The sequence below is a fragment of the Lepisma saccharinum genome, chromosome 19, assembly GCF_977018435.1.
Source record: "Lepisma saccharinum chromosome 19, izLepSacc3.1, whole genome shotgun sequence".
Lineage (NCBI taxonomy): Eukaryota > Metazoa > Arthropoda > Insecta > Zygentoma > Lepismatidae > Lepisma > Lepisma saccharinum.
Window position 1 is genome coordinate 11782165 of NC_139247.1, and position 72089 is coordinate 11854253.

Below are 72089 nucleotides of genomic sequence, written 5' to 3' on the forward strand. Positions count from 1 at the left end.
CCTATTCCCCCGACCTCAACCCAATCGAACATGCTTGGGATGCTCTAGGCCGACGTATCGCCGCACGTCTTCCACCTCCTCAGACTCTTCAGGTGCTCCGACAGGCACTGGTGCAAGAATGTGAGGCCATACCCCAACAGCTGCTCGACAACCTCCTCCAGAGTATGCCAAGCTGTTGTACTGCATGTGTCAATGTGCATGGGCATCACATTCCATACTGAAACCTGTGCACATGCTCAAAGAACTGTGGAAGAACAATTTACACTCTCCCTTGGTTTGTATCATATGTGCGCTCTTTGGTTTTTCTCACGTTTTCTGCAATAAACAGAGTTAAACAGGGTATGTGGATGTCTTTCTTGTGTGTTCAACATGTGTCTGTGCTACCAGAACTAGTTTGTTTCAGTGCTGTATCGTGGGGCATCAAAACCTCTATTATCCTTAATTTATGAGCCTGAGTGTAATTCTCAGAATCAGCGAACGATACAAAATCTGATACCAAATTACCGAATGTATTGTTTACATTTCAACAATAGATATCGGGGAAACGGAACTTGTTGCGTAATACTGGAAGCCAGACCAACAGACAATCATAATTGTGAAAAACAGCAAATTTTACTATAATAATTAGAGCCCGGAAGTTTGGCAAAATGCCTCTTTTTATCTACTGCATATATTGATAAAATTTTCCGGATATACGTTTCTTATGTTGTTTCGAATGTTTTAGAAGCCTTTTCATTTTGCCTATTTTGCCTATTTGGGACCCCACTGCCTATTTTTAATTATAATGCATTTTTTTGCCTTTTTCAATGAAATTTGACCATTTTTTTAAAAAAAATGTGTATATAAATTATTTTTCTCCCAAAAGACGTTGTTGGCATTTATTTTTCTTCCGTTTATTATGTGAATAATTTTCGCCTTATGTAAGTAATATTGAACTCATGCATGTTTCAACATTGCTGAAGGAGAAAAGTGTGAGAAAAATGTATTTCATGCTCAGTTAGGATATTGCCTTTCGGTTAACATTTGCTTGTGCATGATTGACTGCTGAAGTGGACATGTTGAATTCGAACACAAAGAAGATATTTCTGAAATCTCCCTCTCGAACCCGAAAATTTAATAAAGTTGCATCTGAGCTTAGTTTACCTCCGCAACCAGTCTTGACCAGATGTGGAACCTGGATATCTGCAGCTATATATTATGCTAACAACCTTGAAAAAAATAGTGAGGTGATAGATGCTCTTCCAGAAAATGAAGCGGCTTCAATTCGTGAAGTGAAAAAACTCCTGTGCTATTCAAGTTTATTTTTGCACATTATGGTGCATTGCCCGAGATAATTACAATTATAGCATCCATGAAAATCTACGAGGAATCTATGCAGCAGATGATGGAAGTGCCAGGAGAAAAGGGGTCAGCTGTTGCGGAAAAGTGCAAAAGGGTAGTGAGTGCAAATGAGGAGTTGAAACAATTGAAAACAATTTGTGATATTCTAAAAGTTGAAAATGCTGTTACCGAAATGAGTCCAGCTACATTAGCTTGTTTTATGTATGCTCTAAAAACTTATGTCGAAGTAGAAAGATCAATTTCTATTATGAGAAACATTCTCTCTGACAGACGACTATCAATGAAAGTTGAGAACTTAAAAAGCACCTTGTAGTTATGTGCAATCAAGACGGAGAAAATTGAAATGTTCTTCCCAATTTAGATTTTAACATTTTGCCAGAAATTATAGATAAAATTAAGCTACTTCCAAATGTGCCTTTTTCGGTTTATTTTGCCTTTTTTTCATTTTTAGTGCCTATTTTCCACATTATAAATGCCTTTTTGCCTGCCTATTTTAATGAAAATAAATGCCTGAACTTCCGAGCTCTAATAATAATTATAATAATACAATAATATAAATAATACAATAATATAATAATATAAATAATACAATAATATAATAATAATAGAATCGAGCGGCATAAGAAACAATAAATCGAAATGTTCATTGTGGTCCTCAAAGGCCCCAAGTACCCGTACGAAGTGGCATTATATTTAGGACGAATTAATGAAAAAAAGAAAATTAGATTTTCGGTTATAATACGATGCTATAGAAAATCAATCAAAATAAGATATTTTTTATCGGTTGGTGACACATGTATATATAATTTATTTGTTACCCTTGAAAAAAGACATGTGAGGTCTCAAAAGACCCCACGTACCCAGCAGAGGGTTAAAACTCTGATACTTGTGCAATTACCGAACGGTTGGCGCTGAAGAAGAGCTGGTAAGACAGTTATTGCTGTGAGAGTACCGTCATAAATGAAAAAGATTTTAAATCACCAGTTACTTTTATTTGCAAAAGAAACTCATTTTGCCAATTGACATCCCGATGTCGCAGTGGTAACATTATCGCATTGTAATCAAAACGTTCCGGGTTCTATATCTGGAGGCGGTGCAGTGGTAGTATTTACTTTAATCTGTAGATTTAATCTTGTTTACATTTTTCTGTGCATAAATTGGACTTAGAACAAAATTTTAATTTTCGAATTTTATGGTCGAAAATGTAACATTCAAATTTTAATTATGTGGAATATTACATATTTTGTCAGGCATATTTAATTTATTAATTTAACTGTACATTACATAGTTTTATAGGATCTGATTTTTGCTTGCAAGATCCTCTTAATCGCAATAATTAAAGGCTTGGCATTTTTTACCTTTCATATAACATATTTAGAGAACCCTGTCTTTGGCACCTTGCACGGCCAACGAAGTAATTTTTCTGGCGCGATCAACGGAAAGTCCAGGTAGTCAATTCCTCAATTCAGTTAACTTTTGTCCTTTTGGATCTTCTCGTTATATTTTATTACAAGTGAATACATGAATACATTCTGACAACGAAAGTACTGGTTACATGCATAACAGCTCTTATCTTGTCGGTTAACGTAAGATAAATACACCGCTCTACAATGATTTTTCTGCTAGGAAATTCTGAGGATTTTCTTCATGAAGTAGATGTAGGGAATGAAAAAATGAATTTAGTTTTGTTGTGTCACGTACAGTTTCCTTAATAGCGGAGAAGAAGCCAACACTCTACATTCATGTACAGCGTGAGTCAAAAGTCCCTGACCACCCCTTATAAAATGAAAAGGGTGTACATTGCAGCAATTGATCATGGTAGTACTATGTTAGGCCTAGGGGGAACTTTTTGGTGCATCAAATCATTAAAGTTTTCATAAACCTGACATCACCACTAAATTCCTGGTGAAATTCTAGCCCAAAACTATACCCCACATACCCCCTTCCCATTTAAAGAAATGAAGTTGGATCCAAGATGGCGGACGTTGCTATGACATGCACCAAACAGTTTCCCTGTAGGCCTAACATATTACTACTATGATCAATTGCTGCAATCTACACTCCTTTTCATTTTAAAGGGGTGGTCAGAGACTTTTGACTCACCCTGAATATTTAAGAAAAAGTGCTGAGTCTAGAGGACTTCTGGACGTCAATGATTTTGCTGTTTGCAACTGTCAACGTTTTCTAAACACTACAGTGGTCGCGAGGATTACAATAGTTATCCACTCGTACATTTACACGTGCTACTGCGGTGTGGCAAAACTCTTGACATTGGCTCCTATTGTAACTTCCTGAAACAACTAGGAACTATGTTCTTTCAGCAGTTATTTGAAATATATCCACTGTTGACTTATTATTAGATTTCATATTTCAGTAACGGAGTGTTTTCGCATACTTAGTATTTCTACATATTTAAGTATGTGTCACTGAAATATGTTATAAATATAAGTAGTAGGTTTTTTACCTGGTTCACCTATCTCAGATTCATTGACGATAAAACTTAGAACACTAGAACTACAAAAGCATTGACAAGACATAGAATTGGCAACAAAATAAATTTACACTGAAGCATACTGGCCACCAGGCATAATATTTGAACACTATATCCTTTGCAAATCCAACATTTCTTTAATTTCACGATTAAGCAAAGCAAAGCAAAAGCAAAGCGATTGAAATATTTCTCAACCACACGTACGAAAGTCTTTTATCGTTTGTGAAGTATCTGCAGGCCATGAAAATCGATTGGTGATTGTAGTGGATGAACAAAAACAGAAGTTATCCACGGCATTCTCTCAGTGTGACGGAAAGTTCGCCCGTTATCCCAAGTATGCCTCCATTGAAGTTGCATTCACTGATATGCAGATGGCGTCCACTGCCGGCTCTTGATCGTTGAGAGGATGGAACTATGGAAGTCTACGAGAAGAAGCCATAGAGAACAGAAGATAAGGAAGAAGTATCTTTAGAGGAAGAGTGTCGTTAAAGAGAAATGGGAAGGAATGGATTTACCCAGGAGATGAATATTATCATCCTACACCCACCCTTGGGATTCGCTTTGAAGCTTCGACTTCATTAATACCGAAACTTCATTTTGTAGAGCTTCTGTTGTCTTCCCATGACATCTTCCGATTCCAACGCAGAGATTATTCTACATACAAAGTAGAAAGGGGGGGGGGATCACGAATAATGGTCAAACATTAGATCTCGTACTTTGTACATGTACTGTTGGAATGTTGGATATCAAATTACAACGCCTTCACATTTTAAGTGATAAACCTTTCCATACTTTCATATACAAACAGTGTGTTCGGCTTAAAAATTACAAGATAAATTAATAACTTTCAAGTTTATTACGATATTTCCTTACAGTTTTCTTCTATTTATAGAGTAACTCAAGAAGTTTCACTACATACTAATACATCTCTATATCTGCACTATTAGTAGCATGACAGATGTCCAACCTACATCCGCGCATGTGTTGTACAGCATTACTGGCTTCACATTCCGGATTGCAGAACACAAATTCGCCGTCGTAGATCAGGAAGGTCACGATCTCGTGTTTGGTACACTTGGGACTTTACACAACTTCACAGAAAAAAATCAAACGGAGTAATGTCCGTAGTAGTATATATTGCACATATTATAAACTTAGGATATCTCTCAGGTTCTTTAAAAACCCAAGTTTATCAATTTCAATTTCACAATATCACAATTCAAACTTTCATCACACGTACGTGTCTTTCGCTGCACTTTGTAGTCGGCCGTCAATAAATGTGGAACCCAGAGACAACAATTGTTTCCATAGTTTAAACTTGAAATCATTTCCTGCACTGCACTGTATCTTATCTCAAATATTGCTTCAATTGTATTAAGTCTGTGTTCTTTAATGATGTTGCCAACTATTTTCATGTTGCGTTTCGTGGAGGCAGTTCGTGGGCGACCTCTCCGGGGCTGATCTTTGATGCTCGTGTTTCCATCTTGAAAATGTTTTACCCATCTTCTAACACTGCAAGCGCCAATGCACACATATCCATACGCACGCTGAAGTTCATTTCGAATAGTTCCCTCTCTAGCAAGGAATTCAATCACAACACGTTGTCGAAACCAAATATCACTCTGAGCCATTTCTGCACAACTGCCTGCGCTCGCGCGATCGAAGCCAGTGACGTCACTCTACCTCGACACATTTAGTAAAGACGGTATGTTGCGATGATAATACTTCGTTTAAGTGTATTGATAGATTCTGATTTTTGAAAAATTGTTGCGCATTACTTTAAATATGTCCCTCGTACATCTCTTTTTGACGTTATTCCTTTTGAGATAATTATTGGACTATGTACCTGAAAATACACATAGAAAGGCTTACTAATTCTTACCCTGAAAAGTGGATCCTAAATTATTGTTACCTAAATTAACTTCTATGAATATAAAACATACTTAAATGTTAACATACCTGTATGTATTGATTGATTCATACAGTCCATGAACATAATATTTTACCAAGGTAATTAAATGGATTCAAATGATTGTCTGCTTTCATAAATTCATACTGGACAATTATTATGATTCAACATTAAATCATTACAACTCAGCATAAATGCTACGTATGTGTCAGAATTCAATTAAACTCAAAATGGCTAAGAAACAGACCAATATGTGGAAACTTTCTAAGAAAGTAATGCAATGTGCTTTTCCCCAAGTTTATATATATTGTTCCCCTATATTCTAATGTGCCCACAAATAGTACATAGTTCATAAACTCTGCTGTTTCCCTCCATTACTTCATTTATTTCATTTGTTATTTATGGTCGGTTTTCTGCCACTTTTTGCTAATCGCGATGATAAGTATGAGTGATGAGAAGATGAAGTTGATGAACGGGTACTCACGAAGAACACACATGCCAGGTCGGGAATAGAACCAGTATATCTTGGTGTCGCATTGCACTGTGATAATCATTTCACCACTGAGATTGGCCGCTTATTTAGTGTTATCTTGTTTTATACATTATTGTAAATGAAAATTCGGAAAGTGGATGTCATTTTCTTATATTATCTAAAGTTAGTAATTCCAGTATTAAAGAAATATTGTATTTGAGTTATAAACTTAATTCTGCACTTTGATTTCGACATTCGGCGGCTAGCGGGTTCGGGAACATTGTTACTCCATTTTTTTTTCGGTGCTTACATATTACTGGCACCACTGTACAGTCCGCTCTGGCATTCTTCCACTCGAGTTTCTGCTACATTCTCATGATACAACTGATTGACAGTCTGACCTTCAGGCACGCAATCAATGACCAAGTTTAGCGACCTTCTCGATACTGACTTCAGATTTCGAACATCAAGGGTGTCTGATCGTCGATCGTTCCCAACGTCTTCTATATCCTCTTTAAACTTCTTAAACTACTCGAAAACACGTGTGCGAAATAAACTCACATTCCCACAAATTTCTTTTAACTAATTGTAAGTTTCCATGGCGGATATCAAAAGTTGTGTGACATCAACACGTTGTTCCACTTTCGAACTTAACATGATTCCGATGGAGCTCGGGTGTACGGTCCGCTTGTAACAAATGCTACTGCCAGACTGCTGCACGTATGTGCGTAAAAGTTTATGCGCAGGCAGAGGATAGTCCACAGGTCAGTATCCTACCCAGCTCTTTGTATCGACGTGACCTGAAATGAATAGGAAAACCAATCCGGACACTTTATTGCCACACCTCGTATTATTAGTTTTATCACAGTTCAGTTTTGTAACAATGAAGTTGGATTTTGTTTAATATTTATATCGATGCATCATGTAATTTATCGGATAAACAACAACGTATTATTCTATGAGTGAAAAGAAATAAAAAAATTTAGATTTGTAAATATTTGTAAACTAAAAGGCACAAATAAGGCATGCAAGAACCTTATAAATTTAAAAGCGAAGATAAATAAATATATTTAAACTTAAAGATACGCACATATTACAAAAGAAGAACTTATCATTGTATTAGTGAAAAGAAACAAATGAATTAAAAATAAACATTTGTATATTTAAAGACACAAACAAATGTAAGAACATGTGTAAATAAAGGTATTCAATTACAAATACGTAGAAAGCAAGCAATTATTTCAGTAAAAACGGGTGGGATAACAAAGTCCCACGCGCCCACTCATGTTTAAAAAATGACGCACCCGACGAAGGGTTAAAAAAATACATGATACGTAGAACACCGTTTGAACATGTTGTTTTAGTTTTACCCGTGTTACAGTGCAGTCTCGGGTTATAATAATTATAATATTAAACTTTACGTAACGCTACAGAAATTATTCAATTGCTCCAGTTTACATGTGCTTTGGAGTTTTAAACTTTCATAATCGATTTTCATTTTCATTATATTTAATCATTATAATGTATATTATACTTAAGAATACCTATCTTCTTATAAATTTAATTTTCTATGCATCCAATTATAAACGTCGTGAGTAAAAAATCTTCCCCAGTCCAAATAGCGTACCCAAACAAGAGATTGGAAACAGAAAAAAGGCGAAGAAAGCACGAAATATAATTCTTCCTCTTGTCTGCAAACACTGAAGAGCTTACAAGAAGGATTATAATGATCCCTGAATACTCTTCCTTCCATGATCGTACATTTTTATGAGCCGCCAATGTTACTCGGCGACCAGGAAATCATTGCACAACGACCTTCTCCCACTGCACAGCTACTGGCGAAGGTAAATGCAATTCCAATTTTCGATGAGAATAGAAATTGTATGAAAAATATCTAAATTTGAACTTGTCGCACCCTTGCTTTGGTGTTTTATTTTCTATAACCTTTATCAAATTCATCTAGATAGGGCAGTGTATTGTAAATGCATACAATAAATGTGAATTGTTGTGGTATACCAGATAAAGTTTTTAGGATCTGCCACTGCACATTATTCAGATTGTAGGTACAGGACAGACAGCGACGTTTTGCCAGTCGTTATAGCTCTTCTCAGTTCTTACGGCGGGCGCTCTAGAAGCTGGTAGGGGAAGTGGGGAGCGGGGATTTCGCAACAGACCAACCAGACAACAGCAGTGGCGCCAAAAGACACGACGCGGCCGGAAAAAGTACTACGTGAAACTCGTTCTACTGGCCGCTACGTTTCTTATCGTGTTGCATTGGTCGCTTCCCTGCTCCCCACTTCCCCTACCAGCTTCTAGAGCGCCCGCCGTAAGAACTGAAAAGAGCTATAGTGTGTCTCATGGCCACATACACAAGACGAACTGAGATATATAACGTTCCGTTAATGCCTTTGCACAAGTAGATATAAGGGAAGTGAACCACGTTTCAAAGAAACGGTCACTTCTTCTTTTTAAAAAAATCTATTCTTTCGTCTACAAGTAGAATTAACAAATATATATTTCTGAATATCTGCTCCATACTCTTATTAAACATTATGGGATATGTGAATGTTCTTGACTGTGTCGGCGATTAGGTTCAAAAACTGGGAGAACAAGGTGCCAAAACTGGGGCAAAGACAGCATATCTCTCTTTGTGGATAAAGCTTAGCATATTGCGGGGGAATAAGTGGAAGGTAACTGCCCCCCGCTCTCCCTAATATCCGCCACTGGTTCTTGAAGTCTTTCTATGGGATAATTACTAAAGGACGTTTTTTTTTTCTTTCAAAATGTTCTACAGCTCAAAAGGTATTTTTCTTGTTGCCACTTGTGTTCATTTGTTTTCATTTGTTTTCATTAGTTCATTGGTGTTTATTTTGTTCTGCAGATTGGAAAATGGCAATACCCCAGGAAAAGGCCCAATGTGTGCTGTCGTATGCTAGTGGAAGTCACCGGTTACTGTGCAACGACACTTTCACCTTCAATGTGGAAGAGGTTTTCCCTCCCTCGATATTCTGAAGAGACATTTCCGTGGGAGATGGATAAGCAGTGACGACTGGCTTCTGATTTCACCCCCTTGGATATTTTCCTTTCGGGGTACGTCAAGCATTGTGTGTACCAATCCCCTGTTTCAGATCTTGTTACACATCGCAGAAGGATCATTGAAGCTTGCAAACAGTTGATGTTGATGTACTGAATCGTGTATTCATTACATCGGTCAACGTATTTTTTTATATATATATATATATGATAACAGATATGTATAACATAGTTTCGTTTCATTTCGATATTTCGATATTTGCTATTTAGCGCCGCGTTTCTGTTATTTTTTGGCTAATAACGACGATGATAATGAGTGTTGACATTATGAAACATATGAAAGGAAGCTCAGAAAACACACATGGCCAGGCCTCACTTTGAACCTAGGATTCCTGGCGTCGTAGCAAACTGTGCTACCCACTCCGCAATGAACGTCGGCTATAAAATTGCTTAGTCTTTGCACTTTTGAGTTCACCATGGGGAATTTCCTTTCATAGAGCAACACTGTATCTTCCGAGCGCACAGAAAGCAGGAAATGACAGGCAGTTTTCTCCTGCAAAAGCTGTTTCCAGCGGTGGAAGTGATACCGTTTTTAAATAACCACTCGCTTCGGCTCCCTCGCCCTCCCCTTGTACAGTCACGGACACTGTTGGGTTGTAAGGATTCCACTGAAAGTCAATGTATTCATTACAACCCGGCAGTGTCCGTGACTGTACAATCCGGGAGGAAACCCGGTCCTCAGAAGAGTGCAATGAAGAACGATCAGTGGCGTGCATCAACCCAGTCCTCAGTTAAGTAATTTACTTCACCCTTAAGGACGCACGTATTAGTAAAAAATTATCTTGTTGATTTTGAAATATATTTATTGATCGCTTCCAGAGGCTACCCTTCCCGGTACTTTTCCAATGCACCCTTTCCGAGTGTCGGGACCTTCAATCGGCTGCCAGACAGTTCCTTAGTTTCGCTCTCATCGCCGTAGAAACACTGCCTTGGTAAATTCCATCCAAAGTACGCTCATACGTTTCAGTTTGGTATTTCAAATGTTCTTTCTTTCTCATTTTTATCAATTGAAGCATTCCCCCGAATAACGCTGTATGGCACATTTCACTGAATGCAAGAACAACGGATAAAACCTGTTGTATGTTACTGGACTACAGAAGAAACAACATAAAACCTTATGCAAACACAGTAGCAATCTTTGGGCAACATCCGACCTTGTGACTGGCCAGCTTGTAGCCTGTAGAAGCATGGCCGCAGCATGATTTCAGTGATAATTCAGCACATTCCTAAAAGTACCATACAGCGTTATTAGGGGGAATGCTTCAATTGTGTGATTAGAACAAAATAGAATAGGATAGAATAGAACAGAGTAGAATAGAATAGGATAGAATGGTCTTTATTTAAGCAGGCGTGTTTCGACCTAATGGTCCGTTGTTACAAACAAACCCTTGTCAAAGATACAATAAGTTAATAAAACAAAGATAGAGAAAACATAATGATCATGATAATACTATAAAGATGATATAAAGATTATACAATGATAAAATAATACATTGAATTGATTAGTATGTATACTGTGGATAAGTAATAAGTCATTAGTAGTGTATTTTGTGGAAGGGTGATAGGTACGCGCTATATGACGTTTAAGTACAGTTGCAATTATTACTATCGATGCAGGTTAATGTAGTTGTTAAGACAATAGTAAGTTCTTTAGTCTTTCTTAAAACTATGATGGCATATAATGTTAGCCAATGGTGCGGGCAGTTTGTTCCATTCCCTAATTAAAGTCAAATGTGAAATATTAAATACATTATACTACTCAATGAAGATATTACTAATTACACGTTTTGAAATAATTAAAATTCGAACTTGACAAGTAATTTTTCTTCTATGTATGTTTACCCAACACACATCCTTACGTTACGTCAGAAAACGCTCTTCTTACCGTCTTTCCTTTTCATCTTTTCTCAACTTTCTTTATCTTTGCTTAAAGAAACAAAAATGTTTAAACTCAGGACAATAAGGTTAATCAATCAACATATTATTATTTACATGCTTTGAAACAATTGAAATTAGGACTTAAGAAGCAGGTTTCTTCTCGGTATTTTTTACCCAGCGTGCGTGCTCACGTTCTAATTCAAATTCAAATTCAAATTTTCTTTATAAAAGGGCGAGGTTCAGCCTGTGGCTGTTCTCCCACCCAACCTAGCTGAGAGCGCTCGTTCTGCAGGGTTAAATTCTGATTTAAAAGATTGAATTAATAGTTTAAGTAATGTATAATGATCGATTCCCCAATAATATATATATCTCGCGATACCATTAGTATCGGTCAATACATAGGCATCGGTAAGGGCTCGACCTTAACATATGTACAGTAAAACCTCGATAATCCGGACTAATGGGGGGATAAGTTGACCGGTTTAAAGAAAGTCCGGATTAACTGAAATAACATAAAAGAACAGTAGGAGGTGCATTGAAACTCCTTTTATAGCAACAACACACGTTTATTAAGCTGTACTTAATGGACATAGGCGTAAATACACTATATAGTACAGTACAAAGTCTGCGGGAAACAGAATTCCATCAGTGGTTGACTGCTTTTTCTTTGGGAAGTTCTCTTGTTGACTTCTAGCCACATTTAAAACCTTACATTCTGCTTTATTTTTTTATTTTTTTTTATTTTGCCTGTCCGGATTAAACGAAGTCCAGCTTTTTGGGGTCCGAATTAACGTGGTTTTACTGTATGTGTGAGAATGGTTGGTTTACCAGCTGTAAACGCAGTGATATGGAGAATACATCACTGATATTGTGTAACAGGCAATATACTCGTATTTAACACACAAGTGACTCAATCAACTCTGACGTACTGTTGATATTTTGAATTTCCTGTTGTTGAACCTCGAAAACTCCTGGTATTAGTGTTTGGTAATTCGATCCCACGTTGTCTTGGTTCTTTCCCTGAATGTTAACACGCAGACCACTTGAAAACAAGCCAAGCTCGACACCGAACACTAATCCACTTGATGCGTGTGGATCTCCGCTTGGGAAACACACGCACACACAGAGCAAATACCTGAGGGAACCAAGATGCGAATTCAAGAGCGAAGGTTGAAGATTTGTCTAAGGAAAGGCGTCAGATCTCCTGGGATTCGATTACGGCATTCTCCGCCCAGAGGCAATTCCTTAGGCCACGGACCCGTGAGATTGAACCACGGTCATGGAGACATCACGAATCTCCTGCGTTTTACGCCAGAGGTCTCTGTGCTCAGTTGCCGCGGAAGATTGCAAAAGGGCAATATGTTATGCATTGCATACATAAATTCACAGGCTTCGAAATGCTTTCGTAAATTTCTCACGGCATACAAGTTCAAAAATGATATTTTGAAGAAAATTGCGATATTCGGGGAATGTGTTGTAACTATTGCTTACGCTGGTGTTTTGAAATAGTATATAATGTTATGTAAGTAGTTGGTTATACTGAAATAAAGCGAATACATGCGAAATAAAGCAAATTGTAATATATTAGAAAAAAATAATCAATAGTGTCAGAAATGTACACTCCTCAGAAAACTTTTGGAATATTGTTATATTTGGAAAAAGGTGTTAGGTACGGGCCACATGTCGGCAAAAACAAAAGAACGTTCAGCAGACAGACAGATTACATATATAGTTGCATTCCAAGGCTGTGTCTATCACCTAATGCCAATATTCTAAACTTTTGTGTGAGGAGTTCAAAATAACCTCAATCAGTCATTCAGTTACTACAAGTACCCCGAGGGTATCTATTTGAGAACATCTAGTTTAGTTATAACAATAGATAATTTCCAATAATAATCCTGGATATGGAACAGGTTAGTATTGGTGGGCAGACATGATAAATAAAATGAAAAATGTAAATTATCTCTTGTCAAATGTATGAGTTTAATTTAATTTATATAACCTCTATGCAATCTAATTAAATGTGTATTGGATCATTTCTTAATGAAAATAATGTATTTTCATTTTTCATGCTTTCTTTTTATAATTGGAACTTTTTAAATAGAGTTAATAGAATTTTGAATATAGTAAATATAAGAAATGAACAGTAAATGGAACTGAGGTCAGTTCTCAAATAAGTAAATATATTCGGAAGTGAGTCACCTATTTTGGGTGAAGAACTTCAACTCATTTACTGTTACAGAGTAATCATGTTATGAGAAGTAACTGCAATGCAATTTCTGCCATTCCTCGTTCTAGAAATAATAGATATCTTAATTTTCTTTTGTCACGATACTTTCACAATCTGTTGGCATTCTGTTACAAAAAGGAAAGTAGCTCTTTATTACTGAAATTAACATCCTGAACAAGAATACGAATTTCATTTTCTAAGATTGGCTCTTAATTTGAATTACGGCATAATTCATGTTAGTCATAAGCAATGCGTTGGCTCTTATTTTCAGATAGCATAATTTATATTACATAACAATTTATCATAATCAATGTGGGCCTAACTTAATAAATATATTAAGAGCGCCCGCAAAAGGAGACCAGGGGGCACCTGGGAAGAAGTAATACAATTCAGATTTTGAAGTTAAAGCGTGAAAACATGGACGAGAAATGCCGTGAAAGACAGATGCAAATTAACTTAATGCTGGTGATACTTTATAATAATTATCTTAACTAGGGGAAGGCATAACTCTCTTTTCTCCACTTTAAACACTTCCGTATTCAGCATCCTCATATTAGAAAAGATTGGGTACTCTCATTTCTCTAACAAAACGTGTGTAAAACAGTGTTATTAGTTCTCAAACCAGTGGTAGTGTCAGTCACTGCAGTTCCAGAACCAGTGTGGAAGGGCTTATTGGGAGTGAAAAGTTAAAATGCCACCAGGTTCATTAATGAAATGGAAAAATTATAAATTGCTTAATTTTATTTGAAATCACTAAGAAGAACTTTTCTTTACATCATTTTCGGTAATTTCACGCAAGAATTAGTCCACATTAACGGTTTTAGTTTATATGTATGTACATATAACGGCACTTGTTAGCACATATTAATCCCAGGCCTGGTTATAATGCATGGCGTTTAAAACTCAACGTTAGATAAAGCCGAGTTCTCTAATTTCCTTGTTCTACGAACAGCTGTGCCTCGGCGCACTGTAGCGATTTTCCTATCGAGCAGATTAGCAACACTGGTTTTCCCGTTCTACTGCGCCGATCGCGGCAGAAATATCTGGGTTTGACTATACATCTGGTCTTCCCTTCCACCGCTGGAGGAAGGAAATTCTGTTGCCTGCTCACCGCACAAACTTCAAACAAACCCGAGAAATGTGTGGTTCTTCTTCCTCTTTCCACCTCTTTGGAAAGAAACAGAGATGGTTGACCACTAATAACTGGATTTTCGAGGTAACTCTCTCATGGGTGGTAGTTCTATCTAGGAGTGATTGTGGCTAAATCATTGAGTTGATTGCAAAAAAAGAACAAAATGAACAAAAATCTAGATCAAAGGCATGTTATTTTTTGTGGGGGGGGGGGTGGAGATGATAAAATCTGGTGGTCAGTAAGACTTTTCAAAAAGTCACGCTACGCCACTGGCAAGGAGTGTAAGAAGTGTCAACCTTACTTCCTCGTAGTACACCCCAGTAGCTGAAATGTTACAGGTTAACGAGGATCCGGCGTCTGGATCTACGGCCACTATAATCCTCTGTCAGGTTATGTGTTGTCCTGTGTTTTATCCACATATGTGCTGGGTGCCCCTTTACAGCCCCTGCTTTATTCTAAGATATAAAAATGTATGTATGTGTGTATACATGTATGTTTGTTCTGGCATAACTCTCGACCGTCTGCAGCAATTTCAACCAAACTTGGTACGCATGACTTACAATCTGGAAAGAAATACCGTGGGGGTAAGACACCGCTCGTATCCCTAGGGGTGGGAGTGGGAAGGGAGTGATACCTAAAAATAATAAAAAACGACCGATATTAGTGTGGAATCCATAGCTTTTGGGGTCGCTAAAATGAACAGTGACACTCCCAATGCCGTTCAATTTATTTATTCTTGCTCCTGGAGGTGAAACTAAAAATGTTGTTTATAATCAGGTTTTCAGTTAAATTAATATTATACTGAATTTTTAAAATACAGTGTCATCAGTTTGAGATGTCAGAAAAGTAAACCGTTATCTACAAGAGGGTAATGTAGATATCTGTGAGCAGTTTGTTGTAATAGAAGCAGAAATGATGTAAGTTTCGAGTGAGTGGAGGTTTACAGTCTTCAGCTGCGTGGCGGCAGTAGCATGCATGTAATACTCGAAAATTTCGCATCCCATACGACATACTGTGTGCGCTGTTGTGACGTGACCACCACCTTTGTTACCATGCACATTAGCACCGCCATGTGGCTGAAGTATGTAAACCTGCACTCACTCGAAACTTACATCCTTTCTGCTTATATTACAACAAGCTGCTCAGAGATACGTACATTAACCTCTTGTATATAACGGTTTACTTTTCTGACATCTCAAACGGATGACCCTATATTTTTCTTTATAATTTGTGTACTGTACTTATACTTTTAAATACCTGTAAATAAATTTAATTACATTTTACACTATAGTTAGAATTCATTTTTTTCTTGTCTAAAGAAGATTGGGATAAATAAATACAATGGCAACGCCGGATAATCATCTAGTCAATAATATTTAAACTAGAAAAATTACAATAAGGTTACTACGTTACAAATTTTACTAAAATCACAAATTGGAATATTAAAGCTAGTTTGATTAATTATACCATTGAAAATTACAATACAATCAATTAAACTAAGACTTAAGTTAAGTTGGTAATATTATACTTGATAAATTTATATTTAAACGGTATTTCGCATGTAACGGTTTCTGGAAGTATTGTGATAAGAGAAAATTAAGATGTCTACAGAGTGAGGCAAAATTCCAGCACCAACTTTTTAATTTAATTTGTAAGCGGATTGACGGAGGACGATGAAACTTCGGATATAAGCAGTGGGCTTGGGGCATCATGACGACCATTTTGAAAGCCGCCATCTTGGAATTCTCTCCAGATTTTCAAATATGATAGGGGTCATCTGACACATCATTTAAGATGTGCGTTTTATCAGAAATAAGAATATGCAATTATTTTTTCTCTAACTTTCTGATTTTTATCTACAATTGGCTTTGAAATATTGAGAAAATATAACTTTGAAGCAGGTTTATATTCACTTCATATATAGAGTTTCTGGATAAGCTTGTTAAAAGACGTTCACCTCTCTGTTCAGGCGAACATTTGATTCAAGATAGTGCAAAAAATAAAACGATCTATGTTAGGGATTTCAGTAACTCTTATTTATCAAAGTAACTATTACTCGCAAGTACGTTACAAGTAATTCGTTACTTCGTTACTTGCAATGTAGTACACTACTCAGCAAATCCTGGGACAACACATAAATATTTTAATATATTTATTTATTAAATTCTTAATTTGATGATTCTGTTAGAAGTATTTATACATATTTTTCGGGACACGTACATTGAAAACTGAAATAGTAGATACACAATATTGTACACAAACTGTACATTCAAAAAAAAAATATTTTCGGAATCAACCACTAATAACAAATCATTATTTTAAAAAAAATCTTCTATGTGTTTTTCTTTGTCTATCCCCACGAGTGTAGTTATCTAGGTGGATGAGCTCACTGAGAAACAAACAGTCTTGACACGTGTTCGAGTTCCGGCTATTCATCCTCCAATGGCGTATACCGTGTATAACAATTTTTCTCAAATATAATTTTCTTTTATTTGAATTTAGCATTAAGGATATACCTGATTATGTACGATGCAAACAATTAAAAGAAGCTTTTAAACCAGTATTTAAGTAAATTATGCAAAGAACTTAAAGACTGGTTGATGTAAGCCACTTATCGTTCTCCAACGCACCCTTCTGACGACCGGGTTTCCTCCCCGATTGTACCGTAGCATATTCGCTCGGTTATATCCGCCCCTCATATATTGTTTCAATTTTAAAAGATAAATATCACACTTTCGCTTCAAGTTACGTCATTCCTTAATGTTTAAATAAACACTCTTTAGCGTTATTCAACAGATTTCGTGTGGTTACTTAATCGCATAGCAAATCACTAAATCATTAAATACCATATATATCTATGGTACTGTGCAATACATATATGCAGTGGCGCAACCACAGGGGCATTGCCCTCCAACTATAAACCGAAACCGATTCTAGGGGTTGGGCAATGGGGAGGGGCAAACACTAGAGATAGAAGCAAGGCTAACAAAATCTGAGAGAAGTATGACCAAGTAGGATATTCAAGATGGATTTATACAGTGACGGAAAAAACGACACCTAAAAGATTCGAACGGGATGAGGGCTGATTTTCAGTTTTTGGATAATAATAGAAGCACTTTTGTTGCTGCAGTTTTGCCAGAGGGATTTAATTTTGATCTTATGAATTTTGAATTTTGTCTGATATATATACTACTACGTACAAGAGTACCCGGAATTTGTGAATAAAACACAAAATACGTGGTTAATCATCAACATGTATTTTGTCGCTTCAAAATAGGCCCCCATCAGATGCAACACACATATGCCAACTCTTAACCCAGTCTTCGAAACACTTTTCTAACGCAGAATACGGTATCGACCTGAGTTCCTTCTGCGAATTTCCCTTAATGGATTCAATTGATTCAAAAACGCCTTCCCCGAAGTGGTAACTTGAGACGCCGAAAGAGGAAACAAAATCTCACTGAACCCTATCTCGAGAATATGGGGCTCGGGCGAGGACATGTGTTGAGTTTTTGGCCAAAAACTCGCGAATAAGAATCGACGTGTGCTACGACGCATTATCATAGTGTAAAATCCAAGAATTGATTTTCCATAACTCTGGGCTTTTCCGGCGAACATTCTCCCGCAGACGCCTCATAACGGTCACATAAGGCTCTTTATTCAGCTTGTCCCGCTGGAAGGAATTCTGAGTGTACAACACCACGATAATGAAAGAACACAGTGAGCATGACCTTAATTTTTGAGCGACTTTGGAGTGTTTTATTGGGTTCATATTATTCATTTTCGAATCGCCATTCCGAAGATTGTTGACCTCTTTGCATGTCATACTCATAAACCCATGTCTCATCACCAGTTATGATGCGTTTAATGAAGGTAGAGCCACTAGAGGCTCGCGAAATCATATCCTCAGAAACATCCCAGAGATGTGCTTTTTGCAGGAAATTCAGATCCTTCGGAACAAGTCGTGCCGCGACGCATTTCATTCCTAACACATCAGTCAAAGTGTTGTGAACGGACGTAAGTGATATGTCGAGCTCACGAGCCACCTCTCACATAGTACTCACATGCCGGTTTTCAAGCACCATTGTCCTGATTTTCCCTACGTTTTTGTAAGTCGTCGACGTAGAAGGTCGACCAGAACGGGGCAAATCAGCAACAATTTTTTCTGCCTTCTTTGAAAGCCTTGTACCATGCATACGCATGTGATTTCTACAGACACGAATCACCTCTTGTAGCATTTTCAACGATTAAGCACACTGCAGTCCGTTGGAAACACAAAATTTCAATCAAATTAGTAGTGTAATATACGATATTATTGGGCCAAAACTTTTCTTGTATAAAATTAGGCTAAAATGCCTATAAAAGTTTATTATTCAATTGTCCCCCTCTATCAAATTTAAGATTTTTGTCAATATTACTGGGATGAAGAGGGAAGAGGTATTTTTGACTGAATAGAAATATTTAAAACTAAGGCAAAATGTCTATAAAATCTTATTGCTACTGTGTATAACCTACGATTTTTGAGCTTCTGAGAAAGGATGACCTCTTTTTTAGATTAATTTGGATACAACTGTATCTGTCAGATTGTTTTTCATAAGATTGTTAAAAATATGATTCTCTCGACACTATTTTAGCTTTACTTAAAACTAATCCAATAAGCTCATAAGAGTTTTTTGATTACATTGTAGTATACCGTAATATAATTTTAAATACTTGTTTAAAAATATTTTTCGTACTATTATGTTAATATGTTGACTTGTAATATTCTGAATTAGGACTAGGCTCAACTTGCTTATCTAATACTAAGACAATGTAATATGCAAAACTCTTCTAGAATTGCTCTGCTTGGCTTCGCGTGGCTATTCTCAATGAGTCTCGCTGCTTGGCTTCGCGTGGGCGAGTCTCGCTGCATGGCTTCGCGTGGCTATTCTTAATTTGTTGAGTCTCGCTGCTTGGTTTCGCGTTTGATAGATAGATACAGCAATATACATGATCGAAACATAACACACGCTATTGGGTCACTGCCACCGACGTGCCTGTACTAACACGCAATTGAGGAAGGTCATTGAATCTGCATGCCGGTGTTACTGTCGTTCAATACTTATTCTACTTTTGTGCACGTAAGCCATTGGCATTACAACCAGTCATTTATTAAGTATAAAATTTTGATTTGAACCCCAAGAAATTGTATATAATAAACCTAGGATAAAAAAATACATACACACTAAATATATACACTAAGTATACAAAACATATTGCTAAACCTAATTGAAATTTTATATTAAATATAGAGTTTTAATTTAAACCCCAAAAAATCTTATATAATAAATTAATAATAAAAATGATAAATCAAAAATATTGTAATCAATGCAATAACAATATATCTAGCTGTAATTGGGCCAGGCACCAAAAAAATTGTAATAAACATAAAAATACTTATTATATACAACCATCTACATCTTCATCTGGTCTAAAAAGGAAACTTAAAACATCTAATAATACTAGATCAGCAAAGAAGCCACGCTATGCACCTATTCGTAGCAGTTTTAATGGTCAACTAAGTGATTACCGTTTTATATCAGACCCAAAATGTGATATTAAGAATTTTTTGAATAATATCAATTCTGATGTGCAGGATATTCTAAATAAACAAAATAGCTCTTATAAATTATCTTTCAAATTATTTACACAATATAAGAAAGCAAATGGAACAAAATTTACACACCCCCACATAACAGAAACTGTAGCTGTTTATTCAAATAGAAATTTAAACAAAATAATAAGTAGTTTGATAGAGCAATTAATTATTAAACATTCTGAATTTGCTGCAAAAGAATCCGGATGGAGTTTATGTGGAAGTCCACACATGTTATATATTAATATTTCTAAATTTAACCCACTACAAGGATCTACATATCTGCCATTACCTGCCAATATTAAAAACAAAAGAGCCGTGGTTAACATAGAAAATAATGATGAGAAATGCTTTTTGTGGTGTATTTTAGCTGCTTTGTATCCAGTTTTAAATCATCCACAAAGAATAACTTATTATAAAAAAATATGAACACGATTTTGATGATGCAATGGAGGGCTTAGAATATCCAATGTATGTTCAGAATATTGATAAATTTGAAAAAAAGGCCAGAGATATTAATGGTAAACCATTATCTATTAATGTATTTATTTGTTCTACTGGTGCTGGGAATTGCTTGATAGAACCTCTGAGAATTAGTGCACTTGATGACGATTTTGCTGTTCCAATTGATTTGCTTTTAATTGAAGGAGATGGCACATACCATTATACTTTGATACATAATCTTGAAGCTTTAGTAAGAAAACAAATAAATAAATCTAATACAATATTCAAGTTGTGCCGAAGATGTTTAACTGTATTTGATGGTAGAAAAATAATAAATGGTGTTCGTAAAGAGAATGCAGAAATTGCTAAAAGCAAATTAGTTGAACATTTAAAATATTGTGGGAATCATAAACCTGTTCATATGGTAATGCCTATGCCAACTGAAAATGCCAAATTTAAAAAAATTGAAGCTTTGTTGGAACACCCAGCATATATAGTTTGTGATTTTGAATCAAACCTCAAACCCCTTGCATTCTGCAACCCAGATCCTGATGAATCTTCAATTACATCATACCAGTTACATGAACCTTCTAGTTTTTGTTATATAATTATACGGGATGGTGTTGCTAGTGAACCACAATTATACATGGGACCAAATGCTATCAAAGAATTTGCACATAGAATTGAAAATGAGTGCCATAACATAGCATCTAATATCTTATTAAAATCAAAACCTATGATGCGTTTAACAGAAGAACAAATTGAAAATTTTAAAAATGCAAAAAAATGTCTGGTATGTGATTGTGAATTTTCAGATACAAATATCAAGGTGAAACACCATTCCCATACAAATGGTAAATTCTTAATGGCTCTGTGTAATAACTGTAATATTAAGATCCAGAGACCAAAATTTGTCCCGATATTTTGCCATGGTGCATCTAATTATGATTTTCATCATCTGATCAGGTACGAGGGATTTGACAAGCAGAATTTAAATATTTTAGCAGAAAATGATGAGAAATATATAGCTATTAGCAAAATAATTAAAGTTAATGGTGTTCCTATTCACTTAAGATTTCTTGATTCATACAGAATTTTGTCGGCTAGCTTGGCTACTCTGGCCAGTCAATTATCTGATGATCAATTTAAAATTACTTGTGATATGTTTCCAAATCAGGACTTGAAATTAATTAGGCGAAAAGGTGTATACCCATATGACCATGTTACTGATTATTCTAAATTTGATGAGTGTTCTCTGCCACCACACATCCGAAATCACTGATGAAGATTATCACCATGCTCAGTTGATGTGGACCAACTTAAAATGCCAGACATTTGGTGATTATCACAAGGCATATTTAAAACTTGATGTAACTCTTTTAGCCGATATACTTCAGGCATTTAGAAAATCTTCAATAAAAAATTATAAGCTAGATCCAATTTATTTCTATAGTGCTCCAGGGTTAGCATGGTCTGCAATGTTTTTAAACACTAAAATGGAGTTAAATTTAATCCAAGATCAAGATATGTACTTGTTTATGGAGCAATGTATAAGAGGGGGCATGGTGCAATGTTCTCAGAGATATGCCAGAGCTAATAATAAATATATTTCTAATTATGATCCAGAATTGCCATCAAATTATATACTTTATGTGGATGCAAATAGCTTGTATGGTTACGCTATGATGGGTAAATTGCCATATGCAGGACTTGAGTGGGTTGAAAATTTTAGTATTGGGGATCTTCAGGATTTTGATGACAGTCACTGTGGTCTATTCTTAGAGGTTGATGTGATAATTCCTGAAGATTTACACAATAAGTTTTCTGATTTGCCCCCAATTTCTGAATTTAAGTGTTCACCTAATTCTAAACAAAAAAGTTAATGATGACTTTGGAATCAAAACAGGATTATGTAATATATTACAAAAACCTGCAGTTTCTGTTGCGTCATAGTGTTAAAGTAACTAAGGTTGGCAAAGTTTTGAGATTCAGGCACTCAAGATGGTTGAAATCATATACTGATACGAACACCGAGCTTCGAACATCTGCAGTAAGCCAATTTGATAAAACTTTGTTTAAATTAATGGTAAATTCAGTATATGGCAAAACTATAGAAAATGTTAGAAAGCATAGTGATGTTAAATTAGTTACCGACCCCAGCCGGAGCAAAAAAATAGTGGCAAAGCCGAATTTTAATTATAGAAGAATTTATGATGACAATATGGCACTTTTTAACATGAAAAAAACAAAAATTTTGTTTGATAAACCTATTTATGTGGGGGCAGTGATATTAGAATTGGCGAAATTACATATGTTAAAACTATATTATGATGTGTTGAAACCTTTTTATGGTAATAGTATAAAATTAATGTATATGGATACAGATAGTTTTATTCTTGATATTCAAACAGAAGATGTTTATAAAGATATATCACATCCTGAATTAATTAAATATTTTGATACCAGTGAATTGCCAGGCCATCTGAATATTCAACCCCACAACAAAAAAGTGCCTGGCAAGTTAAAAGATGAGACACTTGGCGATGTTATTGTAGGATTTGCTGGGTTAAGAGCTAAAATGTATAGTTTAAAAACATGTAGTGGTGCTGTTGCTAAAAAAGCTAAGGGTATTGGTAGAGATACTGTAGATAAAGAGCTTGAATTTGAAGATTATAAAAATTGTCTCATGTCACAGAGGTTAATCAGTACATCGGAAAATAGAATTCAGAGTAAAGATCACTTGTTAACTAGCAATATTGTAAGAAAAGTGGCTCTAGACCCACATGACGATAAGAGATGTATTTTATCATGTGGCATACATATTCTACCATGGGGACATTATGACTTGAGAAGTGTCAATCAATGCCCAATTACAGAACATGATTTGAAATAAATAAAACATGCCAATGAATTTATTTGGATTTAAAAAAAAGCTATTATGGACCTGCCGACACCAGCACCCTCTCCTGATATAATATCTAAACTAACTGGTTTGCTAATTATTCATCTCAATAGCATACTTACAGATGTTGATGATAAAACAGGTAAAACATTATACATATTTAACAATAATTTAAACCACTACCAATTACCTATAGGTGGTCAATTACAATTTATTACAACTCCTGAGGGTGATGTCAAAATTTCAGTAGGGAGAAATATTTATAGAATTAAGCACTCAAACATGGTTTCTGGCACTGTATATACCGTTTCCGCTGGTGATTGTTTATATATTGAGGTCCCGGGATATTATGACAAACTTATACTTTTTTTATAGAATTAAGAATTAGATATTCAATAATAAATAACCCCTAAAACAAAATAAAAATAAAAATGCCTAATGATATATTTGGCCATACAAGACATGAAGATCACAGTGATGAGATTCTGATGCTTGATGTCAGAGTGAAAAAATTAAGAAGTGATTTACAAGTTTTACAAAGCACACTCAATGCCAGTCTTCAACTAGAAATTACAAATTTACAATCACAATGCATGGACCCTCTTCTTAAAATTGATTCAGAACTTAAATTATTGCTTCAAAAATATACTGATTTGGCAACATTGGATAATTTTCAAAATTTAGAGGAAGCTGTAGCAACTCTTCAAGCCAAATTAAAAACTCAGAATACCAACTCTGAACAATTGAAACAACAACTAGAAGAGCAAATTAGTAGTGTCCAGGCACAGCTCCAAACAATTGTCAAAAGCATAAAATCACAAGAAGATTTTGATCTAGTAATTTCCACTCTACAAATTCAATCACTACAGATACCTAATCTGGACCCCTTGAACAATGCCATAGCCGAGGTTAAAGAAAAAATTGAGATACTTGAAAATTTTATGAACAACTTACCATCTTCTGATGCTCTGAGTGCTATAACTCGTAGTGTTGCCAACATCAAACTGCAACTTGAAACATATGAAGATTTTGGAAAAATTCAGAGTACCATAACTCACCTTGAGGGTACCATAGCAGCAGTACAAAGTGATCTGACAAATGTACAAGAAACTCTAGAATCCCGCCTACCTGGTATTGTAGACACCCTTGTCAGTGTCCAGCAACAGATTACCAAACTTGAAAACCTCAACACCGAATCTGAGCTATCTCATTTTCATCACTTGATCGATGATATCCAAACAAAACTTGAAATTTTACAACAATCGGCACCTACTCAGGCAGACATAACCCTGCTCCAAGATGCTATGCGTAGTGTGGCTGACGCTAGTGAATTAAATAGTGTGAAATTAGCACTTGAATCTTTGCAGAATACTGTAGCAAATCTGCCTACATCTCAGGAACTTAAAAATATTAAAAGAGCAGTAAATCGCATACTAAAATCAGAAGATATCAAGAATATCCAGACAGAGATCAAACAACTTACTCATACAGTGGCCACTCTACCAACCAATCAACATATTAATGAACTGCATGCTTTGTTTGAGGATATCAGAATACAAGTCCATGATCTTACTGCTCAAAATTCTAAATTGGCAGTTGTTGAAAATCTACAGCAAATTGTAGCCAACATCAAGCAACAACTAGGGACCATGGAATCCAACCAAGCAAATGCTCTGTCTATTTTTGCCACCCAGCTTCAAGAAATTGTGCAACAATACAAAAAACTTGCTGTGGACATATGAATAAAACCAGGCCACGATGAAATTGTTAGGACTATCAACGAGCATCTTGAATCTGTAATAAATAGATTGCTTACAGCAGAAAAAGAAATAACTGGCCTAATCGAGAATCCTAAGCATACAGTAATTCTTGAATTGAACAGTATCCCCAACAAAGAATATGATTCACCATTTACACCAGGTGGTAAACTGTATAAGCTGTCCCCTGCACAATTTTATTACCAGTTTTTGTTGGAGGTACACTTAGACCAATCAAAATTAAATATTGGCTACAACCACAGGCACACCACTACCCTACCTTATCAATAACAAATGCTGACAACAAACCAAAAGTCACCAGTGTAGAATTAGAGGATTTTACAGACCCCAATACATTAGAAACATCTTATGCTGAAGATGATGGAGCTCTGGAATTTATAATACAAATAGGAGACAAATTATATTTAGAAAATCCTGTAGTATCGGCTGCTGAACACCCTATAGTTGCAATATTCTTGTTTACATACTATGTCTAGACAAATTATTGTTGATGAATTATACAAACCAGCTAGACGTAACTATAAGCGACTGCCAGTGGTTACAAAAGGCATAGATGATTTATGGCAGTGTGACTTGGTGGAAATGGCCCCTCGCCTAAAGGCGGGACAGCTGAAAAACTTAGACAAGGTCAACAAAGGATACAAGTATATACTTACTGTCATTGATACATTTTCAAAATTTGCCTGGGCATTGCCGTTCAAATCTAAGACTGGAAAATGTGTTACAGAAGCTTTTAGGACAATTATTAATCAGAGTGGAAGATCACCACGCTATCTACAAACAGATAATGGCAAAGAATTCTATAATTTGGTGTTCCAACAATTTATTAAAAGCCAGTCAATAAAACATTACTCGAGTTACAGTGATCTCAAGGTCTCTATTGTAGAAAGATTTAACAGAACTCTAAAAAATCATATGTATAAACAATTTACCCTTCAAGGTAATTATAAATGGCTTACTATCCAACCAGAACTTGTAGATAAATATAATAACTCAGTTCACACTACAATCAACATGAAACACTCTGAGGTAACTTCATCTGATGAGCAGAAATTGATCAGTACTGTTTACTATCCTAGATACCAACCAACAACAAAAAAACCTAAATACAAAGTTGGTGATCAAGTAAGAATTAGCAAATATAAGTACTTATTTAAAAGAGGTTTTACAAGAAATTGGAGTACTGAATTATTTACAGTGGTTCAAGTTAAACCTGGGGCTCGTAATACATATATAATAAAAGATCACCGAGGTGAAATTCTCAAAGGTAGGTTTTATGAAGAAGAACTTAACAAAACTAAACAGCCGGACACATATGTCATAGAAAAAGTCATTCGCAAAAAAGGCAACAAAATACTGGTCAAATGGCTAGGTCTCCCAGAACACAGTTGGATCGAGGCAGACAAAGTGATACTATGAACACCTGGGATGTTATAAAAAGACTACCAGATCCTGAACAGCAAAATAAAAAAAATGGCAAACTGCTGCCTGATAATATTAGATGTCTTATTGTTGGGCCATCGGCCTGTGGTAAAACTACACTAATGATTGATAATTTTTTATTGGCACCCAATTGGCTAGATTGGAAAAATAGGCATTTGTATGTCTTCTCTAAGAGCTTAGAACAATTAAAATATCAGCAGTTGATGAATCTATATGATGGACTGGATATAGCCACTTTTGAATCAGATGTTAAACCACTTCATGAATGTCTCGATAACTCTGTTGTTGTATTTGATGATATTATACTGGAAAACCAAAACAAAGTTAGAAATTTTTTTACACAGGGCCGACACAAAAACATAGATTGCTTCTACCTGGAACAAACTTTTTCTAAAATACCAAAACAGTTGATATGAGACAACAGCAATTTTATATGTGTGTTTCATCAAGACCATACCAACCTCAAACACATACATGATGAATATGTAGGTGGTGACTTGAGATACAATAATTTTTCTAAATTTTGCAGTAGGTGCTGGAACCAGGATAGTTATGGGTTTGTCACAATTGATATGACAAGAAAACCTAATAATGGTAAATATAGAAATAAAATTAACGATTTTCTAGATATTGAAACATATATAAATAACCATGAAAAGACCAATTATTGATGATCTTAAATTAAGAGACTATCTTGTAAAAAGATTTAAGGGATGGAAAGTAGAGAACCGAGGTATCTATGAACAACACAAGCGCACAGAACAACCTATTATTGATGCTATTAGTGAACTAGGTAAAAATATCAAAACTGTTACAGAGCAAAATCAAAATTTGATTACAGAGCTTGTACCTGTAGCTGCTAGGAACATATTAGATTATCCAATCACCCCACTTTCTAGTATTCATACACCTAGTCCTGTTGCTCCTCGAAGAATTGAAGCTACTCAGGATCCTATTGAATTGGGTCTTCTTGCTCAGAAATATTTAAGGACACCTAAAGACAACAAAGATGAGGTTTTTGGTTTATATGCCGACACAGAGGTTGATGGTAGCATCATACATAGAATTGGCAATTTTAGAGTAACATTTATGGGAGATGATATAATAGTATATTCAGAATCTCATCTTGGAGAAAGAGGTGGTTTTGTTAAGTATCCTGGAACACCTGGATTATGGGAACTGATGACTCGTAAGAGACCTGGCAGCTATACAGATCAAGATTATGAGCATTACAAAGAAATATTAATAAAATCAGATGCTCTATACCAGAACAATGATCCTACACAAAAAAGAGTCAAGTCGAGCAGTGGAGCAAAATACAACAACTTAATCAAGTCCATATGGTCACAGATCTAAACATGTAGTGGGATCAAACAGTACAACACATTGCCTAAAGAATTTGTCTGGGTTGACGATGTTAGGAAACTTGTAGATAGGTTGCTAGTGATAGCTGGGGAGGAAAATGCTGGCAACCACAATTTTTACAATGAAAAGGTTGGAATTATGGACATGATAAGCACCAAATTGTCTAATTTTATAGTAAATGACACTAAGGGGATTGGATATCTTATAAAAATTATTAATACTCTACCACCTAAATTTTGGAATATTTCTGAGGGTCGGGGGCTAGTTAATGACATCATAAACAAGTTGCCATTTGAACTACATATACCAGGCTATCAATATTGTGGTCCAGGTACCAAACTAGAGCATAGATTAAACAGAGGTGACCCTGGTGTTAATCCCCTAGATGCTGCTTGCAGAGACCATGACATAGCATAAAACACACATACCGACCTTGACAAGCGACATGTGGCAGACAAAAAATTAGAAGAGGTTGCATTTGGTAGATTTGTAAGCAAAGATGCTTCTTTGGTTGAGAGAATAGCAGCATTGGGGACCACCATAGCTATGAACACCAAAAAAAAACTGGGGTGGGGTTTGTAATAAATTAAGTAAATTAGCTATAATTTAATTGAACTAGTTAATCCCAGAATATGTATATAATAAACCAAAAAAATGAAGGCCAAGGGTGTTATGTATCAGATAAATTATGCAGGTCTTAAATCTCTTAAAACTATTGATAGTCTTCTAACCAAAAAGCAGAGCAAGAAGAAAAGATCTTGTCTTGCCAAGGGACATGGTATGAAATTATTACTTAGTAATATTCGATATTAAAACAATTAAAAAAATTACAATCTAGAAAAAAATCACATATAGGTGGATTCATATTTAGTATCCCAGCTATTGTAGCAGCATTGGGGGCCGTGGGGAGCTTGGCTGGGGGATCGGCTGCCATAGCAAAAACAGTAATAGATGCCAAGAAGAATAAGGCAGAATTAGATGAACAAAAGCGCCATAATCTGGCCATAGAAAAACAAGGCAAAGGTGTTAAGAAAGTTATGAATAAGTTAAAAAAAAACAAGAGCCGCTTACCAACCAAGATATTGAAGCTTTAATCAAACCACTGGGCATCAAAAATTTTAGAGGAGTATACATGTCCAATTCTTTACCAGAACAACCACTCAAAAAAGAGTGTGGCATAGTTAATTTGGATAAGTACAAAAATCAGGGCACTCACTGGATCTGTTATCTTAAATATTTAAACAATGAGGCATTTGTGTTTGATTCATTTGGAGGTGTTCCACCTGAGAATTTAGTAAAATATCTAAAATCAACTAATCTTTATTACAATAATGCCCGTGTTCAAAATTTCAAAGATGTTAATTGTGGACATCTGTGTTTATCTGTTCTTAGATATCTGTCTCAAATAAATAAACCATCAATTGAAAATTTTCAAAAAGCCTTGTGGTATCTGAAACATCATGGGGGTATTCCATCTTACCAGCCAAAATTCAATATTGAAACTTAAATTACATGATGATATAGTTTATCCCAAAACAATAGCTCTTAGAGCATTCTATGGCATGTACTTGATATCTAATATTACACACCACAACAATACAATCACAGTTGGTAACCAAAAAATTGTCATTACTCCAGGCCAGTATAATTTGTCTACTTTAAATGCTCAGTTACCTAGAGGTATATTGTTAACTCAAAATTCTGTTACTCACAGAGTAGAAATTGTGTCTGCTACAGAAACAGTAGATCTGGGTACTATAGGAGAGCTGTTAGGCTTTGAGAACAACACAAAACTTGAACCAGCCATTAAACACACTGCTATTAATATACCTAAATTCCTAGCTATAGAAACTCTAAATATTCACTGTAATGTGGCCGAGGGTATGATCACCAAATCAAATGGCATAGGCACTCACAAACAAACTGGCATTATTGCAACATTCAAACCTAACTCTGAATTTATGGAACCGATCATCTACACTCCATCACCAACATTATATTTTCCTGTGTGCCATAATAGAATAGATTATATTGAGTTGATGGTCACTAATGAAAAGGAAGAATTAGTTGATTTTGCTAAAGCCACAACAACTGCTATCATAGAAATTAATATTTAAATAAAAATACATACAAAAAATAAATAAATAAATAAATAAATAAATAAATAAAATGGAAGATATTGAGAGTTATGAGTTACAATCATTCCCCCCAAACCGGAGGACCTTTGCAAATTTAAATCAAGCCAACACAGAGATTGAGGTTGACCTTGATGTATGGGATGGCTTTATACACCCTCACAGAGCAGACCTATACATTAAATTTGATGTTGTAAAACTCGATGGTACTGATTATCCGGCTAACTCAAATATAAGACTGGTAGACAATTTTGTGCCACATCTGTTCTCTGAAATTGAGATTAGAAAACATGGTGTTGTTATAAACAGAGTAGATTACCCTGGTATTACTTCTACAGCATTGGCCACACTAAAATTATCCAAAACTGAGGCCTCATACTACAAAATAGGTGGATTTGAAGCTGCTGATAAGATAATATCTAAGAGTCACACAGTGCTGTTTCCTATGCGCCTATTGCCAGGATTCTTCTCAGATTACAAAGAAATTATATGGAAGGGTGGTTTAAGAATTACATCTAGAAGAGCTGCAAATGATAATAATGCTTTGATGAGGTACAGTACATTAAACTCTACTGGGGAAGCTCTGCCTAATACCCTACCTGATGAAGGCAAATGCCTTATTCAGACTATGGAGCTAAGAATTCCAGTAGTTGAATATGAAGCTAGTTATGCTCTTAAATACAAAGAAGATATACGAAAAAATCCACAGGTACCTTTACAATTTTATACATATCAATTTGTGCAGAAGCCTGCCACTGGTAGCTATTATGAATTTGATGCTACAAACACATTCTCCAGTATACAATATGACATGCCAGATTTTGTGGTGGTACTATTTCAGACTGGAAGACACAATAATCAAGTAAAAAATTCAAGTAAATTTGATAACTGCAACATCAAGAACATATATCTTAAAAATGGCAGAAATGAGGTATTCCCTAGAGAAAGTTATAATTTAAACATGTCCAAGGATGATTTCCTCAAATTATATCAGGCATTTACAGCATTCAAAAGGGTTACAATTGGAAATACTGACATGTATTACTCACCAGATGAATTCAAAGCACAGAGACCCATGTTTGTTATCAACACCTCAAAAAGAAAACAAGTTGTGGTTAATGACAGGACAAACATTAAAATTATCTGTGAATTCCATGAAACACTCCCTGATGATACCATATGTAGTGTTATTCTTATAGGTGAAAAATCATATGTTTATGATGTAAGAAATGAGAGAGTCACAGAGCAATTTTAGAAGAGTTTTGCATATTACATTGTCTTAGTATTAGATAAGCAAGTTGAGCCTAGTCCTAATTCAGAATATTACAAGTCAACATATTAACATAATAGTACGAAAAATATTTTTAAACAAGTATTTAAGATTATATTACGGTATACTACAATGTAATCAAAAAACTCTTATGAGCTTATTGGATTAGTTTTAAGTAAAGCTAAAATAGTGTCGAGAGAATCATATTTTTAACAATCTTATGAAAAACAATCTGACAGATACAGCTGTATCCAAATTAATCTAAAAAAGAGGTCATCCTTTCTCAGAAGCTCAAAAATCGTAGGTTATACACAGTAGCAATAAGATTTTATAGACATTTTGCCTTAGTTTTAAATATTTCTATTCAGTCAAAAATACCTCTTCCCTCTTCATCCCAGTAATATTGACAAAAATCTTAAATTTGATAGAGGGGGACACTTGAATAATAAACTTTTATAGGCATTTTAGCCTAATTTTATACAAGAAAAGTTTTGGCCCAATAATACCGCATATTACACTACTCAAATTCCTTGCTCGTTATTTGTCTCCATTCTGCAAATCGCAGGACACTCGTCAACACAACTAACTTAAACAGCTACTGTGCACAAACTGATGGATAGATTACTCTACCCCTCTGCATGGTCATATAGTACAGTTCTGCCATCCTACGGGAAAAAAATGAATTTTCGATACCTCCAATCTGCGACTTTTACCAGCTAAATATCGGGCATTTTTTTTTACTGAAGGGTACTACCAATTTATTACAATAGTTTAAATCTTAGGCGCATCCAGAAAGTAAGTTTCCCACTCGCCCACAGGTGGCAGGCCATGCGTATTGATACCGGTTTTGCGCACGCGTGAGAGGCACATGCCCTGTCTAGTGAATGTCCTAGAAGACGCCTCCCGAAAGTCCTCAGTAGCGTCGCGGTAGCGATGAAACATGGGGGGATCTAATCCATCTCCAGCCGCGGGAAAAGGTTCGTTTGGTGATCAAGTTCTTGTCCACACAAAACATACAGCCGATCGAAATTCATCGTCAACTGTGCCAGGTGTATGGGTCAGACGTCATGAGCAAGCAGATGCTGCGTCGTTGGTACAGGACATTTACTGAAGGCCGGCAAAATGTGCATGACGACGAGCGCAGTGATGTGCACGGTGTTCTGAGACAGACAAGACATTCTGCTCATCGAGTTTCTGCCCAGAGGTGAGACTGTGAACGCTAGCCGTTACTGTGAAACACTGGGGACATTGCGACGAGCCATTCAGAATAAGCGAATCGGTAAGCTCAGTGCCGGGGTGATCTTGCTGCACGACAATGTGAAGCCGCATATCGCTAGCGCACTGCAGCCCTTCTGAACAGGTTCGGTTGGGAGGTGTTCTATCATCCATCGTACAGCCCGGATCTCGTTCCCAGTGATTATCACTTGATCTTGCACCTGAAAAAGTTCCTCCCCGGCAACATTTTCACAGCGACGAAGAGGTTCTGACGGTTGTCACAAAGTGGTTCGGCGCCCAGGCGGCGGACTTCTACGACGCAGGTATACAGAAGATGGTCCCACGCTATGACGAGTGCCTGAATTCCGGCGGGAATTATGTTAAGTAACTGGACAAGTGCTGCAATGAGAAATCTAAGCTCTGGTTATTAATTGAGAGCTTGTTTTACAAATCACACATTCTACTTAATGGACTGAGTTTTAGGTGCTTTGGGAATCAGTAAATTTCGCTAACGTAAATTATTTTTCCACGTATTGAATTGTAGTTGGTTGAGAAATAACTATTGTCCAATAACATTGTAATTATAGACAGAGTAACGATTAGATCATATGTGCATAAATTGTAGTTTAAAACATAGTCATGGACGCGTTTCCCGTGCTGAGCTTTCAGCCGCAGTGATATAGCTAATGTTTAAAAGACATGTATGAGGTAAAGCTAACATTTTAATCAAGAGGTGCCAGGTTGGATTCCCAATTAATTCAAATTGCACTACAAAATCGATCATTTCTAATGTCTCGATTAGCTTAATTCATAAAGTGCAATTTAGGAAGCCAAACCAATGTGAAAGGAGCGGTAAAGTTAACGGTGTATACGCGTATAAGAGGTTCCTGGTTCGATTCCAAATAATAGCATATTTCTTTTTTTTATTATTTTGTATCTCAAAAGATTTACATTAATATATCACAGAGCATTTAATTAAGGTGAACTATAAGGAACGCAAGTACATACAAAATGACAATTTGTGAAAAATCATTTTCTAAGAACTTTGGCGCAATAAAAGTTCACTGAATTGTTCGAAAATTGTTAGAATTACAAATAGCTGAAAATTACCTGTCATTATATTGAACTTATCATGTGCCTTCTTATTTGTAGGCGTAGTTGAACTGTACTGCAAAACTATTTTACAGAATTTCAATGCCCGACTGCTAAGCCACATAGTCTAGACGTCTGCATAAAGTTCGTAATTCAATTTTCCCCTTAATTGTGCGACCTTGGACACTGCAACGTCCTCCGAAAATGCAAATCATCATCTTTTTGTGGTTTTCAGTTAAAGTCCCTTGAGATATCTTGCCTAGTCTGTGTCTCTCGCCTTGTGCGTGTATGTGATTGCAGGGGGGGGGGGTGCTAGGTGCATTTATCAGGTGCTCTAATGGAGGAAAGTTGACAAAACTGGTGCAGTAACGTGTTAAAGCTGTAAATAAGTTTCAATGTTGCTTTCGGCTATTTCATATTTTTTATGCAAGAGCGAGGATATAGTAAAATGTACTCACACGAAAGAGTTCATTTCAACTATTGATTCACTAATTGACTTGGTTTCTTTTATTTTGTTTCTCTGCCACATTTTGCTAATCACGAAGATAAAAATGAGTCATAAGTAAATTCGGGGGGGGGGGGGGGGGGCGAAATACACCAGGACATCAGTTGCTCTGAGTTTGTTCGGTTTGATTTGAGTTGGTGTTTTAAGTCCACTTTGTGCACAGTAAGACTGGACCTACAGTTTAAAGTGGGATTCGAAACACTATGTGCCTCCACCGGGTTTCGAACCAGGGACTTGATTACAACGCGACGACGCTACCACTGCACCATCGGGGATGCCCTATCAGTTTCTCCAAATTTGACGAATCTCCTGACTTTTTCTCTATTTATTACAATTTGATTGCATTTCATAATAAGTATAATATTAAATTTCAATGCTATACATGTTGGTGCATACAATACATTATGTGATATGTTATCTGTTCTGGGATCCAGAACAGAGGACAAGAACCTCGTGGGTGACATTACATTACATGTATATTTTTTTAACCATTAGTGTATAGTGTAAATATAACATTTTACATTATTGTATGGTTTCTGATTTCGACTCTTGTACGTATATACATGGTACAACAATATAAATAACATTTTAATAACGATTAAGTAATATGTGACGTAAATGATTAAGAGACACTATGCCCAAGTCGGGATTCGAACCCAGGCCCTTAACATAGTAGTGAACTCTGATAACACTGGTCTACAAAAAAAATATTTGTGAATGTTACAAGAACAAGAGAAGCTGTTTCTAGAAGTTGCTGAGCCCCTGAATGAAGATCTAATTTCAGAATTTCTCCATCGGGCTCAGATTTCTTGTAAAAATGTTTTTTTGTATTTTCCTACCTCAGTCTATGTTCTATGTGTATTGGTCGAAAGGACTCTCTTTCACAAAAGGGCTACAAACATAAAAGGTAATAAATCTCTGTCAGTATACAAAGGAATGAAGCAAATGAGTAACATGAAAGTGTATAAACATATATAAAAATGTTTCCTTCCCGATTTACTACGAAACTTTGCCTCGGGAACATCTCTTCGTAAGGTCCAGCAGTAGTCGGACAACATTGCGGCACTCCATTTGCCTTAATACCGCTTTTCCATTAGTGCAATGTCTTGGTGAAACCGTTCACCGTGTTTGTCACTAACGGCACCAAGATTAGTTGTGAAGAAGTCCAGATGATCATTCAAGAAATGTAATTTGAGAGACATGTTGTATCCCATACGTTGGTATGATCTAATTAGTCCATGTACAATATCGCGATACTTATCTGCTTTATCTTTTTACATACACTTGTAAAAGACAACCATGCCATTTTTTCAACATCTGTTAAATGTTGAATGAAATTCTCGTCATTCATCAATTCCTTTATTTGAGGCCATACAATATTCCTTCTTTAATTTTGGCATCGCTGATTCTTGGGAATTTCCGTTGCAAGTACATGAATCCTTGTGAAGTTCTGTCCATGGCTTTCACAAAGTTTTTAATTAGTCCCAATTTTATGTGCAGAGGAGGGAGATACACATTTTTGGGGTTAACAAGAGGAGTGTTTGCCGCATTCTTCTTTCCAGGCACTAATTCTCTGTGAAGAGGCCATTTTTTCCCATTTTGTGTACCCAAGCTGCATACAAAGCAGAATTGCAATTACCTTCATATATCCACATATGTCACTATTGTATTTCTCATATTGGATATTTGTCAGAAGCTGATTCAAGTTCTCATACGTCTCCTTCATGTTAACAGCATGAGCAATTGGTACTGATGGAAATTTGTTTCCATTATAGAGAAGTACAGCTTTCATACTAACTTTGCGGGAATCGATGAAAAAACGCCATTCGTGTGAACTGTATTCATGGCTAAGACAATCCATAACGGATGAGATGTCATTACAAAAAACCATGTCTCCTTCGTGGGAGAAATATTCTGTGAAAATTGTATGGCGGTCACAAAAAAAACAGACTTTCGTATCGCAAGCGAGGAGATTCCAACCTTTCAGTTGCGATGCTAAAAGTTCAGACTGTTGCTTAGACAAATGTAAATCCCGCGCAAGATCGTTCAGATCACCTTGGGACAATAAGTGTGGCTCCATTGATGAACCGGACACTTTAAATGTTGGGTCAGCAGTTTCTTCACCTCTTGCACTTTCTTCCCCGTGTTGGTCACGACATTCATCTTCACTCACAGTCACATTCTCAGGAGGCTTTGGTACCGGGAATTCTTCACTGTGACATACAGGACTCATGGCTGATAGTAAATTTGGGTACTGCACAATGTTCCTTGTTTTCGCCATGATTCCAGCTATTTTGGTCAGGCAGAAATAAGAGTCTGTTGTGTGATCTGATGGTTCCCTCCAAACCATGGGAACAGCAAACGACATGTGACGTGATCCTTTTAACCAGCTTGTCAGAAGTGTAACACAGGTCAAACAGCATATGTGGGAGGACCATGTTTTGTCTTGGTCCCCAACTTTACACCCAAAATAAAGTTCGTAGCACTTCTTTATAAGAGGGGTAATTCGTCGCTTTTGTGACTTAAATGTCAACTCTCCACATATATAACAAAATGAATTGGGGCTATTTACGCAGGTACGAGGCATTTTCTTATGCACTAACACTACACACGACTTCTGAAACTTCAAATCACAACCTAATCAAAGGCAGTCACTTCCCACTAAGTCAGAACTCACAATGCGAGACGCACATGACAACAAACAACACTGCGATTCTACGTGTTCGGACATGACTCATCGACAGTGTTGCCATGCCTCTCTCTTATTCACAATTTGGTTTGTTGCAATTGGAGGAAGGTCCCAGGACTTAGGAACGTGTTGGTCATTCTATTGTCATATAATGACTGTTATTCAACAATATCTGTAGAGTAAATATAGGTTAAACAACAGCCCAATAGGCAGAATTTTCATGAATTGCATTAGGTACAGGTTAGTGTGTAACAAGAAAACTGAGCCCTACAGGAAAAAACTGATTTCATTTTTGAATTCAGCACCATCGACATACCTTAGAACACCATTCACATTCCTTGTAACAAATTTCATGTTGACCATTGTAACCACTCCACCATGGAGGTAGACCATAGAAGAGAAATAAAATTTTTATAAAGATTGTGAACAGTTGAATATCCCACACACTAAAAATAGTAAAAAATTAACAAAAATAGAAGTACCTAGGTAGTGTATGCACAAGAAAATGAAAGCTATATAAACTCCAACATATTCTGCTAAGTAGGGACTCGTGGTAACACATCTCCACGTGGAAGCTTATATAAATACAATAAATATGTACTAACATTAAAGAGTATTTCCAAGTTAGTCCACACTGAAAGAGAAAATATAGTGATTTTTTTTAAAATATGTATATACCGACCGGATTGATCCGTTGCCAGTTTTTGACGAGACAAAATGGAAAGGTTCCAGATATTCAAGAACAGGAACGCCTTCAAATGGAAATACCTTAGATGGGCAGATGAACATGAGAGTTCAATTTCTGCAACCACTATTACGTACTTAGAAAAAATAATTCTATTACACATACAATGTAACACATTTATATATAAAATTTACTATTTCAAATTTGATTATCGCCTTTGCTTTCCCAGAGGGAGTAGTACGTCACAGCTTTGAAATAAAGGGGTTACACGTTCAATAACCGGTGCCGTTGGAGGCATATAGTACTTCGTATCCTACTTCGAACCATTGGTACTGTTCCGATTAATCAATCTGTACATAATGGAGACTTAATGTAAAACATAAAGTCATGATTATCCCCTAAATATGACAGATTATAGTCACACAAACGCATCTGTAATAAAAGATTTCAAAATCAATTTTATTGCTGGTAATTGAAAATTTGTGAAGAAACGTCAAAGAACATGTCTTATACGCGAGGGAAATATTGCAATAAAAACATAGATGAAATTCGAAAATAATAATAAAGCGAAGCCTGATGAAATATTTCTGGCATACTTTCTCAACACTAGGCCGTTTTAATATCAACAATAGTCTCACCGCATTATGAATAGGTGTAATAAGTCACTGCTTATTGAAAGCCATTCTAAAGCTTCGCATAATATGGGAACTCAGCTTCGTTGATATTATCATGGTAGGAGCCCAATATATCGTTATTTGATTTTTGGAATGTGTTTATCTGACCCTGGCGATCTCTATTCACGATGAAATATTAGCTAAAAATATTAATAAATAAATCCAGATCCACAGAAATGGGCTGTTTTTCACACGACAGTTTTATCGTGAAAGATATTTCCCAGCTTCATTGACATATAAAATATCGAATATTGAAGGGACTCGCGTCAAGTAGTGCGAATTAAGCTTTATCATTTGGGGGGATGTCCACTGACTGGCATATTTGTGACTTACGTAAGCTAAGTTTTTTGGGTAGACGGAAATTTGTAAATTTTTACTGTTAACTGATAGATTGATTGAATAATTTGATTTATTTTACCTCGCTTTTCGTGCAACGTTTGGTTAATTTGCGAAGATGGTAAACTTGACCAAATTTCTCTTGAAAAGTTCAAATTTAATTCTTGTCTAAGAAACGACCTACCTACAAGATACTTGTGAACACTTTTTTTATACGTGCAACACATTAGCACTATGCCATAAAAACTTAATTGTAAAAGAGGTTATTTTTTGTCCCAATTCGGTAACGTTGGTCAGTTGCAGAATGGTGTTAAATTTTTCGGCAGAGAAATCTTTGATGACTGGGACCATTAATGGACATGATGGATTTTACAATTGTGTTTGTTACATAGCTAAGAAATTGTATACTATATCCTTTCAGTTCCATCTTCTTTGAGGGGATAAGAATAATGTTATTTTACCGAGGATAAACATTTTGTTCTGGAGGAAATCTCGGCATCATCCCCGTTAATTCGCACACTGTGTAAGAGCATAAGAGCATGGCATGTAAAGTAATCCTTTGTTTGCATTTTACATCTTGCATTGCTATCTCTCAGTTAATGATAACATTAAAGATAACTGTTACGTAAAGGAAAATTATCAAGAGCATTAACGTTGCAATGAATATTCATCCCCACGTAGACTGGATTTGCTAGCTAAAGTGCTCAATTTCTGAACTAAGCAGTGTCGCAAGTGAGAGGGGTGTTTTCATGGCGTCTCTTGCATGAAGTAAAGAATTCACATATAACATATATGTGTACAAGGAGTAGGAAACGACATCCTTACTCACAGAAACTAAATCTCCTAATGCTGTGTAGGTCACTGATCTTCAATCCGCAGTCCTCGGGCCGCATTTGGTGAATTTAAACTTAGCTTAATGGTGAATGTATTTCTTTCTAAACGTACAACATTTATTTGTTCTTATGTATTCACAACTGAAAAGTGTTCTTTGCATTAGTTGTCCATTTTGATATATTGTTTAAAAATAAAGAAGTTCAATAAGTGAGTTTGTACTGAACAAGAGAAATCGTATATTTTCTTATAACACTTCTACTGCCTCTGTAAACGTAACTGGAACAGTACGGACCGTAAGTCCCTTGCACAGGGTGTCCAAAAAGTCCCCGTACCCCTAAATCAGTAGCTTACGCAGGGTTTCATCAGGGGGGTTTATTTCTAAAACTGTTTATCCAAATTCACATTACCAATTATTATATAGTTTATTTATATATTATTATTATTTTATATTAGTTTTATTATATTATATATTATAGTTTTATTATATTCTTATGTTATAGTATTATTATATATAATTTAATTACTACTACCAATACTACAACTCTACTACTATTATTAAATAGTAGAGATCTACATAAATATATTTATGACAGCAATGGAAATTACTTTCTAGTCATTCGATTTTTAACAAATTCTAGTATCATGTCAACTATTTTACGAAGCAATTGTCTAGTCAAAGGTTATTGCATATGATAGGTAAATATTTGAAACGTCAAGAAAATTCATTAGAACAAGCAAATATATTAAAATACATTTAAGTAATCAAAGTATGGAACTCACTATTGATGATGTAGAGGCGCAATGTGGAATTAACACTCACCCTGTACATGTTGTTCATTTCCACCGAGTTTGTTTTTGCGTTTTTGCGTTAAAAGGTTTTGAGTTTGAATTGATATTTAAGTCCACTTTATGTACAGATAGGCTTACTTGGACTGACCTACAGTTTAAAGTGGGATGCGAACCACTGTGCAATGTGCTTCCACCGGGTTTCGAACTAGGGACCCTTTTATTACAAGGCGATAACGTTACCACTATGCCATCGCGGAGCCCCTCGTTCAAAAGTAATTTAAAGAGGAACACTTCCAAGTGATTCACGAAGCACCTCTTCCAACATTATTTAGTGATGTGGATGCAGATTCAGCATCACTTGAAAGTCAACAAGGGGATGCAAAATCAGTATCGGGAAGAATGTTTACAATAATGTCGCCACACTGCGACGAAGCACTTTCCAATTGTGTGGAATTTTCACAATTGAATATTTCAAAATTGAACTTTGAGGTTGCTTAGATTGTTTAGACATATTGACGGATCCAAAATGAAACTGTAAAGATTTATGCTCAAATGATAAACAAGCCAATACTGCTCTCAAAATCTTCTATGCGCGTGCATGATAATTCACATCTAGATTATCTCGCTGTTCTTACCAACAAAACAGCCTCTCTGATGCCGCAGTGGTAGTAGCGCCGATGCCTTGTGAACAAGGGGTCCCGGGTTCCATACCCGGTGGAGGCACACAGTGGTTCGGATCCCACTCCAAACTGTAGGTCCAGTCTCAATTAGCCTTACTCTGCATAAGGTAGACTTAAAACACCAAATCAATCAATCAATCAATTACCAACAAAACATTTTACAATAGTTAAGCTTATTTTGGTTTGAATTCAGAAATTCAAACGTGCCGCGATAAACAATAGGAAGGTGGACTTGTGACTGTGTGTTCTTGTCGGCTAGCTTTTGTCTGCATTAGCCACTTACAACGAACCAAAAAGTTTAGTTACTGCTCACTGTTCACAGGAAAAATATATTTTCGTTGAACATTGTTGCAGCGGAAATATAAAACAACTTTGTTTTCTGTTTAAAATCATAGGTGCCCTCATATTTTATTTTCAAGAGTTCGTGTTTATTTTCAAGCATTTCAATTTTAAAGACATGTTTATTTGGAATATTGTGCTTTCCCTGTGCTGCGTGGGAATAATTCAAATATTTATTATTATTATTCTCGCAAATCTTTGCCTGTGATAAATTGGCCCCATTTTTAAAAAAAATACCCAGCATTTTCCATAATATTTCAAGAGCTCCAGGATGGGGTTAAACCCCTTAACCCCTCTTGCGTACGCCATTGCCCTAGATTATATTACTTATTACGCATTACACCAAGATATATTACAATCTTTCGAGAAAACTTGAGACAAGCCTTAATAGATGAAATTCCTTAGAACGTCTGGAGCTAATTTCCAAATGCGAAGATATTTTTCGGAAATGTATTGAATGTGGACCTTATAATGCAAATTATACTCACAATTCGGTTTACAACAAATTAATCTGCGTAATATTTTCAGCAAAATAATCCAGGAAGTGGAAGAGGTGGAAGTATTTTCATTGATGGGAGACGAAACAAAAGACGTTGCTGTTGTCAGTTGTCTGATATGTGTATCGCCGATCTTCAATCATTACATGCAGGTTTGTTCTTTACATATAACATACAACTTCTTTCCAAGAACTCCATAGATGCATGAAATTGTGTAGCACAAACATAAGATGGAGCTAGTGTTATGAGTGATGTACCAGGGTAAGAATATTTATTGAATTATTGAGAGAACTGTACTCTTTGAAAATTGTTATTCCTCTGACATCAAAGCTGAAATGCAGATTTTGCCCAAAACTTTTCAACGTTACGAAGATGGAACAAAAGTTGTCGAGTTAATGGATTTTGTCGATTTCCTAGCAAAGTGTAAATTTGCATTTCAGGAGGTTCAAATTTAGCTGCAACCTCTGTAACTATCCCAGTTTTCAGTGCAGCGTGTCAAAGAATTTCTTCTTGTTTGTAACATATGAGGAGCCTTGCTCGAAACAGAATGCTGGATACAACACTGTCTAATTTGGCTGTACTTGCTATTGGTTTTGATAATGTGGTTGTGCCAATTTCACGTGACTGTGATAAAAATATGAATGAACTTAGAGAATTACACTTCAAGCAAGGAGCCGTGATGGTATAGTTCGAAGGGCGTCTGATCAGTGACGGCGAAGAACGTGACTGGACGGCTGGAAGGAGGGCGAGGAAATATTCTAAGGGGGCAGCTACAACATGTGTGTGTGTGTGTGTGTGTGTGTATGTACAGGCTGTTTCCGTGACCTTGATTCAAACTGGAAGAGACAGGAACTCCTGTCCGAAAAGGCGTCATTGAAAAGTTTTAAGCCAAAACTACTTGGAGCTGGCTATGACAGTGGAATAGGAAGACAACTGGAAGATGCGGCTGATAGATGTAAGTATCGGCTGACGATTTGGTGCCGAGCTTCCCTTGCATCCCGTCTTGGCAAGAATCGCTGCTGTCCGTGATATTGTCAGAACGACTCAAGGGATGTTAGAGCCGATGCAGCAGAGCTTCTTGAGACCCTGACTTGCCATCATTTTGAACAACTATGTTTTCGTCGTAGAGCACTGTGATATAATGTAGTAATATCCTTATTAAAACTACAAGTGGCATCTTTGAGTTTTCATCTTATTCAACTGTCATAGGCAGCTCAAAGTAGTTTTGGCTTATAAGTTTTTAATGACGCATTTCGGAACAGGAGTTCCTGTCTCTTATTGGTACTTGGGTCAGTCTCCTCCACCCTGCCAGTTTGAATCAAGGTCACGGAAACACCCTGCACACACACCCCCCCACACACACACACACACAAACACACAAACACACACACACACACATGTAGCTGACCCTTTAAAATATTTTCTAGCCCTCTTTCCAGCCGTCCAGTCACGTGCCCCGCCGTCACTGATCAGACGCCCTTCGAACTATACCATCACGGCTCCTTGCTTGAAGTTTAATTCTCTAAATTAATTCATATTTTTATCACAGTCACGTATAAATGGCACAACCACACCATCAAAAAAAAACAAAAAAAAAAACGTATGCCAATATTTTGTGCATGCTTTGTGCTAATTTGTGAACGCTTTCTCAGAATTTGTGCACATATGGTTTAGCAGGAATTTGAAATTCAAAATGGTTGAGTCAACTTTACATTAGCCTAACCACTTGACCGAGACGGATCGAAACCAGTACCAATATGTAGTGCATAATTTGTGCACAGTAGCACGGAATTAGTTCAAGCTCCTCTAAGGAATTTGCGCATTAGAAATTCTGCAATAGGATGCACAAATTAGCACAAATTATGCACTAAATATTGGCATACTTGTTTTTTCGTTTTGATTATGTGGTTGTACCAATTTCGCGTGGCATTTTATCACCTAACAGGAGACTTTGGTTTTATTATTATTATTTCCAAACAGCGGTTTTTGGATTGATTGAATGATTTGTTTAATTTTACTTCGCTTTTTGTGCCACGTCCGACTAATTTGCGATGATGGGGGTGAATGATGATATGATAAAATTGATGAATGTACACACGCACGCACACACACGAACATGCATGCCCAGGCCGGGATTAGAACCCGGTACCTCTGGCGTTGTAGCGCGATGTGCTAACCACTCTGCCACGGGACCGGCTATAGGATTTTGAAAATAGGGACGTTTAATATAAAATTGAACCCCAATATAAACCTTCAAAATTGTCTAAGGTACGCATAGAATGAAAGAGTGCTGGTACGATATATGGCTGTTAGCTGCTGCTGTCGGAAGCATACATTCAATTTGTCTTGTCAAAATCCAACTCCCTAGGATAGATTTTGACGCGCTTCCAGTGCAGATGATATGACTGCAGTATATTGCCCCCTAGTATGGCCACAGGCAGTATTGAATTAACAAACATGGCATAGTTTTCGCCCCGAGAATCCGCACAATGAAACACGTGACACTAAAGCTTTCACTTCAGTAAAACATGAAATTTCCTGTAAACGTCTGTCAATCACAACTTGGAATCCTATGTATTATATGTATGTATTACATCAATTGCTACAAACCTTTAATTACCTTTTAAATTGAAAATACCAGAAATACTCATCCTTAACGAAATTACGTCTGAATATCAAGTACAACTTATTAAAATAATTCCATAAACCTTCAAAGCAAACATTATCCAGTGTATCGAACAAGTGTTCTCGGGTTACCAGCCAGATTAAATTGGAGTTGGCTTCCAACGTTTCGAGGGCATACATTGTTCTCATCTTCAGGGAATGTAGAATTGGCATTTTAAGGGCTCGAGGGGATAGGCCCCCAAAGGACTCGCGGGGATGAGTGGTGCCCGACCTAAGTCAACCGGTAACTACACCAAAAGGCGCAGACCTCGCCTGAGACACTAATGTATTCCCCAAATACATTATATCCCCATGTCTGGTCTTTTGCCTAGCCGTAGTTCATCTCTCAAAAGAGATCCAGTCAAGCCGGATTTCTCCCTTGGGGAAACCTTCATTTCATGCAGGCATGCTACGCCTCCCCGATGGCGCAGTGGTAGCGTCATCGCCTTATAATCAAGGGGTCCCGGGTTCGATTCCCGGTGGAGGCACATAGTGGTTCGGATCCCACTTTAAACTGTAGGTCCAGTCCCGATTAGCCTTACTGTGCATAAAGTGGACTTAAAACAACACATCAATCCAATTCAATCCAATCCAATGCAGGCATGCTCTAGTATCGTAATACTTACAGGATGTCTGATATCATGCTTCCTGGTTTATAGACTTGTTGTAGAAGACTCTTACCAAGTGTCGAAATTAGAAAGAGTTGAAAAGACTACAAGAGAGTGAAGGAAGACTCCCGAGTAAAAAGCCAGCAAGTTGGGAAAATCTCGACCGCATCTTGAATTAGCATGAGTTTCATCTAGATTCTAGTGTGCTTCCAACCTTAGAAGGGTGAGAAACTTTGCACACCCTAATGGTTCTATCCTTAGACAGAGGATGATATCGGGAATTTAGGGGTAGGTGTAGGTTCAGCCGGAAGGCCATCAGGGATTTCTAAGTGTTAATAGATCCTACACATTCCGACTGATAAACGTAATTTTGGACAAGAAGCCGAACGATGATTAATTTTGGTAAACATACCGAAAAGTTAGCCGGATCCAAGAATCAAAAGACGTCTGGGTAAATGGAGGAGAAGTCATTGTCAGGTCAAGTCCTTTGGGAGCTTTCTCGTCTGCTTCTCTATTCTGCGATGGCAAGCACAAATTAGCACAAATTAGCACAAATAATGCACTGAATATTGGCACACTTATTTCTTGGTTTTGATTATGTGGTTGTGCCAATTTCACGTGACAATTTATCACCTAACAAGATACTTTGGTTTTATTATTAGTATTCCCAAAACGTAGGTTTTTGGATTGATTGATTGATTTACTTTATTTTACTTCGCTTTTTGTGCTCCTTCCGCTTTTTAAATTTCAAATCTCAATGTCAATCAATACAAAATCATCAGGAAAATGTCAGAAAATTATCATATTTAAATAATAGACTAATAATTATCTTTAATAGTACATGACAGAGAAATTTACACTTGGCAGAGGTACAGTAACACACTGATATAATTTTCTTCAACCAAAGTATTAGTAATAGTACGTTTGTAAAGCTGTTCTGCAGGCACTAAGACAAAACTGAAGCATCCTTAAATATGCTAACACTTTTTTTTTAAATCAGAAATACAAATTAAGAATCTTTAAATATATTTTAAATATAATACGAATATATATTATTTAATGAGTAGTTTTTTGTCTTCTCATTTAAAAATTTGTAGGATGTAAATGTCACAACCAATCCTTAGGTATAAAATATCGAGGGACACATAAAATGTCTGTGCTTGATAGAGCGGGGGTACGCTAGACCACAATCATGTCTAGGGGGCCCAAAATATTTACCTACTAGCTATTCGACACAATCGGTTTCAACATCAACAAATATTAAAATATAGTCATTTGCTCCATAAGTGTGAAATCTTTGGTGTAATCAATTGATTCAGCTAATTAACAATTTTGATTTTGTGGCACAATAATTCTACCAGTTATTTATTTTTAATTTTAGGACTTGGATGATAATTGTAAATCTCATTTTGTTGTTACGTCTGAATGTTCATGTAGTATTAAATATTTGACGCAGTGGCGTAACAAAATCGTAAAGTACGCGTCCGCAAGAAACAAATTTCGGTCCCTCGTGTACAGTCAGATTCTTCCAGGATATTTAAGTAATTGCTTAGAATGGCTGATTGTGGCTACACTTACATTAATAATTATACAAATCGAATCTCTACCTGTGAATTTTCACATATTACAATTTATCTTTCTCTGACAATTATTGTGTATTCAAGAGAAGAAAAGACACATATAAAAGTCGATCTCTTTCTATTTTTTTTTTAAAAAAAGAAACACTCTTAAAATTGCTTGCATGTTTTTGCACAAAGATATATATTTTTTTATAGAAAGGCTATTTCTGATAAACGGCCCTGTAAAACATATGAACAGTTTGATTAAAGCAAATAAAAAAATACATTTAAATATGCATTTCTCTGTTACTGATACTACACATAGAGAACTTAATATGACAATGTTTGTTGAGTATGTTAATGAAACTATTGTAATTTCAGTAACTTTTGTTCCAGTAAAAATTAAATATTTTGGATGTACTCTATAATTATTACTCCCTCTGTCCCATAATTATAGTCCGGTATGCCAAAATGGTAACTTTTTATTTATGTTCTTTTGGATACTTGATCGGCTGATCCTTGAGTAATAACGTTGTATGACTCATTCCCGTGTTTCATTTTCTTCTTCTGTATACACCAATGTCACAGTTTGCATTTTGGACAATTATTATGGGACAACAAACAAAAGTGTACTGGACAATAATTATGGAACAGAGGGAGAACTAAATATACTTTTCTCAGTCTTTGTAGTCAAAGGTTAGTGTTTTTAATGGTAGCAAAATATCAGCTGCCATATTTATTTACAGTTTAATGATAATTACACTATTTACGATATAATATGACTAGTATTTTGTATATTATTCTACAAAAGTAATTGCTATTTTTGCCTGTAAAAATTATTGAATTTTAAATCAAGAAAAATTTAAGTGCTTTTACAGATGACGTATTACATTTCCTTCCGTATGAGTTTCACCCCATCAGTACATATACTTTGTTTCCTTTCCTTCCTTTTTTAGAGCCTAATAAACACCATTAAATGATTACGAGATTAATGTACTTTCACAAAAATAGATTCTGATATCTTCAAATTTCTTGTGTACATTATTCTGTAATTTTATTTAAAGTGATTTTTTTAAAATAAAATTCCCCATTTTAAATCTTGATTTAAATAAACCTGATTTAAATCGAACCACCTTGCTTAACAGAAAGCTCGCTTCTGGGCAGCGAATGACACATTTACTTTACAACGGCTAAATTTGGGCTGAATCGTACCATTCTACACTACCTTCTAGGAGTTTTTCCTAAGTTTAAATTTTGAGAAAGATAGTTCTTTTTTTCGTGGTTCTTATTTGTAGAGTAGGAAACAAACAGAAGACGGCACAGGATACAAAGAACACTGGATGCTAGTGTAGAGTTATCAAGGAGAAGAAACTTTGCCAAAGCACTTGATTTCAGATATAAGCACATTCCTCAAACGTAGAACTTGATCAGGAATTTCGGAAAATAAATCTTCTTCGTACCCGTTGCTGAGGGCAATCGCTGCATCTGAAGTTGTAGGAAGGAAGGAAGAATTGCTAATATTATCCATTCCCTTCTTCAGTTGAAAACAACGGAAGCATTTAAATGTCCCATAACTTGCTCCGTGGCAGTTTGAGGTGCTTTATTGTTAACATATTAAAATCGGGTAGGTTTATGCAAGGTCACGAGACAGTAGAAAAGCCAAGAAAAGTGCTTTTTATTCAAGAAAAGAATAAATGGGCAAAATTGTCGAAGAAATTTTTGCGTTAATGTTTCACTTGAGGAATGAGATAATAATTTTGACTTTTATCGCCAACCCCTTCCTACGCCAATGCAGAGAAACCTGCCCAGAGCTTTGTGCTGACTACATCACCTCCACCGTGGCCTAAATCAATATTGTGATCGTGATTGTGTACACGTTCACATGGGCCTTTATGCCAGAGTACAGTCACTTCTGGGATGTAGTGCTTCAAATGAAAGCCAATGACATTGTTACAATCCAGTATTATTCGTGACTGTACAAGGCACAGAGGATAGATATAAATTTACCTACAAATAATATAACAGCGCAACAGCCCTCGAGGGAAAAGGCCTCACTCCCTATGCCTCAGCAGAGCAGGGCGATCATCCAACGATTTACGAAGTGACGTTTGGTCAGCTCGACGAACTCCAGTCGTTGTTGCAGTTTTCCATTACCGAGCTACTCTACTCATTCGTAGCTCCCCAATTTAGTCACTATGGTGGGTGGGTGGCCAGCGGTCCCATATTAAAGCCGATATCTCAGAGAAAGTTGTTACGCTTCCTCCAGGAGACTCGAACCAGCGTGTGTCTGTAGCCCGAGCCCAAAACCTGACGCCTACCTTACGGCCACTCTGTCGGACACCTGCAACTAGTATTATTATACAGTCCCGATCTCGCCCCTTCGGATTACCATCTGTTCGGTCCACTTAAAAATGCTTTAAGAGGCCGTCGATTCGATAAAGATCAACAGGTGAAGGAAGCGGTGCATATGTGGCTTGCTGCTCAACCGAAAACCTTTTCTTTCTCAGGGTATCGGAAAGCTTGTGGAACGTTGGACCAAGTGTATTGAAGTGCAGGCGGACTATGTTGGAAAATGATATCATTGTAAGTTTTCTATTGTTGCTGAGAAAAATAAAAAAATAAAATGATTGCATTTACTTTTTGACTGGCCTAATATGTTAAGAATATGATCATCCTTTCTTTGTAAACTAACTATAATATGACAGCAAATATTCGTCAGTTGAACCTTGATGAGAGATGGAAAATAGTGTCTCTGCAAAATCATAGCTCAAGAAAAAACTTTTTTTTTCAGTCATAAGTTTGTCAGTTTTGAGAGAATATTTCATTTACGATATTACAATATACTAACATAAACATTGTTGTTAAAAACATAGATGCATTTCTAGTGATTAAGCCATTATCTACTCCCATATTACAACTAGAACAATTGGTTGAAAATAGTAAAGATATATTTATGTAGCGAAAGTATTGCCAACCTACACTCTGCTAATGTAGATAATGTGAATACCAGGAATCGGATTTGTATGTCGTAATTATGTGCTAATATGTATATATATTTTGTTATTTTCACCAAAATACGGAGTTAAATATGGAGTTAAAATTGTAAGAAATACCTTTTTTTCAATACTGTAAGATACTACTGGAACGTCATGAATTACTGTTCAGGCCGTGGCTCGCTGAATGATTTGATTGTTCTAAATATGTGATTTTTTTAGTACATTTTACAGAGAAAATGTTTCTGAATTTAAAATATGTGTTTATTTTTTAACTTAAGGCAAGCAACCTAACCACAATAACCGAGCGTTGCAAGTGTTAGATAGGCCAACATTCTGACTTTGGCGCCGAGGAAAAATCTTGAAACACTATGGGTGCCTGGAAAGGAATATGCTTGGAATCCCTTGGGCTAGGCATTGACACTATTACCGTAACTGTGTTGAAGAGAATCCAGATGCGAATTCCGTACTAATAGCGAGGCTGGAGTTAGCAATGGGCTGCTCGATTTGGGACTCTCTTCCAAAGTTGTCGAAATAACGTTCATAACAAGCAGGAGCCGTTACTTGTGACTTTATTCTCTATTGTTAACAACAATTGTAAACAAGCAGGAATATCAAGTGTTTCACAAAAGATATACATTATTATTGGGATGACAAAAACTTGTAATTAACATAATTGGAGGGTATAAAAAGAGGTCGTAAACCTTCGTTTGTTTAACGTCGCTTCGGACTTTGTCAGATATTCGCAAGAAATTCACCCAACACTTTCGGTAACACAGGACCATCTAGTTATTCCGCGAATATGGAGCATATGTTGAGAAATGTTCTGAAATATGGATATAATATGTAAAACCTAATATATGTACAAACATGTAAAATAAAAACGGAATTTTTCAAGTCTACATGCCATGATGAGCAAAGAAAATACAAAATATAACTGATTTCAGCTTCATTCATAAATATGTATTTACGTATAAATCCGTTTGCTAGCTTTTACACAGTGTTTGGCTTAAACTACCTGCATATATTTCAAACCAAAGTAGATTACATAAGGTTTTCCAGTCGGAGTTACGGCATGTTTTCTGCAAATGGATTTCATGTGGAAACATTGTTTCGACAGGAGAAACCACAGTATGTATGAAAAACTCTTTAAGGTAATTCGTGTTCTCTGAAAACCACATTTCACTGAAGACGGAAAGCCATATCTAGATTAATGAGGAAAATCAAGTTTCTTGAAATAAGCCATACATAGCAACTGAGAGAGTAAACAGCACATCATGAGATTTGAGGCTCTGGGATATTTGCACTGCGTGTGGAAAATAGGGTTTGAACCAAGTTAGGGGAAGAATTTAGGAAAAAAGCTGAATTTTCAAGTACTTCATTGAACACAAAGTATAAGGATATACTCGTATATTACATCATACTTAGAATGCTTACTTTCAGACTATGAAAAAGGCAAATTTTTAAAACTCGTTTCGAATTCTAGTCCATGGAAATTTTCTCTGACAAGATACGGCAAAATAGTCCAAATGAAAATTGTAGACCTTTTCTTAACCTTTCGGGACACGCGCTTATTTCTCTTACGCGAGCAGTCGCGTGTTGTACTTTTTACAACATATGTAACACAGCTGCCTTGACAAGCTTAATTTATTTTGTTCTGCATGAATATGTCTTTTTTTAGGTTTTTATAGTTATACTTCATGATGTTTTATATTTTTAATTGTTTTCATTTTTTTTGGGTAAGATTATTTTATTAATTTTGGAGGAACAGTGGTTTGGATCTCCATTTTAAACTGTAGGTCCAGTCCTGATTAGCCTATATGTGCATAAAGTGGCTTAAAATACCAATTAAAAGTTTCTATTTTTTCTTTATATTGGTGACAACGTTTTTTCAAGAATACAAAATAACTTAAGTTATGTAACAGACTATTCTTTACAGTACGGGGATCTTAATAATTCACATGAACTTACATGAAAGGAAATATAAAGAATTGCAGAATTGTCCTCCTCAACGGAAGTTTCTTGAAGAAATCGACCTTTTTCATTTGTATTTAATCTATGTGACATGTTGAATAAAACAAAATTACTCTCAAACAGTACGACAAACAAAAATAAAATACTACACGAAAGGCGCAGTAGTAATGCACCCCCTTTCAGTCCGATAAATCAATTGATTGGAAAAGATCGATCAAAGATCAATTGATGACGCAGCAGTTTTTTTTTTCCCGTCTCCAAATGGGCGGGGCTTATTTTGTAAAGATGATTGTGATTGGTTGTGACGTCATAAATGGACGGGTTTAATTTTGTGAGGAGCGTTTTGATTGGTTGGAGGAGGGAATTCGGGTTTTTCCCGAAACGGTTTGTGGGTAGTTTCCGGTGTCTGAAAACAGATGGCGTTGATGAGTCAGAAATTTTGGTCGGGAGTTTCCGGTGTCTGAAAACAGATGGCGTTGATGAGTCAGAAATTCTAGGAATTTGAGTACGTGTTTCTTTTGTTTGAAGAGATATGGCGTTGATGAATCATTCCGGGGAGGATGGGTTTTTTCGCGGGTGTTGATGAGTTTGAAATTCCAGGAGTCACGTGACTGTTTGTGACGTCACAAAACGGATGTCACGTGACCAGATTATATTATTAAATTATTATTAATTTAAATATTAGTATTATTATTATTATGAATTGTTTTAATTTCTGTGACGCCATTTTGTTTTTGTTACGTTATTTTGGTGTGTGACGTCATATATAAATTGGAGAACGTGTTTCCGGTGTTTGAAAACAGACGGCGTTGATGAGTCTGAAATTCTAGGATTATTATTATTATTATTATTATTATGAATTGTTTTAATTTCTGTGACGCCATTTTGTTTTTGTTATGTTATTTTGGTGTGTGACGTCATATATAAATTGGAGTACGTGTTTCCGGTGTTTGAAAACAGATGGCGTTGATGAGTCTGAAATTCTCGGATTATTATTATTAGTAGTATTATTATGAAATGTTTTAATTTCTGTGACGCCATTTTGGTTTTGTTACGCTATTTTGGCGTGTGACGTCATATATAAATTGGAGTACGTGTTTCCGGTGTTTGAAAACAGATGGCGTTGATGAGTCTGAAATTCTCGGAAGTGGGTACGTGTATCCGGTGTTTGAGGAGAGATGGCCGTGATGAGTCATTCTGGGAAATTCCCCAGTTTTCGTCCTGTAGTCAAAATGTAAGAATTAAAACGCTTTTCAGGCTCTGAAAAGTATAATAATTCAACATTTTCCTGCAGATCATCTCTGGTTTGCTTTGGGGAGAAAATGAGTTTCAAAAGAGTATTAGCATTGAACGCGAATTTTTCGAAAAACCCAGTTTTCGTCCTATAGTCAAAATGTAAGAATTAAAACGCTTTTCAGGCTCTGAAAAGCATAATAATTCAACATTTTCTTGAAGATCATCTCTGGTTTGCTTTGGGGAGAAAATGAGTCTGAAAAGAGTATTAGCATTGAAAGTGAATTTTTCGAAAAAACAGTTTTCGTCCTATAGTCGAAATGTAAGAATTAAAACGCGAAGCCGCTTTTGGAGTTCTTATTTCGTCGAATAAAATGTAGCATAATACTCATGGACCCCGTGTACATGGTGTTTATAAAATGAAAAAAACTATTGGTAGTATGATTTGTAAATAAAGTAAAATGTGTAAAATGTTCTGAATTTTCAAGCTCTTATTTCGCCGAATAAAATACAGCATAATACTTATAGAGCCCGCTGTACATGGTGTTCTTAAAATGAAAACAAATACCGGTAGTATGTATTGTAAATTGAGTAAAAGGTGTAAGATTTTTCTGAATTTTGAAACACTTATTTCGTCGAATAAAATACAGCATAATACTCATGGAGCCCACTGTACATGGTGTTCTTAAAATGAGAACAAATATGGGTAGTATGTATTGTAAATTGATTAAAATGAATAGTTTTTCTGAATTTTGAAGCTCTTTTTTCGTCGAAGAAAATACAGCAAAATACTTACGGAGCCCACTGTACATGGTGTTCTTAAAATGAAAACAAATATTGGTGGTATGTATTGTAAATAGAGTAAAATGTGTAAGCCTTGTCCAAGTAATAAATAGAGCGGTGTTTACATACAAAAGTAATATTATTATTGCGTTGCACTATACTATGAATAGTGTAAGAAATAATGCTGATTTAGAAGCCGCTTTTAATTTTGAAGCTCTTATTTCGGCGAATAAAATACAGCATAATACTTACGGAGCCCACTGTACATGGTGTTCTTAAAATGAAAACAAATATTGGTAGTATGTATTGTAAATAGAGTAAAATGTGTAAGTCGTGTCCAAGTAATAAATACAGCGGTGTGTACATACAAAAGTAATGTTATTATTATTGCGTTGCACTATACTATGAATATTATAAGAAAGGATTCTGATTTAGAAGCCGCTTTTAATTTTGGGGTTCTTATTTCGTCGAATAAAATGCAGCATAATACTGATGGACCCCACTGTACATGGTGTTTTTAAAATGAAAATAACTATTGGTAGTATGAATTGTAAACGATGATGATTCTGGTAACTTCACAATTTGCTAATCCTTTATATACCACCCTTAGGATCTACGTCATCGATACACATTGCTCGCATCCGTTCCCGCAAAGCGTCCAACGCCCACGTGCCTCTCCTATCTTCTTCCTGTCCTGGTACACTATACACAGTCACGTCTTCCGCGAAACCTACTCTTTTTGCTCTGTTTATTTTCTTTACATCTAGACTCTCCGACTCCTTTTTCTCTTTTTGCTGTTCTTCCTCCATTATATGCTAGCAGACTTTTATTCTTTTTTTCTTTAACAGTATGATGATGTCATAACCTCTTCTTTATCATCAGACACATTACCATTCCACCCATCCCAACAAACACGCCACACATATCACTCACCAATTCCAAGAATTGTAGCTATACACTCACACACCATCTGCTCTCATCCATTAACACCCGGGAAAACCTATCACCACACGGACAAAGACATCACACCAAAGCCGTTCGTAACAAACACCATTTGTTCTTGTCCATTAACAGTCTGCAACCCTTGGCTCCATTCCAAGGTCAAGGGTCAAGAAGTATATATTACATACGTATATATATATTTATAGAACATACTTTTTTCCGCAAAGTATATAACCGATATTATAATATGCACCCTTATTAGTGGAGAATTCAGTGCATAAAACGGATTTTCAACATCAGTTCAATCCGGCACCCGGTAGATCGGACACTTTATACCATGCCCTCGTACATTTCTGTACAGATCAGTCTCGGGGCATAAAACGGATTTCGAATACCAGTTGAACCCGATTGAGTAAAATGTGTAAAATGTTCTGAATTTTCAAGCTCTTATTTCGCCGAATAAAATACAGCATAATACTTTTTGAGCCCGCTGTACCTGGTGTTCTTAAAAGGAGAACAAATAAGGGTAATATGTATTGTAAATTGAGCAGAATGTGTAAGTTTTTCAGAATTTTGAAGTTCTTATTTCGTCGACTAAAAAACAGCAAAATACTTATGGAGCCCACTGTACATGGTGCTCTTAAAATGAAAACAAATATTGGTAGTATGTATTGTAACTTAAGTAAAATGTGTAAGTGTTTCTGAATTTTAAAGTTCTTATTTCGTCGAAGAAAATACAGCAAAATATTTATGAAGCCCACTGTACATGGTGTTCTTAAAAAGAAAACAAATATGGGTAATATGTATTGTAAATTGAGCAGAATGTGTAAGTTTTTCAGAATTTTGAAGTTCTTATTTCGTCGAATAAAATACAGCAAAATACTTATGTGGCCCGCTGTACATGGTGTTCTTAAAATGAAAACAAATATTGGTAGTATGTATTGCAAATAGAGTTAAATGTGTAAGTCGGGTCCAAGTAATAAATAGAGCGGTGTTTACAGACAAAAGTAATGTTATTATTATTGCGTTGCACTATACTTAGCAAATTCTTTCCCTCCATCTTTGCAATGTATTGTACTGATAAAGACATTACAGAAGAATAAAAACTCTGCAGTGATGGTCGGAACATATCTTTCGTCGAAGAAAATACAGCAAAATATTTATGAAGCCCACTGTACATGGTGTTCTTAAAAAGAAAACAAATATGGGTAATATGTATTGTAAATTGAGCAGAATGTGTAAGTTTTTCAGAATTTTGAAGTTCTTATTTCGTCGAATAAAATACAGCAAAATACTTATGGAACCCGCTGTACATGGTGTTCTTAAAATGAAAACAAATATTGGTAGTATGTATTGCAAATAGAGTTAAATGTGTAAGTCGGGTCCAAGTAATAAATAGAGCGGTGTTTACAGACAAAAGTAATGTTATTATTATTGCGTTGCACTATACTTAGCAAATTCTTTCCCTCCATCTTTGCAATGTATTGTACTGATAAAGACATTACAGAAGAATAAAAACTCTGCAGTGATGGTCCGAACATATATTTCGTCGAAGAAAATACAGCAAAATATTTATGAAGCCCACTGTACATGGTGTTCTTAAAAAGAAAACAAATATGGGTAATATGTATTGTAAATTGAGCAGAATGTGTAAGTTTTTCAGAATTTTGAAGTTCTTATTTCGTCGAATAAAATACAGCAAAATACTTATGGAGCCCGCTGTACATGGTGTTCTTAAAATGAAAACAAATATTGGTAGTATGTATTGCAAATAGAGTTAAATGTGTAAGTCGGGTCCAAGTAATAAATAGAGCGGTGTTTACAGACAAAAGTAATGTTATTATTATTGCGTTGCACTATACTTAGCAAATTCTTTCCCTCCATCTTTGCAATGTATTGTACTGATAAAGACATTACAGAAGAATAAAAACTCTGCAGTGATGGTCGGAACATATCTTTCGTCGGAAAATTCCGCCATCTCTTTCACATCTAATGCAGAACCTTTTATGTCTAGTGTCTCACCCAATTTATCATACAATCTCATATCGCACCTGAACCACTGCATGATTTCCGCCATCTTCAGCATGGATTCCGTATATGTTTTACAAAAGTAATGTTATTATTATTGCGTTGCACTATACTTAGCAAATTCTTTCCCTCCATCTTTGCAATGTATTGTACTGATAAAGACATTACAGAAGAATAAAAGCTCTGCAGTGATGGTCGCAACATATCTTTCGTCGAAGAAAATACAGCAAAATATTTATGAAGCCCACTGTACATGGTGTTCTTAAAAAGAAAACAATATGGGTAATATGTATTGTAAATTGAGCAGAATGTGTAAGTTTTTCAGAATTTTGAAGTTCTTATTTTGTCGAATGAAATACAGCAAAATACTTATGGAGCCCGCTGTACATGGTGTTCTTAAAATGAAAACAAATATTGGTAGTATGTATTGCAAATAGAGTTAAATGTGTAAGTCGGGTCCAAGTAATAAATAGAGCGGTGTTTACAGACAAAAGTAATGTTATTATTATTGCGTTGCACTATACTTAGCAAATTCTTTCCCTCCATCTTTGCAATGTATTGTACTGATAAAGACATTACAGAAGAATAAAAACTCTGCAGTGATGGTCGGAACATATCTTTCGTCGAAGAAAATACAGCAAAATATTTATGAAGCCCACTGTACATGGTGTTCTTAAAAAGAAAACAAATATGCGTAATATGTATTGTAAATTGAGCAGAATGTGTAAGTTTTTCAGAATTTTGAAGTTCTTATTTCGTCGAATAAAATACAGCAAAATACTTATGGAGCCCGCTGTACATGGTGTTCTTAAAATGAAAACAAATATTGGTAGTATGTATTGCAAATAGAGTTAAATGTGTAAGTCGGGTCCAAGTAATAAATAGAGCGGTGTTTACAGACAAAAGTAATGTTATTATTATTGCGTTGCACTATACTTAGCAAATTCTTTCCCTCCATCTTTGCAATGTATTGTACTGATAAAGACATTACAGAAGAATAAAAACTCTGCAGTGATGGTCGGAACATATCTTTCGTCGAAGAAAATACAGCAAAATATTTATGAAGCCCACTGTACATGGTGTTCTTAAAAAGAAAACAAATATGGGTAATATGTATTGTAAATTGAGCAGAATGTGTAAGTTTTTCAGAATTTTGAAGTTCTTATTTCGTCGAATAAAATACAGCAAAATACTTATGGAGCCCGCTGTACATGGTGTTCTTAAAATGAAAACAAATATTGGTAGTATGTATTGCAAATAGAGTTAAATGTGTAAGTCGGGTCCAAGTAATAAATAGAGCGGTGTTTACAGACAAAAGTAATGTTATTATTATTGCGTTGCACTATACTTAGCAAATTCTTTCCCTCCATCTTTGCAATGTATTGTACTGATAAAGACATTACAGAAGAATAAAAACTCTGCAGTGATGGTCGGAACATATCTTTCGTCGGAAAATTCCGCCATCTCTTTCACATCTAATGCAGAACCTTTTATGTCTAGTGTCTCACCCAATTTATCATACAATCTCATATCGCACCTGAACCACTGCATGATTTCCGCCATCTTCAGCATGGATTCCGTATATGTTTTACAAAAGTAATGTTATTATTATTGCGTTGCACTATACTTAGCAAATTCTTTCCCTCCATCTTTGCAATGTATTGTACTGATAAAGACATTACAGAAGAATAAAAACTCTGCAGTGATGGTCGCAACATATCTTTCGTCGAAGAAAATACAGCAAAATATTTATGAAGCCCACTGTACATGGTGTTCTTAAAAAGAAAACAAATATGGGTAATATGTATTGTAAATTGAGCAGATTGTGTAAGTTTTTCAGAATTTTGAAGTTCTTATTTTGTCGAATAAAATACAGCAAAATACTTATGGAGCCCGGTGTACATGGTGTTCTTAAAATGAAAACAAATATTGGTAGTATGTATTGCAAATAGAGTTAAATGTGTAAGTCGACTACAAGTAATAAATAGAGCGTTGTTTACAGACAAAAGTAATGTTATTATTATTGCGTTGCACTATACTTAGCAAATTCTTTCCCTCCATCTTTGCAATGTATTGTACCGATAAAGACATTACAGAAGAATAAAAACTCTGCAGTGATGGTCGGAACATATCTTTCGTCGAAGAAAATACAGCAAAATATTTATGAAGCCCACTGTACATGGTGTTCTTAAAAAGAAAACAAATATGGGTAATATGTATTGTAAATTGAGCAGAATGTGTAAGTTTTTCAGAATTTTGAAGTTCTTATTTCGTCGAATAAAATACAGCAAAATACTTATGGAGCCCGCTGTACATGGTGTTCTTAAAATGAAAACAAATATTGGTAGTATGTATTGCAAATAGAGTTAAATGTGTAAGTCGGGTCCAAGTAATAAATAGAGCGGTGTTTACAGACAAGAGTAATGTTATTATTATTGCGTTGCACTATACTTAGCAAATTCTTTCCCTCCATCTTTGCAATGTATTGTACTGATAAAGACATTACAGAAGAATAAAAACTCTGCAGTGATGGTCCGAACATATCTTTCGTCGAAGAAAATACAGCAAAATATTTATGAAGCCCACTGTACATGGTGTTCTTAAAAAGAAAACAAATATGGGTAATATGTATTGTAAATTGAGCAGAATGTGTAAGTTTTTCAGAATTTTGAAGTTCTTATTTCGTCGAATAAAATACAGCAAAATACTTATGGAGCCCGCTGTACATGGTGTTCTTAAAATGAAAACAAATATTGGTAGTATGTATTGCAAATAGAGTTAAATGTGTAAGTCGGGTCCAAGTAATAAATAGAGCGGTGTTTACAGACAAAAGTAATGTTATTATTATTGCGTTGCACTATACTTAGCAAATTCTTTCCCTCCATCTTTGCAATGTATTGTACTGATAAAGACATTACAGAAGAATAAAAACTCTGCAGTGATGGTCGGAACATATCTTTCGTCGGAAAATTCCGCCATCTCTTTCACATCTAATGCAGAACCTTTTATGTCTAGTGTCTCACCCAATTTATCATACAATCTCATATCGCACCTGAACCACTGCATGATTTCCGCCATCTTCAGCATGGATTCCGTATATGTTTTACAAAAGTAATGTTATTATTATTGCGTTGCACTATACTTAGCAAATTCTTTCCCTCCATCTTTGCAATGTATTGTACTGATAAAGACATTACAGAAGAATAAAAGCTCTGCAGTGATGGTCGCAACATATCTTTCGTCGAAGAAAATACAGCAAAATATTTATGAAGCCCACTGTACATGGTGTTCTTAAAAAGAAAACAATATGGGTAATATGTATTGTAAATTGAGCAGAATGTGTAAGTTTTTCAGAATTTTGAAGTTCTTATTTTGTCGAATGAAATACAGCAAAATACTTATGGAGCCCGCTGTACATGGTGTTCTTAAAATGAAAACAAATATTGGTAGTATGTATTGCAAATAGAGTTAAATGTGTAAGTCGGGTCCAAGTAATAAATAGAGCGGTGTTTACAGACAAAAGTAATGTTATTATTATTGCGTTGCACTATACTTAGCAAATTCTTTCCCTCCATCTTTGCAATGTATTGTACTGATAAAGACATTACAGAAGAATAAAAACTCTGCAGTGATGGTCGGAACATATCTTTCGTCGAAGAAAATACAGCAAAATATTTATGAAGCCCACTGTACATGGTGTTCTTAAAAAGAAAACAAATATGCGTAATATGTATTGTAAATTGAGCAGAATGTGTAAGTTTTTCAGAATTTTGAAGTTCTTATTTCGTCGAATAAAATACAGCAAAATACTTATGGAGCCCGCTGTACATGGTGTTCTTAAAATGAAAACAAATATTGGTAGTATGTATTGCAAATAGAGTTAAATGTGTAAGTCGGGTCCAAGTAATAAATAGAGCGGTGTTTACAGACAAAAGTAATGTTATTATTATTGCGTTGCACTATACTTAGCAAATTCTTTCCCTCCATCTTTGCAATGTATTGTACTGATAAAGACATTACAGAAGAATAAAAACTCTGCAGTGATGGTCGGAACATATCTTTCGTCGAAGAAAATACAGCAAAATATTTATGAAGCCCACTGTACATGGTGTTCTTAAAAAGAAAACAAATATGGGTAATATGTATTGTAAATTGAGCAGAATGTGTAAGTTTTTCAGAATTTTGAAGTTCTTATTTCGTCGAATAAAATACAGCAAAATACTTATGGAGCCCGCTGTACATGGTGTTCTTAAAATGAAAACAAATATTGGTAGTATGTATTGCAAATAGAGTTAAATGTGTAAGTCGGGTCCAAGTAATAAATAGAGCGGTGTTTACAGACAAAAGTAATGTTATTATTATTGCGTTGCACTATACTTAGCAAATTCTTTCCCTCCATCTTTGCAATGTATTGTACTGATAAAGACATTACAGAAGAATAAAAACTCTGCAGTGATGGTCGGAACATATCTTTCGTCGGAAAATTCCGCCATCTCTTTCACATCTAATGCAGAACCTTTTATGTCTAGTGTCTCACCCAATTTATCATACAATCTCATATCGCACCTGAACCACTGCATGATTTCCGCCATCTTCAGCATGGATTCCGTATATGTTTTACAAAAGTAATGTTATTATTATTGCGTTGCACTATACTTAGCAAATTCTTTCCCTCCATCTTTGCAATGTATTGTACTGATAAAGACATTACAGAAGAATAAAAACTCTGCAGTGATGGTCGCAACATATCTTTCGTCGAAGAAAATACAGCAAAATATTTATGAAGCCCACTGTACATGGTGTTCTTAAAAAGAAAACAAATATGGGTAATATGTATTGTAAATTGAGCAGATTGTGTAAGTTTTTCAGAATTTTGAAGTTCTTATTTTGTCGAATAAAATACAGCAAAATACTTATGGAGCCCGGTGTACATGGTGTTCTTAAAATGAAAACAAATATTGGTAGTATGTATTGCAAATAGAGTTAAATGTGTAAGTCGACTACAAGTAATAAATAGAGCGTTGTTTACAGACAAAAGTAATGTTATTATTATTGCGTTGCACTATACTTAGCAAATTCTTTCCCTCCATCTTTGCAATGTATTGTACCGATAAAGACATTACAGAAGAATAAAAACTCTGCAGTGATGGTCGGAACATATCTTTCGTCGAAGAAAATACAGCAAAATATTTATGAAGCCCACTGTACATGGTGTTCTTAAAAAGAAAACAAATATGGGTAATATGTATTGTAAATTGAGCAGAATGTGTAAGTTTTTCAGAATTTTGAAGTTCTTATTTCGTCGAATAAAATACAGCAAAATACTTATGGAGCCCGCTGTACATGGTGTTCTTAAAATGAAAACAAATATTGGTAGTATGTATTGCAAATAGAGTTAAATGTGTAAGTCGGGTCCAAGTAATAAATAAAGCGGTGTTTGCAGACAAAAGTAATGTTATTATTATTGCGTTGCACTATACTTAGCAAATTCTTTCCCTCCATCTTTGCAATGTATTGTACTGATAAAGACAATACAGAAGAATAAAAACTCTGCAGTGATGGTCGGAACATATCTTTCGTCGAAGAAAATACAGCAAAATATTTATGAAGCCCACTGTACATGGTGTTCTTAAAAAGAAAACAAATATGGGTAATATGTATTGTAAATTGAGCAGAATGTATAAGTTTTTCAGAATTTTGAAGTTCTTATTTCGTCGAAGAAAATACAGCAAAATACTTACGGAGCCCACTGTACATGGTGTTCTTAAAATGAAAACAAATATTGGTGGTATGTATTGTAAATAGAGTAAAATGTGTAAGCCTTGTCCAAGTAATAAATAGAGCGGTGTTTACATACAAAAGTAATATTATTATTGCGTTGCACTATACTATGAATAGTGTAAGAAATAATGCTGATTTAGAAGCCGCTTTTAATTTTGAAGCTCTTATTTCGGCGAATAAAATACAGCATAATACTTACGGAGCCCACTGTACATGGTGTTCTTAAAATGAAAACAAATATTGGTAGTATGTATTGTAAATAGAGTAAAATGTGTAAGTCGTGTCCAAGTAATAAATACAGCGGTGTGTACATACAAAAGTAATGTTATTATTATTGCGTTGCACTATACTATGAATATTATAAGAAAGGATTCTGATTTAGAAGCCGCTTTTAATTTTGGGGTTCTTATTTCGTCGAATAAAATGCAGCATAATACTGATGGACCCCACTGTACATGGTGTTTTTAAAATGAAAATAACTATTGGTAGTATGAATTGTAAACGATGATGATTCTGGTAACTTCACAATTTGCTAATCCTTTATATACCACCCTTAGGATCTACGTCATCGATACACATTGCTCGCATCCGTTCCCGCAAAGCGTCCAACGCCCACGTGCCTCTCCTATCTTCTTCCTGTCCTGGTACACTATACACAGTCACGTCTTCCGCGAAACCTACTCTTTTTGCTCTGTTTATTTTCTTTACATCTAGACTCTCCGACTCCTTTTTCTCTTTTTGCTGTTCTTCCTCCATTATATGCTAGCAGACTTTTATTCTTTTTTTCTTTAACAGTATGATGATGTCATAACCTCTTCTTTATCATCAGACACATTACCATTCCACCCATCCCAACAAACACGCCACACATATCACTCACCAATTCCAAGAATTGTAGCTATACACTCACACACCATCTGCTCTCATCCATTAACACCCGGGAAAACCTATCACCACACGGACAAAGACATCACACCAAAGCCGTTCGTAACAAACACCATTTGTTCTTGTCCATTAACAGTCTGCAACCCTTGGCTCCATTCCAAGGTCAAGGGTCAAGAAGTATATATTACATACGTATATATATATTTATAGAACATACTTTTTTCCGCAAAGTATATAACCGATATTATAATATGCACCCTTATTAGTGGAGAATTCAGTGCATAAAACGGATTTTCAACATCAGTTCAATCCGGCACCCGGTAGATCGGACACTTTATACCATGCCCTCGTACATTTCTGTACAGATCAGTCTCGGGGCATAAAACGGATTTCGAATACCAGTTGAACCCGATTGAGTAAAATGTGTAAAATGTTCTGAATTTTCAAGCTCTTATTTCGCCGAATAAAATACAGCATAATACTTTTTGAGCCCGCTGTACCTGGTGTTCTTAAAAGGAGAACAAATAAGGGTAATATGTATTGTAAATTGAGCAGAATGTGTAAGTTTTTCAGAATTTTGAAGTTCTTATTTCGTCGACTAAAAAACAGCAAAATACTTATGGAGCCCACTGTACATGGTGCTCTTAAAATGAAAACAAATATTGGTAGTATGTATTGTAACTTAAGTAAAATGTGTAAGTGTTTCTGAATTTTAAAGTTCTTATTTCGTCGAAGAAAATACAGCAAAATATTTATGAAGCCCACTGTACATGGTGTTCTTAAAAAGAAAACAAATATGGGTAATATGTATTGTAAATTGAGCAGAATGTGTAAGTTTTTCAGAATTTTGAAGTTCTTATTTCGTCGAATAAAATACAGCAAAATACTTATGTGGCCCGCTGTACATGGTGTTCTTAAAATGAAAACAAATATTGGTAGTATGTATTGCAAATAGAGTTAAATGTGTAAGTCGGGTCCAAGTAATAAATAGAGCGGTGTTTACAGACAAAAGTAATGTTATTATTATTGCGTTGCACTATACTTAGCAAATTCTTTCCCTCCATCTTTGCAATGTATTGTACTGATAAAGACATTACAGAAGAATAAAAACTCTGCAGTGATGGTCGGAACATATCTTTCGTCGAAGAAAATACAGCAAAATATTTATGAAGCCCACTGTACATGGTGTTCTTAAAAAGAAAACAAATATGGGTAATATGTATTGTAAATTGAGCAGAATGTGTAAGTTTTTCAGAATTTTGAAGTTCTTATTTCGTCGAATAAAATACAGCAAAATACTTATGGAACCCGCTGTACATGGTGTTCTTAAAATGAAAACAAATATTGGTAGTATGTATTGCAAATAGAGTTAAATGTGTAAGTCGGGTCCAAGTAATAAATAGAGCGGTGTTTACAGACAAAAGTAATGTTATTATTATTGCGTTGCACTATACTTAGCAAATTCTTTCCCTCCATCTTTGCAATGTATTGTACTGATAAAGACATTACAGAAGAATAAAAACTCTGCAGTGATGGTCCGAACATATCTTTCGTCGAAGAAAATACAGCAAAATATTTATGAAGCCCACTGTACATGGTGTTCTTAAAAAGAAAACAAATATGGGTAATATGTATTGTAAATTGAGCAGAATGTGTAAGTTTTTCAGAATTTTGAAGTTCTTATTTCGTCGAATAAAATACAGCAAAATACTTATGGAGCCCGCTGTACATGGTGTTCTTAAAATGAAAACAAATATTGGTAGTATGTATTGCAAATAGAGTTAAATGTGTAAGTCGGGTCCAAGTAATAAATAGAGCGGTGTTTACAGACAAAAGTAATGTTATTATTATTGCGTTGCACTATACTTAGCAAATTCTTTCCCTCCATCTTTGCAATGTATTGTACTGATAAAGACATTACAGAAGAATAAAAACTCTGCAGTGATGGTCGGAACATATCTTTCGTCGGAAAATTCCGCCATCTCTTTCACATCTAATGCAGAACCTTTTATGTCTAGTGTCTCACCCAATTTATCATACAATCTCATATCGCACCTGAACCACTGCATGATTTCCGCCATCTTCAGCATGGATTCCGTATATGTTTTACAAAAGTAATGTTATTATTATTGCGTTGCACTATACTTAGCAAATTCTTTCCCTCCATCTTTGCAATGTATTGTACTGATAAAGACATTACAGAAGAATAAAAGCTCTGCAGTGATGGTCGCAACATATCTTTCGTCGTAGAAAATACAGCAAAATATTTATGAAGCCCACTGTACATGGTGTTCTTAAAAAGAAAACAATATGGGTAATATGTATTGTAAATTGAGCAGAATGTGTAAGTTTTTCAGAATTTTGAAGTTCTTATTTTGTCGAATGAAATACAGCAAAATACTTATGGAGCCCGCTGTACATGGTGTTCTTAAAATGAAAACAAATATTGGTAGTATGTATTGCAAATAGAGTTAAATGTGTAAGTCGGGTCCAAGTAATAAATAGAGCGGTGTTTACAGACAAAAGTAATGTTATTATTATTGCGTTGCACTATACTTAGCAAATTCTTTCCCTCCATCTTTGCAATGTATTGTACTGATAAAGACATTACAGAAGAATAAAAACTCTGCAGTGATGGTCGGAACATATCTTTCGTCGAAGAAAATACAGCAAAATATTTATGAAGCCCACTGTACATGGTGTTCTTAAAAAGAAAACAAATATGCGTAATATGTATTGTAAATTGAGCAGAATGTGTAAGTTTTTCAGAATTTTGAAGTTCTTATTTCGTCGAATAAAATACAGCAAAATACTTATGGAGCCCGCTGTACATGGTGTTCTTAAAATGAAAACAAATATTGGTAGTATGTATTGCAAATAGAGTTAAATGTGTAAGTCGGGTCCAAGTAATAAATAGAGCGGTGTTTACAGACAAAAGTAATGTTATTATTATTGCGTTGCACTATACTTAGCAAATTCTTTCCCTCCATCTTTGCAATGTATTGTACTGATAAAGACATTACAGAAGAATAAAAACTCTGCAGTGATGGTCGGAACATATCTTTCGTCGAAGAAAATACAGCAAAATATTTATGAAGCCCACTGTACATGGTGTTCTTAAAAAGAAAACAAATATGGGTAATATGTATTGTAAATTGAGCAGAATGTGTAAGTTTTTCAGAATTTTGAAGTTCTTATTTCGTCGAATAAAATACAGCAAAATACTTATGGAGCCCGCTGTACATGGTGTTCTTAAAATGAAAACAAATATTGGTAGTATGTATTGCAAATAGAGTTAAATGTGTAAGTCGGGTCCAAGTAATAAATAGAGCGGTGTTTACAGACAAAAGTAATGTTATTATTATTGCGTTGCACTATACTTAGCAAATTCTTTCCCTCCATCTTTGCAATGTATTGTACTGATAAAGACATTACAGAAGAATAAAAACTCTGCAGTGATGGTCGGAACATATCTTTCGTCGGAAAATTCCGCCATCTCTTTCACATCTAATGCAGAACCTTTTATGTCTAGTGTCTCACCCAATTTATCATACAATCTCATATCGCACCTGAACCACTGCATGATTTCCGCCATCTTCAGCATGGATTCCGTATATGTTTTACAAAAGTAATGTTATTATTATTGCGTTGCACTATACTTAGCAAATTCTTTCCCTCCATCTTTGCAATGTATTGTACTGATAAAGACATTACAGAAGAATAAAAACTCTGCAGTGATGGTCGCAACATATCTTTCGTCGAAGAAAATACAGCAAAATATTTATGAAGCCCACTGTACATGGTGTTCTTAAAAAGAAAACAAATATGGGTAATATGTATTGTAAATTGAGCAGATTGTGTAAGTTTTTCAGAATTTTGAAGTTCTTATTTTGTCGAATAAAATACAGCAAAATACTTATGGAGCCCGGTGTACATGGTGTTCTTAAAATGAAAACAAATATTGGTAGTATGTATTGCAAATAGAGTTAAATGTGTAAGTCGACTACAAGTAATAAATAGAGCGTTGTTTACAGACAAAAGTAATGTTATTATTATTGCGTTGCACTATACTTAGCAAATTCTTTCCCTCCATCTTTGCAATGTATTGTACCGATAAAGACATTACAGAAGAATAAAAACTCTGCAGTGATGGTCGGAACATATCTTTCGTCGAAGAAAATACAGCAAAATATTTATGAAGCCCACTGTACATGGTGTTCTTAAAAAGAAAACAAATATGGGTAATATGTATTGTAAATTGAGCAGAATGTGTAAGTTTTTCAGAATTTTGAAGTTCTTATTTCGTCGAATAAAATACAGCAAAATACTTATGGAGCCCGCTGTACATGGTGTTCTTAAAATGAAAACAAATATTGGTAGTATGTATTGCAAATAGAGTTAAATGTGTAAGTCGGGTCCAAGTAATAAATAAAGCGGTGTTTGCAGACAAAAGTAATGTTATTATTATTGCGTTGCACTATACTTAGCAAATTCTTTCCCTCCATCTTTGCAATGTATTGTACTGATAAAGACAATACAGAAGAATAAAAACTCTGCAGTGATGGTCGGAACATATCTTTCGTCGAAGAAAATACAGCAAAATATTTATGAAGCCCACTGTACATGGTGTTCTTAAAAAGAAAACAAATATGGGTAATATGTATTGTAAATTGAGCAGAATGTATAAGTTTTTCAGAATTTTGAAGTTCTTATTTCGTCGAATAAAATACAGCAAAATACTTATGGAGCCCGCTGTACATGGTGTTCTTAAAATGAAAACAAATATTGGTAGTATGTATTGCAAATAGAGTTAAATGTGTAAGTCCGGTCCAAGTATTAAATAGAGCGGTGTTTACAGACAAAAGTAATGTTATTATTATTGCGTTGCACTATACTTAGCAAATTCTTTCCCTCCATCTTTGCACTGTATTGTACTGATAAAGAAATTACAGAAGAATAAAAACTCTGCAGTGATGGTCGGAACATATGCACATATTAGATACGTGTAGGGTTGAGTCATTAACGGAACGGATGCAACTTTCTTGTTGGGTCTGCATGCCTGAGATAGCAAGACTTTTTCTCAGAGTCTCCATAAAAAACTTAAGTTGGTTCACATTATGTTACTTGTCACATCCTGCTACAGATGCACAGGCATCAGAAAATTGAACACTTGCAGCCTAATAAATGGAGAAGGTACCAGTGGAAATCTGGTTGCGGATTTTATCCATGGTTCCCCTGCACAATATTATTCCCTTAGCAGCATTGAATAAAATATTGAAAACTGCTGTGCAGATAGTGGTGGGCGATTACACTCATGCCACGTATGGGTGCAGAGTGAAGGAGATTGCAGACTTTGCTAATTTTAGCCCCATGCTTAACGACGAGTTGGATTTTCTGGAAGAAAGTCGCTTCTCTGGTAGGTACCGTTGGGGTGATTCATGGCGCGAACATAATAGAAAAGTAGAGGATCTGATAGACAAAATAATTCGTTCCACCGAACTGGAAACTGCATGCCGTAAATATGGAGTGTTCGATGTGTGAATGTGTGTATTTTGTATAGTAAATAAAGAAAGTGAATTAACTTTATGCACTGAGGCTGGCCGAGTGGTTAGCACATCGGGCTGCGACGCCAAGGGTCCCGGGTTCGAATCCCGGTCGGGCATGGTTGTTTGTGAATGTCCATTCATCAATTTCATCAAACTTTTAAATGTTTATATTGTGTAAGGAATGTGCTATCAGATTGAAATGTGAAGGTACGTGCCAATGGTGGTAGTGGGAAAATGTTGAGAATGAAAGAGATTTTATTTTTTACTGAACTTTTGCGTTTTCTTTTCCATTCGATTCACACAGATCTGCGATAAAGCGATTGAACACAACACAAAACCTTTGATTAGCAGAAAACCGAACAGTAAACTGACTTTTGACTACAAGTTTGAAAATATTAAAGGGATCCCTGGTTCGATACTCGATGACATTCGCCTACGGACACCTTATATTCCCCTTATATGTATTTTTCGTACCTTGATATGAAAAACCGATGGAACAATCTGGAGGACTTAATAGTGAATAGGGAAAACAGTTGGGAATGAATGGACGTAAGAAATGGGCGTGTGTTGAATTTGATCAGAGAACAAACTTTTTATAATATTGAGCATGAATTATTATCCGAAAATGTTCCAGGGCGAATTATGTTTTTGGAAATTGAACAGTTTCTACACGTCATGTGATATATTGTTACAAATCGGATGATTGGTAATTGAAAAATGTGTCAAGACGGATTTGTTATCACTTAAGTGATATTTGGTGAAATATGGAGTATTGGCACGCCATACTGGGAAAGAAATTGCAAAAGGACGCATATGAATTTTTAGATAAGGTATAGTTTGTGATGTCATGTGATCTATGTTTTACCACTTTTATATTATCGCGAAGGTAAAGGAATAGTGGTAAAGATTGATTGACTTGGTGTTTTAAGTCCACTTTATGCACAGTAAGGCTAATTGGGACTGGACTTACAGTTTAAAGTGGGATCCGAACCACTATGTGCTTCCACCGGGTATCAAAACCGGGACCCTTTTATTACAAGACGACGAAGCTGTTGCCACTACGCAATCGGGGAGGCGAATAGTGGTAAGAACATAAGTATAGGTAATGTTACTTTCGTCACGTTATGATCAAGGTGGTCCCTTCTTCGATACCCGATGGTGACACCCAACAGCGCTAATCGCTTGTATCTTAGGCCTCTCGAAACGCGTTCGAGGCGATAAGAGAAAGCGAATGTTTTAGGTGCGTAGGCGGTTGTTTCCAACTTTTATCGAAGCAGTGTTTTGAGAGGCATAAGATAGGTAAATTTGAAAAGTTGAAAAACCTGTCCGGAAAATTTTAGAGGGCTCTCCAGCCGGCCCTAATTGAACTAGAGTGAAAGGCAATTGTAGATTCGGAATCTGTACGTCAAGACTTTCCATAGAGTATATGGACGGTGGTCTATGGTAAAAATAACAAAAACCAAGATGGCGGCCAAGATGGCGGCCCCCATTGCCATAACGAGCTGAGATGACAATTAATTGTATAATATTACATAGTAATCGTGGGTGATGTTTATTGTCAGCTCGTTGTTGTAGGTAAATTTGAAAAGTTGAAAAACCTGTCCGGAAAACTTTAAAGGGCTGTCCAGCCGGCCCTAATTGAACTAGAGTGAAAGGCAATTGTAGATTCGGAATCTGTACGTCAAGACCTTTACATAGAGTATATGGACGGTGGTCTACGGTAAAAATAACAAAAACCAAGATGGCGGCCAAGATGGCGGCCCCCATTGTCATAACGAGCTGAGATGACAATTAATTGTATAATATTACATAGTAATCGTGGGTGATGTTTATTGTCAGCTCGTTGTTGTAGGTAAATTTGAAAAGTTGAAAAACCTGTCCGGAAAACTTTAAAGGGCTGTCCAGCCGGCCCTAATTGAACTAGAGTGAAAGGCAATTGTAGATTCGGAATCTGTACGTCAAGACCTTTACATAGAGTATATGGACGGTGGTCTACGGTAAAAATAACAAAAACCAAGATGGCGGCCAAGATGGCGGCCCCCATTGTCATAACGAGCTGAGATGACAATTAATTGTATAATATTACATAGTAATCGTGGGTGATGTTTATTGTCAGCTAGTTGTTGTAGGTAAATTTGAAAAGTTGAAAAACCTGTCCGGAAAATTTTAAAGGGCTCTCCAGCCGGTCCTAATTGAACTAGAGTAACGGCAATTGTAGATTCGGAATCTGTACGTCAAGACCTATCCATAGAGTATATGGACGGTGGTCTACGGTCAAAATAACAAAAACCAACATGGCGGCCAAGATGGCGGCCCCCATTGTCATGACGAGCTGAGATGACAATTAATTGTATAATATTACATAATAATCGTGGGTGATGTTTATTGTCAGCTAGTTGTTGTAGGTAAATTTGAAAAGTTGAAAAACCTGTCCGGAAAAGGGCTGTCCAGCCGGTCCTAATTGAACTAGCGTGAAGGCAATTGTAGATTCGGAATCTTCACATCAAGACCTTTCCATAGAGTATATGGAAGGGGCCTACGGTCAAAATAACTCTAGAAGGTACCACATTTTCTACCATGTCCTCGTATATTTCTGTTACATTTAGCCTCGGTGTGTAAAACGGATTTGTTACAACAGTTCAATCCGTTATTCGGTCGGCCCCTCAAAACTATCACATTTTTACAATGCCCTCCTATATTTCTGTTCCGATTAGTCTCTGTGCATAAAACAAATTTGAAACATCCGTTCAATCTGTCATTCGATCGGACCTTCAAGAAAATACCACATTTTCTACCACGCCCTCATATATGTATGTTTCGATTAGCCGTAGTGCATAAAACAGATTTGCAATATCGGTTCAATCCGTCACTTGTATAGCTACAATTCTCGGAATTAGTGAGTGATATGTGTGGCGTGTTTGTTGGGATGGGTGGAATGGTAATGTGTCTGATGATTAAGAAGCGGTTATGACATCATCATACTGTTAAAGAAAAGGAAAATAAAAGTCTGCTAGCATATAATGGAGGAAGAACAGCAAAAAGAGAAAAAGGAGTCGGAGAGTCTAGATGTAAAGAAAATAAACAGAGCAAAAAGAGTAGGTTTCGCGGAAGACGTGACTGTGTATAGTGTACCAGGGCAGGAAGAAGATAGGAGAGGCACGTGGGCATTAGACGCTTTGCGGGAACGGATGCGAGCAATGTGTATCGATGACGTAGATCGGAAGAGTGGTATATAAAGGA